This window comes from Oncorhynchus kisutch, linkage group LG15 (assembly GCF_002021735.2).
Source record: "Oncorhynchus kisutch isolate 150728-3 linkage group LG15, Okis_V2, whole genome shotgun sequence".
NCBI classification, from domain to species: Eukaryota; Metazoa; Chordata; class Actinopteri; order Salmoniformes; family Salmonidae; genus Oncorhynchus; species Oncorhynchus kisutch.
In genome coordinates this window covers 50,631,884-50,692,831 of record NC_034188.2, presented here as the reverse complement: position 1 = coordinate 50,692,831, position 60,948 = coordinate 50,631,884, and the positions used below count along the sequence as shown (strand labels likewise).

General features: G+C 42.9%; 2 protein-coding genes and 1 long non-coding RNA gene across 6 annotated transcripts; 1 reads left to right on the top strand and 2 right to left on the bottom strand.

Annotated features, from left to right (window-relative positions):
- Positions 1 to 296: 296 nt before the first annotated feature.
- On the bottom strand, positions 297 to 8,449 carry LOC109905409 (transcription factor RelB-like). 2 transcript variants are annotated; one of them, XM_020502765.2, is made up of 11 exons: positions 8,297 to 8,449; positions 7,766 to 7,777; positions 7,353 to 7,540; positions 5,397 to 5,729; positions 4,516 to 4,682; positions 4,222 to 4,313; positions 3,949 to 4,080; positions 3,677 to 3,781; positions 3,197 to 3,412; positions 3,021 to 3,092; positions 297 to 2,831 (listed from the first exon to the last, which is right to left on the bottom strand). In XM_020502765.2, exons 1-11 carry the CDS (start codon positions 8,328 to 8,330, stop codon positions 2,344 to 2,346), a joined length of 1,839 nt encoding a protein of 612 aa, XP_020358354.1. In that variant the 5' UTR covers positions 8,331 to 8,449; the 3' UTR covers positions 297 to 2,343. The 2 variants fall into 2 exon arrangements, with proteins under 2 accessions (XP_020358354.1, XP_020358355.1); XM_020502766.2 differs by lacking the exons at positions 7,353 to 7,540; positions 7,766 to 7,777; positions 8,297 to 8,449 and adding an exon at positions 6,226 to 6,560.
- Positions 8,450 to 8,569: 120 nt separating this feature from the next.
- Positions 8,570 to 11,181, top strand: LOC109905410 (uncharacterized). 3 transcript variants are annotated; one of them, XR_004203090.1, is made up of 4 exons: positions 8,570 to 9,477; positions 9,673 to 10,492; positions 10,611 to 10,759; positions 10,852 to 11,181. It is a non-coding gene; the product is annotated as an uncharacterized LOC109905410 (long non-coding RNA). The 3 variants fall into 3 exon arrangements; XR_004203091.1 differs by having other exon boundaries at positions 8,572 to 8,887; positions 9,305 to 9,477; positions 10,611 to 11,181; XR_004203089.1 differs by having other exon boundaries at positions 8,571 to 9,477; positions 10,611 to 11,181.
- A 10,544-nt stretch (positions 11,182 to 21,725) lies between these two features.
- On the bottom strand, positions 21,726 to 45,444 carry LOC116353702 (uncharacterized). Its single transcript, XM_031791412.1, has 8 exons — positions 45,250 to 45,444; positions 44,585 to 45,093; positions 37,077 to 37,219; positions 28,878 to 28,972; positions 27,911 to 28,140; positions 22,937 to 23,265; positions 22,655 to 22,711; positions 21,726 to 22,491 (listed from the first exon to the last, which is right to left on the bottom strand). The coding sequence occupies exons 1-8, from the start codon at positions 45,442 to 45,444 to the stop codon at positions 22,187 to 22,189; spliced, it is 1,863 nt and encodes a 620-aa protein (XP_031647272.1). The 3' UTR covers positions 21,726 to 22,186.
- Positions 45,445 to 60,948: the final 15,504 nt, after the last annotated feature.

Genomic DNA, 60,948 nt, shown 5'->3' with positions numbered 1-60,948 from the left:
TGTTCACCGTGGACCTGTAAAGAGAGATCCATTGAGGCTTGTTGTGCCGTTCAGCAGATAAGGGCGGTGTGAATTGTGCCTCTCTTTCACTGGGTTGCGTTCAGTAGGCATAAAAAAAGGAGCAAACCGCCTAAACTCCTCTCCTGTAAAAACATTTGAAGACGTTGTTACTGTTTGTGCCTAATAAACAGGACCTGGGTGAAAGCTTGAACTGCTGCCGAGATTGGGATTTTACAGCGGCCTTAGAACTTCCCATAATGGTCCTCTGACTCAGCAAAAAAACTGAACACGGGGGATTAAACTATGACAGTTTAATAAATACATCCAAATAGAAATGCTTCAAGATAAACGAGAACAAGTTTCAGCGGTACAACACACAAGCTGTATGGGAGAATGAGTCATTGTTGACTCAGTGAAGCGCCTCATCAAAGCGCTTCCCAAGAAACTGATGAGCTAACATAAGAGCATTTCTGCTTTTTCATTGGGTAAAACACCCAGTTACATACAATTCAAATAATATATTTCTGTGTATTACAATAATTGTCAAGTCACAACAGTCAAGTCAGGTCCCATGTACACGACTGGGCAGGTTGTGTGGGTGAGGTTAGGGGAAGTCACGTTGTTTTTGGAGTAAATGTGAGTGAGGCATTAGGAATGTGAGGGGGATGGACTCTGACCGGGCAAGAAAAGCTGGCTGCTAAAAATAGGATTGCATTAAAAGCAGCCGAGCCTGAACACAACAATGGACCCAGGAGGGGACACACTCGTTCTTCCACAGCCGTTCTGTCTTTCATTCAGTCCCCTCTCTTTTTCACTCTCCTTTCTGTTATTGGACAGTTTGCTTTTTACATTTAGTAAAAACCTACCATGTCAATTATATTAAATATGAAATAGCCTATACAACCAACGATAAAACGCATTTGAAGTGACCAGAGTTTAAGATGACGACTTGCAATCATTTTATTTTTGAAATACTAATGACAACAATCAAAACGCTAGTGTGAAGGGAGGAGTCTGGCATACAGTATACAAAGAAGCTGTGGATCTGTTAAGAATCTGAACATACACTGAACATGTTTAACTGAATAGGACTTACAGCAACACGACAGAGGTAGACACTAGGAAGGACAGCGCATTGGACTATGGTCGTTTCTACTGTACATGAATATTGGTTATTACAATAAACAGAGTCAACAGGTGAGCTAGAGGTTAAAACTGATGTCAACGTTAAAAAAACGACAGATAACAGACAATGACTGACTACACAATAAAGAATATATCACATATGGAAAGGGAAAAATAAACAGCCAAATAAACAGCAATTTGATAGATGGTCCCTTTTACTTAACAATTTCTCCACAGAGGGGTCGTTTTCAGGTTGTCTTGCACCGACAGTTAAATGCTTAGGGCTCGATTCAATCTGTCGTGCTGAAGATCCTCGCTACAGCACAATATACATTTAAAGGCAATGATGGCACATTCGCAGAGACTGCATTCATGGTAAACGGTGCATATGTCGGCTCAATTGGAAATGACCTTTCATGTTCAATCACGCTATAGCGCTGAACATCCGCGATATGGATTGAAACGAGCCCTAAGTTATGCTTTCCTTTAGTTGAATCCTCAATTCAGGGATTTCCTGCAGGTCCTTGTCGAAGTCTGCCTCAACCACAATATATACACAGACGGAGCCTGACAAGGAAAACTGACAAGGCAGACGAGTTGAGTTTAAGTGTCCATTTTGTATTTGGTCAGAGTACTGGATGGTCCCCTAATCACCACAGGTAGTATTGACAATGGGTAGGTAGGAACCATTTTTAACATCCATGGCTAGCCTATTGGAAGGGCAACTCGTCTCCACCAGTATCACTCTGGTCCCCCCGGAGGCGCTAAAGCTACATGCTAAAGCTACATGTCATCTGTGAGTGCTGTGCTGATCACGGCTATTAGCCTTAGGCTAACGTTAGCAGCATGGTGAAGGCAACACATTACACTCAAAGGCTTGGGTCTGGACAGACTTTTTGAAATGTATTCTTTTAGGGTCTGGTAGTGGTCGTGTGTGGGAAGGAGAGACAGGGGTCTGGATTATAGCCTCGTCCAGCAAGGCCTTTGGGGGAAAGGGGTAACCACACCATTAGGATACAAGGTGCCTCAGCTACTGCTATTACCAGTGTGTGTCCAAACTCTCATACTGTATGTACTATGTTTGGGTGAGAGGACTGTCACAGGGTAGAGTTAGGTCCCTACACACCCTAAACTTCTAGTTTGAGGAGCAACACAACAAAAAAAAAACTTAAAGTTCAGGGGTTACCACATTCAGTCTTAAGGGGATATGTTTTGCTCTCATAGGTCCCCCTCTGTCTTCACCTGGACCAAATCACACCCCTCGTTATCACACTGACCCTGAGGGGCGGAGCCGGAGAGTGACAGTGGGAAGGGCTGCATCAGAGAGGCCTGATTCTCGTTGACTAGCTGGTTGAACTGCTGGTCGTTATAGTAGCCCAAGTCCTGCCCAGACTCACACTGGTTGGGGTTAAAGTTAATGTCCATGCCACCTGGGACAAAGAGGGAGTTGACCCCCTGGCCAAAGCCAAGGAGGGCAGGGTCATGGAACAGAGGCTCCAGAAGTAGAGAGAGAACACTGATGTCCTCTGGGCTTATGCACTCGTTCAAGAAGCTGTCCTCCTGGGTGTCACTGTAGTGGATCTCCCCCATGGTGGAGGCCCCAGACTGGGTAGGAGGATGCAACTCCTCTGGGACCAGCCAGTTATCTGCTGGGGTGAAGGTGAATGGCTCGAGTGGCTGCGATTCTGCTGCAGCCACATTCTGAGCTGTGGGCGGTAGAAAGGACTTGTGTTAGAACACCTTACTGACACTCAGCTGTGCAGTCATTTGTTTTTGTGAGGCTGCTGTGTAAGCATTGTTCTCTCTTTCACTTTCCTTTTTACTTTCTGTCCTGAAATAGGTCGCAGAAATTGAAGCTGGAAAGAGAGAGAGAGAGAGCCGAGGCCAATCCTCACCTGCCACACAGGATCTCTCTGTGAAGCTGATGTCCGTCTTTATCTTTCTCTTCCGCTTCACCTCATAGGGATCTGAACACGGCATCAAAACAGAGAAGAATAAGAAAAATAAATCACCTAACATGTTATAACACAGCATTTATGATATCATATATAACATCATAAGTTGTATCAACCTGTGTTGTTGGGCTGGTAGGTAAACGTGACGGGGTCACTGTCCATGTGGTCAGAGAGACGGCGCAGGAAGACTTTTACTTCCACTTCCTCCCCCACGTCCTGTTCCCGGTAGGACGGGGTCTTGAACACGATAGCGATCTGCCGGTGGACGTCCGTCTGGGCAAACTCCGCCTTGGCCTCCCAAGACCCCCTCTTGAAGATGATCTCTATGTCGTCTGAGCGGGCAACACGCACGCACGCACGCACGCACGCACGCACGCACACACACACACACACACACACACACACACACACACACACACACACACACACACACACACCAACCAATCAGCTTGTATCGTTCTCCAAGCTGTTTGACTTCAACAGTGTATTTCCTGAGCGGTGTCATCACACGTCATGTGTCACTTCCATTTAGTTGTTTTAACAGGAGTTTACTTCCCCATTGTATATTACAACTTGGGAGTCTGGCTGCATCTCACCTTTCTGGACTTTGTCGCAGAGCATGTAGATCTCAGTCTTGCCGGTGCATGGCCCTTTAACAATGTTCAGACGGTTGATCTTCAACTCAGATGTGGTGGTCGCCTCTGTGAACACGCACACATACGCACACTGAACACCTGCTGGATCGTTCAGGAAGTACATTTACATAGCTGTGGTCTTACAGTGCTGTGTCGCATCACGTTAGAGGACTATGTAAAGGCAGTCATGTGTAGGTGGTTGTGTCAGGAGGATGTTTGGGAGGGGATCTTACTCTTGTCATAGACGGGGTTGGACACTATGGGGTTCAGAAAGTCCCTCTTTCCATCCACCCACTCCAGCTCACACTGGAAACACAGCCGCACCACGTTCATGTCCATGTCCTCGATGCTTTTAGAGTGGCCCGCTGGGAGGACAGAGGAGAGGATATTAGCCTACTGCTAATGACAATACAACTTTATTGTACAATAATATTGGATGTGTGTAATTGGATACATTCTGCGTGTGCTTGCGATGTGCTTAATGTGCGTGTCAGGGCTCTACTCACTTTTAAAGGGGTCGATCTTCTGATTCCGTCTCTTCTCTAGAGAGGCATCCAGCTCCTTCCGCCTTACACACTGGATGCCCAGGTTAGCGAAACTGCAAGATGCACACAAAACATGGTTGGTTACCAACCATTAAAAACAGACATGTTTACACTAACCCAGTGCACTTTCCTAGCAAAGCACCCCAAAAACGGTGAAGGAGGAATGAGAAAGGAGGAGGATATGGGCCTCTGGTGGACAAAGGGAGAAACTTAAGAAAAGAGAGTGGTGAATAGAGGAGAGAAAGAGAGGGGTACCTGTGACGTCGGTTGCTGTGGGGGTTAAAGCAGACGACACAGATGCCGGTACCATCCGCACAGTCTTTACCCACAAGGCAGTGGGGGTGTGGGCGGTACGGGTAGTCTTTGGTCACCAGGGAAACAGTGACCATCACTTTTTTTATGTTCTGAATGGGACCCTGGAGCTGAAAGAGGGAGGAGAAAGGGGGAAGAGTGTGAAGAAGAGAAAGAAATGGGGAGAGGGACAAAGAAAGAGGAGGAGGAGAGAGATACTGTATGCATCAATCAAAGCGAGATATGCATCAATCAAACCGTCTTTCTTCCTCCGACACAAGTGAGAGCATGATTAAAACTGAGTAAATGTAAGGTGAACAACCAAAACGGATTCAGTGCCTCTCCATTTCAAATGTCAAGTGTCAAACTTCGCACTTGTCTGATAGTGTTAATCTTAGAGAGATGCGGTCTGAATTGTAGTATGTGGGTGGGGATCAACAGTGTTTAAATCAGACAAAGATGTGGATTTGTGGGGTACTTTCTATTTCAGTTACAATCAATTCCTCTCCCTCTCCCTCTGCCCCTGATCCTTACACTTGAAAAGCTCTACGTGTTGAGGGCAGCCAAACCAACAAGGGGGGAATTCTGGGATAGATGGTACATTCCGTTAACCCTTCCACTTCCCACACAGACATACACATCCAGTGCAGGTTAGGGATGACATTGGGAACACAATTTGCAGTAAACAAATACAAGGACTAGGTTCTATTCTAATGTGACGTTATAGCAAGGTTCTGACTGAGGGGTCACGAAGATGTAACTTATCACAAGAGTAAGGGTGTTAACTGCTAAATTGTTGTTGTAAATTAAAATACAGCCAAATACAATATGGATCTATTGGGTACCTCTATAGCAGGCAAGGTCTTGTTGGAGTCCCCACTGGAGGCCCCTAGGATGCTCCCAGCTGAGCGGCCCTCACACTCATAGCGGAACCTCATGCCTCTCTCCTTGGGCTGCTCCACCACAGCCAGGGTGGGCCTCTCCAGGATCTGCTCCAGCAGATCAGTGTCTGTCTGGGCCTGTCGAGAGGGACCCGCTGGCCCCCTGGAAGTTCCTGAACCAGAGGATCCCCGTCCTCGTCGGTTTGAGCCCGAATGAGAAACCCCACGAGTGGGGTGAGGTGCTGCCATATCTCTGGTGCTAGAGGGGTGCTGGGGCTGAGGGAAGAAGCAGGGTGCCTGCGGAGAGACATAATTTAAAGACAATGGTCATGTTTAAAAATTCATGTAAAGAACACAGCCCGACAACAAACAGTTAACTTTGTATCCAAAACATCATCATGACGGTACTGAGAATAAAACGGTTGAGGGCGTTTTCAAAGATAACCTGCATTGTTATCGTTTATCTACATACTCCCTCTCAGTACACCACTTTCTATGTCCTCATTTGACACATTCTGTTGCCATGCCCCCCTCTCAACCGTTAAACTAGAGAGCATCTCTTCCGTTTTTGGTAAACCCCTCTATACTTCCGTCCTCTCAGGCGACGGAAGTTTTTCATCCCTCATGCCTCCCTCTCTCTTGCTCTCTCTCGGTCTGCCCATTTCTCCTGGTTTCTCTTATACGTCAAAGTGGTATACTTATATCAGTAAAAAAATGGCCTGTGTTCATTATAGACAGAAGCAATCTCTCTCACACACACTTTGACCTTAACTCTCCAAGTTCAACCACATACCTTCTAATTAACAGTCCGTTTGAAGAATCCCTAGAGACCAGCAACAGGAAAAGCGATTTGCCAAAAACAAACCGGAACAAAGAAAAACAAGCTGACCGACTTAAGGGATCGCCTTAAACTCTTTGTTATCACAAGCCGTCCTATAACTCAAGTCTGTCTAAACAAACCACCAGAAGTGGATAAGGCTGTATGAACAAAAAGAGGTGTGTGTGAGATCAATGTGCTCCACTTCAAAGTAGCGTCTACAGGCGGTTTGTGTGTAAGAGTGATATTATGGGCATGCCTTAAAGCCTCTACACAAAAGCAGCTTGGATCGAGCCAATCGAGCCAGGAGCAGCATGCTCAGGAAACAGGAAGTTGACATAATCTACAGCAGATCGACCAATTAGAAAAGCAGAAAAGCCTCAGAATGTGAACTTCCACCCTGAAAGGGTTGGCCCCCGGAAGGAAGGGAACTCAAAAACGAAAGTTGGAATCAGATGACACTCTTTCTCTCCTTTTCTGCCACCTCCCCCACGAGAGGAAACAACATGCAGACGGGGGTGTGTCAACTCAGCTAACAGTCTATTCCAAGGCACCACTTTGACACACAGACACACACAGACCACAATTGTCTCACTGTGAGTTCCAGACTATTTGAGAACAGCAACCCAAGGCATAACAACAAGGTGCTCAAGGACGCCTTAGACTTCAAGCACCAGTGAATCGAGGCACCACACTATGTGCCGTTGTTCACATTCCTTATCCATGGAAACTGTCAGTAGTTGAGTTTCACTTAGCCCCGAGGTATGTCTGTCTGCCTTGGAAAAAGCGATAGCACACATCCCTGATAAGACTATACTTCAGATCAACCCATTAGCTGTTTTCTTGACTTTATCTCCCAGCTATTACAACAAACTGAGATACCAAACATTAACAGTGTGAACTGATGCGACCATAAAGAGTACCTGAGAGGCTGCAGAAACAAATCAAATCACTAACTAACCACTACAAGTCGACCTCTCGGTTTTACCTATTGAACTCTATGAATCAATGGCCTAACAAAAACAACAATTTATTGTACATATTTTCCTTCAAGAGTGGCTGAATATATTTTTGCATTAGATCCCGAAAGGCTTGGTACTCACCCTGGAGGTCGTGCCCCTTGGCACCAGTACTGGGGGCGTTGAGGAGGGTGTCTGCCTGGGCATGACCCTGTGGTTCTGGGCCTGGAGGTCAGAGTCTACGGGGGGATGAGGAGGTCCAGGGAGGCAGAAACCAGACTGGACATGACAGGGAAACTCCCGGTCTGCAGAGATCACCTCCTGAATGATGTCTAAAAAGTAGAGGGAGTGGGATGAGAAGCCTGCAAAGGGAGCTGGTGTGTAGGCCATCTGAGTGTGATCTATGTCTGTATGTGTGCAGTACCAGCTACATTAAATCACGAGCATGATGCATAGGCCAAAGAGGCCCTATGTATGTAGACTATAGGCCTACTAGATATAAAAAATCAAATAAAAAGTATTTCAAACTGTACATTAATAATAAATAGCCTACTCACCCAAGTCGATTGCTGGTGTACAAAGCAGGAGAAGAAAAGTGAGTTAACTCATGAATAATTACTTTGTGACAATGTTATACTATAGGTGTAACAGGCCAGACTAACTACATGTATGACAATGACTGTAATAGTATAACAGGTAAGTATATGTATTACAATGTAATAGTATATGTTTAACAGGTAGCCTAAGACTAGTGCCCAAGACTAGTGTGATATCTCAGAAGTGGGTGTTGGCCCCTCTACTCAACTGTCAGTCACGCTTGGGAAGACAGAATGACAACACAAACTGCCAATTGAATAGCATGGCAGTGTACCGTTTAAACTGTAGGTTTACTTGTCTGGGCCCCTGCAGTCAGTCCCCTTTTTGACACAGACCCATGACAATGCGTTTCCTTTACACTATTCTGTATATCTGTATAAAATATGTATGAAAATTATACTACTGTCAATGTGAATGTCGTGGGACAACACACATCAGACACCGTAGATGCATAACTCCGATTTAGTTTACGTAAAAGAAAAGTCACTTACTTGAAGTGCCATTTTGAACACTCATGTTTCTCATGGCACGTTACGATGTTTGTCCTGGAGGTGGAAAGCTTGTTCGAGTAGTTAAAAAAAAACAGACACAAACACAATTCTGTCCTATTTCCCCAGACCGATCATTGCGTGGCAACGGTAGGCTACAGCGATCAAAAAATCGCTCTCCGATATGCTTCAATTGGCCTTTCGTTTTTAAGAAGCATACGACGTCTGGGTGGAAATCCCCTTACATCACCAGTTGGGGAAACCCCCCAGCGGCAGTGTTGTGCTGGCTGTAGCCATGTACAAACGTCAAATACCATGTACAAACGTCAAATAACGGCTCATTCCATCACCTATATTTAGCAAACTACTGTAGCACAATAGCCGCCAGTGCAATGTCCCGAGTGGGATTATTGTTTTTATCTAATACATTTGCAAACATTTCTAAAAACCTGTTTTAAGCTTTGACATATGGCTGCTACTAAAGGGGTAGATAGTTCAATAGTAATATCCTCTAAAACGCTCCGGTGACAAACAAACTCTGCTGCCCTGTTTCCAATCGTCCACATGGCTGGGAGAACCTATTCAAGTAAGTAAGTAAGTAAATACATTTCGAAAATAACTATGCATTATTAGCTAATTTGCTACAGTGCAGGCTAACTCAAATGAGCTAGCTAGTCGGTTAGCTACCTAGCCATCTTCACATACTGTATAGATAGCTAGCTAAGTGAATGAAATATCACCATCTACCTAACGTCATATTAGCTAGCTATCTTGATGTATTTATCGCTGTAAAAAAAAATATCAAAATGCATTCGTAGGTAGCTAGCTAACAGCCATGGAGGACGGTGAAAGGATAGCAGCCCCAACTATCAGTGAAAGTAACGTTAGGCTATTCTGAATAGGACATGTACTTTTGTGTAGTTCCTGTCCCTAGAAGTGAGGATTGATATAATAGCAACATAATATTCAGTGTGGTGTAATTTGACTACAATGAAGTTTGTTTCTTGTGAGGTTTTCTGTCCTCAGATAAAGAGAGCTATGAAAGCCTGTCTACATATGACGAGGTCCCAAATGAAGAGCAGTGATTCTCAGTCCTGGGGGACTCAAAGCGGTGCACATTTTTGTTTTTGCCTTAGAACTGCACTGCTGATTCAAATGCTCAACTCATCATCAAGCTTCAAATGGTATTCATGTATTCGTTTGTGATGCTATCCTTGATATGATCCTGTTATTGTTATATGCTACACATGCATATATGTGTGCCCATGCATCTTTCAATCCAATGTTATCATGATTTGTTATCAGGGATATTATACTTTATTTATTATACTTTAGTAATCCACAATGACCTGGTGATGTAAAAGTCCATATTCCTACAGATACCTTGTAACTGGAGATTCCTTCAAAACGATTGCCTACAGTTAATGTGTAGGGCACAGCAAGGTTGGGTGACTAGGGCCACCTGGGACTGCCTGCTGGAGGAATTCAGGTGTGTGAAGGAGCAATTCAGGTGTGTGAAGGCTACCTGTGTCCTGCATAATTTCATGAGAATAGACACAAGGACCAGGAGGGGATCTGCAGCTCCCCGCCATGTGCCAGAGGAAAAGTCTGCTGCTCTGCAGGATGTTTTAAGGATGGGGTCCAACAATGCAGCAAGAGAGGCAATCTGTGTGCGGGAGATCTTCACCTCCTACTTCTTTCGAAGAGGGTGCTGTTCCCTGGCAACACCATAGACTACACTATGCACAACCAAAGGCTCTTTTAAGAGCCATTCACATTGCAATAAGAGTATTCTTCCATTTACTTAGCTATGTCAACTGCAGTTATTCAATTCCCAGTTTCTACTTCTCAGGTGAGGGTGCTGTTTAGGTAAGGGTGTGATGTTTGTACAAAAACCAAACAGGCTATTTTAAATCACCCATATTGAAAAAATGTAGAACAATTAGACACCCTATAACCCACACCTACACACTCATGTATCAATCTGATTGATGGATTGTGTTGTGCAGTAAGCAGGCTCAGGTGTATAACTGTGGTTCCTTCCACCTTCAAAGAATAGGCAAGAGTGCCAACTATGGAGAATAATATAAGACACTTAATGATTTATATAACTACGCTAATATTGTTTGTTCTTGTGTTTCCGTTCATGCGTTTCAGCATAAAGTACTCTGCAGCCACTTAGTGTGGTGTAGACACCAGGTGAGGCCACACACACAGATTCCTGTTGAAGACTATCACTTTAACTACCTTATTTTCTCAATAAATAGTCTCTCTCCTTCACTTCATCCCTCTCTCCTCTTCTCCCTAAATCCTCTAGGTTATATCAGCTGTGTCGGTGAACCCCTCCCGCATCTGAACTGGCTACATAGAAGGCACTTGGTCAGGTCAACAAGAAGTATTATTAAAGAGATGTTTTACATTGAAATACAGATAGAGATGTAGTTGTCCCAGAGTTAATGATCCAAGGTCAGTTTAGCATTTAACCTGATGATTATGATGACTAACAATGTTAGTATAAAAAATAAAAACAAGGCTTAAACATGCTATCTCATCTGCAGATATGTTTTGATGTGAGAGAGGATGCCAACTCCCAGTCCCATCATCGCCACCTCATCCATTCTTAATATAACTTTCGGGCCGACTAGAGACACTTATGCAATTGTGATGAACTGAGAGAATATTTGGGTAGCAATGATTCATTAATCTTACCTCTTTCCCTTTGTCTTTTACACCTCGCACCACCTCTTTCTTCCTCTGTTTTATAATGTACAACAGATGTACATTGAAGTACAGATTGAACTTGCATTTATAATATTACAAATATATTTATGCATGTATTTATAACACTTGGATAATGAACTTCTTTCAATAAAGTGTCACATTCTCTACTGGTTGAAATTAAATATCTCATTTGATGAAATACTACACCTATCCTGTGTTCATCAGATCAATGCATATGAAGGGCATTAGATATCGAGATGAACCGGTTTTAGAGTATTTACATGATGCATAGGAAATGTAGTGTACTGTTTCTTAAATTATATTTCTGTATGAATTATATATGAATTACAAATCAGCATTTAACTAGTTAAATCCTGTTTCTAGTCTATTAGTTACAATGTGTAACCATTGATGCCCCAGGACCAAGATTGGTAAACACTGTTGAAGTGTATAATTGTAATACATACATGCAGACACAGTGTCATTCAAAGACTGGAATTTGATACTCCTGGTATTGGATATGACTGAAAAATGATCTAAAAGACATTCATACCTGAACTGCACCTTTATTTGCCAAGGCAGAGTACGTGATCAGTGAATATATTAAATGTACAGGCTACAATGTGGGGATCTCATGCTTGGTAATAACTACATGTATATACGACTTGCATCCTTGGTACAAAAATACATTATATTCTACTCAATCCATAGGCTTCATTAATGTCATTTAGAGTGTTTTGAAGTTGATGCAACTGGCTATGATAGCTGAGGATCATAGCTAGGTTCTGAACTAATATGTATACCAAATGGGTCCATACACAGATCGGCTAGTTGGCTAGCTACACATCCATAGGCATACAGTTATTTTTATAATCCACTGCACAATAAGGAAGAACATACAGTTGAAGTTGGAAGTTTACATACACTTAGGTTGGAGTCATTAAAACTCATTTTTCAAACACTACACAAAGTTCTTGTTAACAAACTATAGTTTTGGCAATTCTGTCAGGACATCTTTGTGCATGACAAGTAATTTTTCCAACAATTGTTTATAGACAGATTATTTCACTCATAATTCACTGTATCACAATTCCAGTGGGTCAGAAGTTTACATACACTAAATTGACTGTGCCTTTAAACAGCTTGGAAAATTCAAGAAAATGATGTCATGGCTTTTGAAGCTTCTGATAGGCTAATTGACATAATGTGAGTCAATTGGGGGTGTAACTGTGGATATTTCAAGGCCTACCTTCAAACTCAGTGCCTCATTGCTTGATATCATGGGAAAATCAAAAGAAATCAGCCAAGACCTCAGAAAAAAATTGTAGACCTCCACAAGTCTGGTTCACCCTTGGGAGCAATTTCCAAACGCCTGAAGGTACCACATTCATCTGTACAAACAATTGTATGCAAGTATAAACACCATGGGACCACACAGCCGTCATACCGCTCAGGAAGGAGACGCGTTCTGTCTCCTAGAGATGAATGTACTTTGGTGCGAAAAGTGCAAATCAATCCCAGAACAACAGCAAAGGACCTTGTGAAGATGCTGGAGGAAACAGGTACAAAAGTATCTATATCCACAGTAAAACAAGTCATATATCGATATAACCCGAAATGCCGCTCAGCAAGGAAGAAAGAAGCCACTGCTCCAAAACCGCCATAAAAAAGACAGACTACAGTTTGCAACTGCACATGGGGACAAAGATCATACTTTTTGGAGAAATGTCCTCCGGTGTGATGAAACAAAAATTCAACTGTTTGGTCATAATGACCATCGTTATGTTTGGAGGAAAAAGGAGGAGGCTTGCAAGCCGAAGAACACCATACCAGCTGTGAAGCACAGGGGTGTCAGAATCATGTAGTGGGGGTACTTTGCTGCAGGAGGGTCTGGTGCACTTCACAAAATAGATGGCATCATGAGGAGGAAGAATTATGTGGATATATTGAAGCAACATCTCAAGACATCAGTCAGGAAGTTAAAGCTTGGTCGCAAATGGGTCTTCCAAATGGACAATGACCCCAAGCATACTTCCAAAGTTGTGGCAAATGGCTTAAGGACAACAAAGTCAAGTCAACAAAGTGATTTGTCGTTTGCCTGCCCCCCTGTTTTTGTAATACACTTCTGTTACTTTGAAACTGCCTGCATGTGGGTCTACTCCTGAGCCTTGACAGTATCATTATTATAGGGCTGTGAAACCCATAGCCGAATTGCTTCAGTCTGGCAACCCTCAGAAAATTTGACATAGCCTTGTATAAAATGCATTAAGAAAGAAATGGTGCAATGTACACAAACAATTGTAGCCTTGTGTTAAATGCATTATGAAGAAAATGGTGTAATGTAGGCTCCACAAAATGCGTTATGAATAAAATTGTGTAGGCCTACTGTTGCCTACACGAAAAAAAGGGCCATTCTGACTCATTCATATTTGCACGAATTGAGTGTGAGATTGTGTTGCCTCACACAGTAATTTTCAGTTCTGAGGAGAACTCTAAAACTGCATTTGGGTCTCAGGTCTCGTGTGCAGTCCGGCAGTGTCAATTATGCGTGTGCTTAGAAATGATGTAGACTTTGTGTGAAGTAAATACGCTAGGCTAAAGGCTTCCATGCAACAACCTGTTTGGATAACTTGGCATTTTATTTTTGATAATCTGCTGCCCCGTATGTTTTGTCTTTTGTATAATTGCATTAATGCGACATTGCCACCATTCGCAGTTTGCATCAGGGGCGTAGACATGGATGGGCCTGGGTGGACAGAGGCCCAACCACTGGGGAACTAGGCCCTCAGGCCCACTCAATCAGATTAAAATGGTTTAAGCATTGTTGTGGACTTAGACCATCAAAAAAAAAAATTAAGTGTGATTTTGAGTGTGAAAATCTGAAAAATCTATAGGAAAACTCATTAAAACCCCCATAGGAAAACAGGATTTTTCACACAGGGTTTAGCTGGGTGGGTCATTTGAGTATTGAGTATAAATTAGAGTGTACACTTAATGTAAACTTTCACTGCTATGCGGATGACACACAGCTGTACATTTCAATGAAACATGGTGAAGCCCCAAAATTGCCCTCGCTAGAAGCATGTGTTTCAGACATAAGGAAGTGGATGGCTGCAAACTTTCTACTATTAAACTCGGACAAAACAGAGATGCTTGTTCTAGGTCCCAAGAAACAAAGAGATCTTCTGTTGAATCTGACAATTAATCTTAATGGTTGTACAGTCGTCTCAAATAAAACTGTGAAGGACCTCGGCGTTACTCTGGACCCTGATCTCTCTTTTGAAGAACATATCAAGACCATTTCGAGGACAGCTTTTTTCCATCTACGTAACATTGCAAAAATCAGAAACTTTCTGTCCAAAAATGATGCAGAAAAATTAATCCATGCTTTTGTCACTTCTAGGTTAGACTACTGCAATGCTCTATTTTCCGGCTACCCGGATAAAGCACTAAATAAACTTCAGTTAGTGCTAAATACGGCTGCTAGAATCCTGACTAGAACCAAAAAATTTGATCATATTACTCCAGTGCTAGCCTCTCTACACTGGCTTCCTGTCAAAGCAAGGGCTGATTTCAAGGTTTTACTGCTAACCTACAAAGCATTACATGGGCTTGCTCCTACCTATCTCTCTGATTTGGTCCTGCCGTACATACCTATACGTACGCTACGGTCACAAGACGCAGGCCTCCTAATTGTCCCTAGAATTTCTAAGCAAACAGCTGGAGGCAGGGCTTTCTCCTATAGAGCTCCATTTTTATGGAACGGTCTGCCTACCCATGTCAGAGACGCAAACTCGGTCTCAACCTTTAAGTCTTTACTGAAGACTCATCTCTTCAGTGGGTCATATGATTGAGTGTAGTCTGGCCCAGGAGTGGGAAGGTGAACGGAAAGGCTCTGGAGCAACGAACCGCCCTTGCTGTCTCTGCCTGGCCGGTTCCCCTCTTTCCACTGGGATTCTCTGCCTCTAACCCTATTACAGGGGCTGAGTCACTGGCTTGCTGGGGCTCTCTCATGCCGTCCCTGGAGGGGGTGCGTCACCTGAGTGGGTTGATTCACTGTTGTGGTCATCCTGTCTGGGTTGGCGCCCCCCCCCCCTTGGGTTGTGCCGTGGCGGAGATCTTTGTGGGCTATACTCAGCCTTGTCTCAGGATGGTAAGTTGGTGGTTGAAGATATCCCTCTAGTGGTGTGGGGGCTGTGCTTTGGCAAAGTGGGTGGGGTTATAATCCTTCCTGTTTGGCCCTGTCCGGGGGTGTCCTCGGATGGGGCCACAGTGTCTCCTGACCCCTCCTGTCTCAGCCTCCAGTATTTATGCTGCAGTAGTTTATGTGTCGGGGGGCTGGGGTCAGTTTGTTATATCTGGAGTACTTCTCCTGTCCTATTCGGTGTCCTGTGTGAATCTAAGTGTGCATTCTCTAATTCTCTCCTTCTCTCTTTCTTTCTCTCTCTCGGAGGACCTGAGCCCTAGGACCATGCCCCAGGACTACCTGACATGATGACTCCTTGCTGTCCCCAGTCTACCTGGCCATGCTGCTGCTCCAGTTTCAACTTCCACCTGACTGTGCTGCTGCTCTAGTTTCAACTGTTCTGCCTTATTATTATTCGACCATGCTGGTCATTTATGAACATTGAACATCTTGGCCATGTTCTGTTATAATCTCCACCCGGCACAGCCAGAAGAGGACTGGCCACCCCACATAGCCTGGTTCCTCTCTAGGTTTCTTCCTAGGTATTGGCCTTTCTAGGGAGTTTTTCCTAGCCACCGTGCTTCTACACCTGCATTGCTTGCTGTTTGGGGTTTTAGGCTGGGTTTCTGTACAGCACTTTGAGATATCAGCTGATGTACGAAGGGCTATATAAATACATTTGATTTGATTTGATTTGATTTACACTTCTCCAGACACGACTACACCACTGCATAGGGCTGATGGAAAGACAGTAGTCACACACAGCATGATGTTAAAGGATAAGCAGTCCATAAACTCTGCCATAACATGCCAGTAGGGCCCAATCATAAGAATACAAAAACACTACCATTAAGCATTTCCCATATCGAAATGTACAACTATTACTTACAATTGCAAAAAATATTTCACGTTTAGCACACAAAGTGGTGACCTGCAGTTTAAAGAGGAACTGACAGCATTTTAAATACTTTGCAGGTATAAAACAAACAGACAATCATAATATCAGCAAAAATATCAAATTCCAAGTTTATGCTACAAAACCAACTTTAAAAAAGGTTTTAAAAATAGGTTATATATTTGACTCAACGTTCCATGATGTACACTAAGGCATTGTTGTGTTAGGTTCTTATTTTTCAGAATAAATAACTCACAGACTCTAGAGAAGCTTTAACCAAGTTTAATTCTGTCCAAAGGGTCTGTACAGCTATAATTCAGACATCCAAACATTTCTCTCCATCACTGATATATATATATCTCACTTAAGACACTCCTCCTTCTCTCCAATCCTTACATCTTATGGTGCCACAGGAAGAGGGTAGTAAAACCTTTATTACTCCCTTCAGGGGATCTGACCTCACCTCCTGACCTCAACCCCTCCTTTGCCTAGTCCACAGATGTCCATCTGCCTCCCCTATAGCAATCCTTTGACCTCCTCCCGTCCACCCAGCACATTCCACAGCCACTCTGTCTTTTTACAGATCTCACTCCTTAATATACTATGCGTCTGATCTATCATGTCTTTAATATCTCAATGTTCAACATTTCGAATCCAAAAGTTGGCTGAATAGATGGATGCAGTTCAATGCATTATTAATATAATTCACCAATACATTTCTTGGTAGTCCAAAAAATATTGCTATCGCGTTATAAATCACAGCTGGCCTGGTACATTATTTTCTGCCTCCATTCGGGATGAACTGTTTCAGTTTCAATGACTCAATAATCTGGACAAATGTAACTAAGGCTGGGAATGTCAATACAAACTAGCAAGGGCAATAATCACAAGTCAATCATAACGTGGCTAATAGACTAGCGTATCTATTTATGTAGAAAGCTAAAAACACGGAGCTTAACGTTAGCTAGCTAGATAGCCAGCTAGCTAGCTGCTAGGAGGATGTCATGCCATTGGAGGAGTGGGTGAGTGACTGACTTTTTCCCCTCATATCATTTTCGGTGGCTACACACAGCTAGAGATGCACGTGTCATTTGTTTAGCTAACAAGAACTTGAATGACTGTTATACAGTTAGCATATCTCTTGCATTTGCAAATTCACTCTAGCTATCTAAGTTACTTTGATTTCAGAGCAGTCTCTTTTGAGTGTGCCAGAGCGCAGAACTGATGCATTTACGAACGCAACACCTACTGAATATGGCCGGTGTCAGTAAACGTAGGCAAAACAAGTAATCGTTTTTTTATTTAACCTTTACTTAAACAGGTCAAACCCATTGAGTCTAAAAACCTATTTGTGAGGGCGACCTTACAAGAAGGCAAAACAGGGAAATAGCAGCGTGTCCATAAAACACAGAAAAATACAGAATACACACAAAAGACAAAGTGTCACAAGTTAAAGATACAATTGAAGATTAGAAACAACTGCAGTCTTCACAAACAGTGTTGTCGATCAGAGTCTTAAAAACAGACAAGGGCACTAACTCCCTTAACTTTAAAATCTTCTGAAGCATGTTCCAAGATGACGGGGCATTATGGGAAAAATATGTTTTCCCCATTTCAGTTCTAGCCTTAGGAACAGACAAGGACAGCAGCGACTGTGAATGAATAATATATTGAGTGACTGATCTGGTCAGTAAAGAACAGCGATATAAATGCTTTGCACACAAAAGTGTACCAGTGCTTTAGCCTCCTGGTGGAGAGAGAGTTCCATTGCACCATAGCATACAAATCACAGTGATGGGTAAGTGATCTAGCGTTTGAAATACATCTTAAAGCACCATGATACACTGTGTCCAGAGTTTAAGGTACTTGCTGAGGCATATAGACAATATCACCATAATCCAGCACTGATATAAAAAAAAGTGCTTTGAACAATAACTTTTCTGACTAACTTTGAAAAGCAAGATTTGTTCCTGAAATAGAAACAAATTTCAACTTCAGTTTCTTGGTCAGGTTATTACAATTGTACACTTCACGTTGTTTACCAATCCTGGTCCTGCGACATCAATTGTTACACATTGTAACTCTGCAGTAGACTAAAACACAATTTAACTAGTTAAAGGCTGATTTGTAATTCAAATATATAGAACCAGATTTTTTTTAAACAGTACATTACACTAGGGTCCCTGGTGCTCTGCTCCAGGAATCAGGCGGTCTTCAGGAAGATCCAGGGTGCCATGTCTGAGGGCCTGACCAAAGCCAGAGTTGGCCAGAGTGCCTCCGTCGCTCGTCCTCCCGTAGCTGCCGACATCCACTAACCGAAAGAGGTAATTGGCATCCACAACCGCCAAGAACAATGGAGAACATCCCCTTGTAGATGTAGAACAGGGAGCCGGAGTTTGGTGTGGCTTGCAGGTCCACATGCTTGCCATCCACTGATTCCAGACAATGAGGAAAGTTCCACCGTTCTTCAAAGCCAGCAGCGATGGCCCTCCAGTCGTCCATGGTTGGGACAGGCATGAATTCTCCCACGAGACAGTCCCAGATGTCCCTGGTCACACTCCTGATGTGCCCTACATGGTAACAGTAGGCAGTCGTTTTGAAGGAATCTCCAGTTGCAAGGTATCTGAAGGAATATGAAGGAAGGACTAATAATAATAATGATGTAATTATAATAATGTAACTATTATACTTTTATATCACTTATTATACTTTTATATCACCAGGTCATTGTGGATAACTAAAGTATAATATCTGGAAAAAAATGATGATAACATTGGATCAATACTTTAGATGCATGTGCACACACGTGCTGCATGTGACAACGGGATCATGTGAAGGATAGCATCACAAATGAATATATAAATACCACAATACAACAGTAGCATCAGTAACCTCCAAGATGTAGTCAATACACATTTCTTGTACATTAATCCCATAAAGAATGTTTTTTAGTGTAGCCTATGAAAATGTTGTGCTATTTGTTATTGTTCTGATATATTCATATAGGCTATTGTCTCACTCATTATATATTTATTGATCGATAATAACGTGAGGATTGTAGAATTGCTTGATAATATTTACCTTAAACAAATGGCGAGATGTTCAGCTTGCCGAAATGTTGTGTCTTCCCTTGCAATGTGAGGTCCCATCCTGGACAGCAGGTCATCAAACTGGGCTTTATCAAGCCTGAAATAGCCCTGGAACATCACATCGTCGAACCGCAGCTCCTGCACCAGATGATGGTACTCTCCATACCGGCTGCTAGTCATCAGAATGGGGTGAATCCACATGGAGCGTCGTCGCTGCAGGTTCAATGGTCGATAGGTCGCCACAATAGCCAAGAGTTTCCTCAGTTTGCGATTCATGATGGTAATAGAGATATGAGGATGAAATCACTATTTATAGGCAAATACTCTCCTTCCAAAAATCTAAATATTAGCAGGAAGACATTTAATTTCGGTGTCAAGATGTATTTAAAAAAAAATGTGCCTATTGTATGCAAATAAACAATGAAATACATTTTCTGATTTTAAAACAGTTTTTTATTAATCATTTAAAAAAGCTTCAATTACTCTTTACCCATGGATAAATTCATGAAACGAAGAATGGATTAAAGTATTTACCCATTTCATATACCCAGTGGCAATTTTAGCAAAAGAAAAGTGGGATGCATGCCAGCAAATACACTACACAACACTAAACAATACACTAATTGCACTGTAACGGTGTCAAACTGTGCACACAAACTGTTAGGGCCTACATAAAGCTGTCCCAACAACGGATGTACCTGTGACTAGAACCATTCAACGCTAGCCTGACCAATTGGAATCCACGTTTCAAAATTGTTTTGATCACGTGGACTGGGAAATGTTCCGGAAAGCCTCAGAGAATAACATTGATTTATATGCGGACTCGGTGAGTGAGTTTATAAGGAAGTGCATTGGAGATGTCGTACCCACTGTGACTATTTAAACCTACCCTAACCAAAAATCGTGGATAGATGGCGGCATTCACGCAAAACTGAAAGCGCGAAGCACAGCACTCAACCATGGAAAGATGTCAGGGAATATGGCAGAGTATAAAAAGTGTAGTTATTCCCTCCGGAAGGCAATCAAACAAGCAAAATGTCGGTATAGGGACAAAGTGGAGTTTCAATTCAACGGCTCAGACACGAGACATGTCTCTTCCCCTTAATCTACGCCTGAAGATGATTTAAAAAATGACATCACCTGGGTTTACCTAGTCAATCTATCATAGAAAGAGCAGGTTTTCATAATGTTTTGTACACAATGTATGTGGGATAACATAAAGCAGTGTTTCCCAAACTTGGCCCTGGGGACCCCAAGGGGTGCACATTTTGATTTTTGCCCTAGCACTTCACAGCTGATTCAAATATTCAACTAATCATTAAGCTTTGATTATTTGATAACTGTGTAAATCTCTGTGGTACTCTAATTAAGACAAAACATTTTCATTAACCTAGCACCATTAAAACACAACCTGTAAAGTGTTGGTCCCATGTTCCGGGAGCTGAAATAAAAGATCCCAGAAATGTTCTATACGCACAAAAAACATATTTTGTTCAATTGTTTTAAACAAATGTGTTTACATTCACATTTCAGTAATTTACAGTAGAGAGTGCGTTAATATTTTTTTATGTACCTGCTCAGCCCACAACCCTTGCACTGAGCGACATGGGACTACATCCCTAAATCCCCATTAGTGAGCATATCTCTTTTGCCAAGATAGTCCATCCACCTGACAGGTGTGGCATATCAAGAAGCTGATTAAACAGCATTATCATTACACAGGTGCACTTTGTGCTGGGGACAATAAAAGGCCACTCTAAAATGTGCAGTTGTCACACAACACAATGCCAGAGATGTTTCAAGTTTTGATGGAGCGTGGAATTGGCAGGGATGCAGGGATGTCCACCAGAGCTGTTGCCAGATAATTGAATGTTAATTTCTCTACCATAAGCCGCCTACAAACGTCGTTTTAGAGAGTTTGGCAGTAAGTCCAACCAGCCTCACAACGACAGACCACGTGTATGGTGCCATATGGGCGAGCAGTTTGCTAATGTCAACGTTGTGAACAGAGTGCCCCATGGTGGCAGTGTTGTTATGGTATGGTCAGGCATAAGCTAAGGACAACAAACGCAATTGCATTTTATCGATGGTAATTTGAATGCACAGAGATACCGTGAAGAGATCCTGAGGCCCATTGTCATGCTATTCATCCGGCCCCATCACCTCATGTTTCAGCATAATAAGGCAGCACGGCCCCATGTTGTAAGGATCTGTACACAATTCCCCGGGAAGCTGAAAATGTCCCAGTAGTTCCATGGCCTGCATTCTCACCAGACATGTCACCCATTGAGCACATGTAGGATGCTCTGGATTGAGATGTACGACAGCGTGCTCCAGTTCCGGACAATATCCAGCAACTTTGCACAGCCATTCAAGAGGAGTGGGACAACTTTCCACAGGCCACAATCAACAGCCTGATCAACTCTATGCAAAGGAGATGTGTCACACTGCATGAGGTAAATGGTGGTCACACCAGATACTGACTGCTTTTCTGATCCATGCCCCCACCTTTTTTATGACGGTATCTGTGACCAACAGATGCATATCTGTATTCCCTGTATTGTAAAACCCTAACGAAAGATCTAAATAATTTAATGTAATTAACTGATGCAATGTAACATATTTGAAATGGTTGTTTATATTTTTGTTCAGTATACATTGTTTACATAGTAAAACAAGCCTATTTTGGGTTCTGCGATGTACGACATTTGAACTAAGCCTAGGACAAATTATATTTTTTAATAAACAATATGTAGATATAATTAATTTACAAGTCCAAAAATGGATGCACCAATTACAGATTGCAACAAAACATGTAGTCAGTCTTTTGTGGTAATATTACAGAAAACCACTAACCAGACAGACAAAATATGACTTATCCTGAGATATGGCTCACTAGAGATCATAAAGATGCTAGTTTTAAGCTTATCGTCAGATAACATAAAAGATTTCTGTACAATAGCCTATGTCAAAACCCAGAATTCATTTTCTGTTGAGATGGTTCACCTTCTCTTTCTTCTAGGCTGGATAAAGGTTGAGCACCTGGAAAGGATGGAATGAAGAGGGGAGGAATGATCGCTGAGATCAGAGATGAAACTTATGGTGTCGGAGAAAGGATTTTTCACCCAGATGTAAGTGTTGCCTGGCACTAGTTCAGGGGAGCTGCAGTGGTCGGGTAATGTGAGGTAGTGAGGGGAAGCCATGGCTTTGAAATGGCCATGCGAGGCAAGCAAAGACAAGGCGTTTACTATCCCGATGGACCGCTCGTTCATCTTCACGGACACACTCGCCACTGTCCCCAGCAGACCTGGACAAACACACACACACACACTTTCAGATCAGCGTTGTGAAGCCAATGTACATCAGTGTCAAAATGAGAGTAGATTCAAGGGCTTCCCACTGTTCTTACTAAAGATCAAAGTAGTGAGTAATGTTTCCTGTCATCTTGTGCTTCAAACTGGAGGTCTTACCTCTGCTGTGACACAGGACTTCAGTCTTCAGATCCCCCAGTGGTAGAAGTCTGGGTCCTGAGGATAATGAACAACAGTCTAATCAAATGGACAGAGACAGACTCCAGGCAGGGACACATCAGAAGACTCCTCCTTTATCTTATATGAACTAGATATAGAATTCAATATTCATATCACTTGTCTGACTTGTAGGTTGGTCTTTCAGAGACCTTTCAGAGATAAACAGACGCAACTCAAGCTGTGGCATAAATCACAGATCGATTGTTTCCTGTTCCCACTGACCTGGAATCACGTTCTTGGTGGTGTTGTGTGGTTCAGGCCTTGGGTGCAGGACCCCGGCGCAGCAAGACCACAGGGATGTGTTGGGGTAGCGGTGCCCACAGCAGGTGAAGCCTGGCTGGGTAGGATAGAGCAGGTCTAGCCCTGGGGCAGAGCAGCAGGTCTGGGTGGAGCCGGCCTCCATCAGAACACTCCCACAGCACTGGGTATCTTCTGTGAGCCTGCCCTGAACCTGCAGGTTGTACAGACTCCCTGCACAGCACTTCATCTGGCTGCTGCTGGGGTTGTACACCTTCCCTCCACAGCAGGACATGTTTCCCAACCTGTTGTGTCTGTGCAGAGAAAAAATATTTGACCTCCCAATAGAAAGAGAGCTGTCATGTTGGGTGAACTCAGAGCCATGTTGTACAGATTATTTATCATTTAATGGATTTTACCCATTACACTTTGATGAATATAGCACTCAAGGAAATGCAATCTGGAGAGTCTAGCAGCAATAAGAATGATTCGTTTTCATTGATTGCTTGTTTCATGGCCAAAGTATTGAGTAATGGCATCGGTATAAATTCAGACTGCCATGCAACTTCCTGAGGACCTAACTAGGAGGTTGTGACCCACAGTTTGAATGACAGGGTTAGAGCCTTTAACATTGGAGCATTGTTTGTTAATTATGTGTTCGACCACGTTTCCACAGACTTTAGATCAGCTTGTGAAGCCGCTGAAGAGTGTAAAAACATGCAGTATCAGCCAAAAGTTTGGACACACCTACTCATTCCAGGGTTTTTCTTAATTTTTTCATGTTTCTACATTGTAGAACAATAGTGAAGACATGAAAACTATGAAATAACACATATGGAATCATGTAGTAACCAAAAAAAGTGTTAAACAAATCAAAATATATCTCTCATGAGGACCGCCACAGGAATGGAAAGTAGCCACCCTTTGCCTTAATGCCAGCTTTGCACACACTTGGCATTCTCTCAACCAGCTTTACCTGGAATGCTTTTCCAACAGCCTTGGAGTTCCCACATATGTTGAGCACTTGTTGGCTGCTTTCCCTTTACTCTGCGGTCCAACTCATCCCAAACTCTCAATTGGGTTGAGTTCAGGTGATTGTGGAGGCCAGGTCATCTGATGCAGCACTCCATCACTCTCCTTCTTGGTCAGATAGCCCTTACACAGCCTGGAGGTGTGTTGGGTTATTGTCCTGTTGAAATACAAATGATAGTCCCACTAAGCACAAACCAGATGGGATGGCTTATTGCTACAGAATGCTGTGGTTGCCATGCTGGTTAAGTGTGCCTTGAATTTTAAATAAATCACTGACAGTGTCACCAGCACAGCCTCCCCGCCTACACACACCATCACACCTCCTCCTCCATGCTTCACAGTAGGAACCACACATGCGGAGATCATCCGTTCACCTACTCTGCGTCTCACAAAGACAAGGTGGTTGGAAACAAATATATAAAATATTGACTCATCAGACCAAAGGACAGATTTCCACAAGTCTAATGTCCATTGCTCGTGTTTCTTGGCCCAAGCAAGTCTCTTTTTCTTATTGGTGTCCTTTAGTAGTGGTTTCCTTGCAGCAATTCAACCATTTATTGAAACATTTATTTTACCAGGTAAGTTGACTGAGATCACATTCTCATTTACAGCAATGACCTGGGGAATAGTTACAGGGAGGGGAAAGGAGGGGGGATGAATGCCAATTATAAACTGGGGATGATTAGGTGGCCATGATGTTATGAAGGCCAGATTGGGAATTTAGCCAGGACACCGGGGTTAACACCCCTATTCTTACGATAAGTGACATGGGATCTTAAGAGACCACAGGCCCGATCAGACCATGAAGGTTGAGAGAATGCCAAGAGTATGCAAAGCTGTCATCAAGGCAACTTTGAAGAATCTCAAATATAACATATTTTGATTTGTTTAACACTTTTTTTGTTACTACATGATTATTTCATAGTTTTGATGTCTTATTCTACAATGTAGAAAATAGTCAAAATAAAGAAAAACCTTGGAATGAGTAGGTGTGTCCAAACTTTTGACTGGTACTGTAAGTAGATTCATGTGTTTTTTTTGTTTTGTTGTTTTTTTGCAGAATTTTACCCCTTTTTCTCACCAATTTCATGGTATCCAATTGTTTAGTAGCTACTATCTTGTCTCATCGCTACAACTCCCGTACGGGCTCGGGAGAGACGAAGGTTGAAAGTCATTTGTCCTCTGATACACAACCCAACCAAGCCGCACTGCTTCTTAACACAGCGCGCATCCAACCCGGAAGCCAGCCGCACCAATGTGTCGGAGGAAACACTGTGCATCCAACCTTGGTTAGCGCGCACTGCGCCCGGCGCGCCACAGGGGTCGCTGGTGCGCGATGAGACAAGGATTTCCCTACCGGCCAAACACTCCCTAACCCGGATGACGCTAGGCCAATTGTGCGTCGCCCCATGGACCTCCCGGTCGCGGCCGGTTACGACAGAGCCTGGGCGCGAACCCAGAGTCTCTGGTGTACCCCATACATGGTACACTTTTCTGTATTCCAAATAAACACACTTCAGTCAATAATTAACAATATTTACTTGGAACATACATTAGTAACATTCCTCAAATGCCAAACAAGAGTCAACCAGTTTCCTCTTAGAGTCAGACACCAAGGTCAAGCACAAGTCACACAACAGGGCGAAGTACAAAAAACAACTACCCATTGTCGGACCCCTTTCTTAGAGACCAAAAAGCAGACACAACATGTCTTAAGAGATGTCTGGCTGTCTAACTGTCTGAACGCCTCTGACTGGAACAAGGGAAGTGAAGTGCAGAACAGTTGGGGACCTTTTGGCTGCAGCAGTAGACGCCCTGTTGAACCATGTCTGGGAGGCTAACATAAAGTAGTCTGTATGACATGGCGCATCCATTTGGCCGCCCACAGAATTGTTCCACATCCTGAGGGAGTGGAACAGTGGGAATGTTCTTTTGAATCACAATTAAATCCATCAATGTCTCTCGCACACAAAGATGCACACCCAGTCTCACACAGTGGGTGGGGAAATCGTTTCTGCAGTTAATTATAGTACAAACGCGGAACGTTAGTCCATCGTATCTGATGATGACTTCCACTTCAGAGTTTACAGTGAATTATTTGGTGACTGTAGAGTCCAATCTGAGATACACAAACTTTATTGCAGGTGGGGCCTATGCAGTCCGTGTTGGAGGGGGCAGGCGGCATGGTTGCACGTCTCCTGAGCAGTTTTTGCTGTCTTCTTTGTGCTCCTCTCTGGCAGAGCTGCCGCCAGGTGGAACGGTCGGCAGCGGCGTCCACCAGGTCTGTGGGTTCGATGTTGCACTTCTTCAGCGACGTTTTCAGCTGGTCCTTGTAGCGCTTCATCTGCCCCCCTGCAGAACGCCGGCCAATATGTAGCTGGCCATACAGGATCTTCCATGGCAAGCACTCCTGAGACATTCTAATGACATGCCCAAGCCAGCACAGTTGGTGTTGGGTGACCATGGCCTCCATACTCTTGCAGTTGGTCTTAGCAAGTATTTCTGTATGCGCCACACGGTTGCACCAGGTGATTCATAGGATTGCTGCAGGCATCTTATGTGGTATCGCTCGAGCTGCTTGTTGTGGCGACTGTAAGTGACCCAGGCGTTACAGCTGTAAATTTGAGTAGAGTAGTAGTTCCCTGCTTACAGTGTCAAAGGCCTTGGAGAGGTTGACAAAGGCCATGAAAAGGTCCTGTTGTTGTTCACGTCACTTCTCCTGGAGTTGCCGTGCCGTGAATATCATGTAGACGTACTCCTCTTCTTTCTGAAGCCGCATTGTGACTCTGGCAGCATCACCTTGGCCAGGACCTTGCAGGCAACAGCCAGATGGACTTGTCAGCCTTGTTCTTATATATGGTGACAATGTTTGCAGGCCGCCACTGTTGGGGGACGATCTACCGGTCCCAAACCTTCTGGTGCAGAAGTAACCTCCCTTCTTAAGTAGCTCTGCCGGGATGCTGTAGGCACCAGGAGTCTTATTGTTTTTGAGGGAACGGAGAGCTGATAACACCTTTTGGAAGGTTGGTGGATGGTTATGGTCTTGAATGGGTAGACGGACAGGCAGTTCTTCCAGGATGGAGTGGTCTAGGAGAGAGCTGATTGAGTAGTGCTTCAAAGTGGTCAGCCCACCTGATCAGGATCTGGTTTTGGTCCTTCAAGAGAGAGACCATCAGCTGTTTTCAGGGTGGTGATGGAGCGACTTCTAGAGCCAGGGGTAGCTTTAGCTGAATTGCATGTAGTTTTTGTCTGCATAAATGTGTATTTCCTGTGCCTTATTCGTCCACCATTCGTTCTGCAGAGCATGCAAGGTTGTTTGCACGGCCGTGTGTGATGCACACCATTGCTGGCAGAGGGTAGCAGATGTGGGGCTGTTGAGAGGAGCCCTGTGCGCTTTGTGGATATTGTCCAGTAATGTTGCGATGGCGTCCGAGTTCTCATCAAATCAGTCTTGATGTTTCCTACCTCTGTAGCCAGTGGAGTGGGCCTCTGCACTCAGAAGAGGCTCAGTCTCCCTCAGAATTTCAGAGAGAGAGCTACGGAACTTTCACAAGCTGGGTACAGTGCAGATGCCTCTTAAAGGTACTTCTGCAGGCGCATATTTTCACCTGGAGTTAAGCCAGTATCATACGGTTATCTGTCCAGCATTCTGCACCCCTCATGGCACGTGTCAGCAGGACGTCAATAGTGTCAGAACGTCTCACTATGCAGTAGTCGATCCGGTGCCCGTGTTTGGAGCGTGGGTGCATCCATAGCGTTTTATATTTGTTCTTCTGCTGAAACAAGGTGTTAGTGACAATGAGATCAAAGCTGTTCTTAGCGCCTTAGTTCTGCCTTTAGGCACTCTGAACTGCTCTTGCGGACAGTGATAACCCCAAGTGTTTGGGATAAACTTCCTATAATTTCCAGCCTTCCAGAGCTACTCACTTGTGTCCGTTGCAGCAGATTTCATACTGAGGGTAGTATGTCTCCTCCCCACAGCAGTGTTTGCCTGGATCGTTCAGATGAACTCGTGAGCCACACACCATGTCACGGGATGGCAGATACAAGTGGCCACCTGGGGAGCACTGGTACCCATCCTCCACCGCACGGTGCAAGGTCTGGTTACAGCACAGCACCCCTCGGTCCTCTATACCATACGGAGTTGTACCGCAGCACTGGGAGAGAGACACACCAGTCAGCAGGGTAACAACACACACACAAACACACAGCATGTACAACAGACACACATACAGACAATTTCATACACTCACAAACGGTAAGCATGCAAATTCCCACACAATCTCAAAAGAAAGTCTACACGCTAGAAAAGAGAGTCTAACTTTCTTACCAGTCAACACATCCTCTACCGACAGAGTGTGAAGCGATAAAGGAGACCCAATGAGAACTATTGTTATTCATTGTATGACTAACGCACACACAAACGATGAGACACTAACTGGTTGTGGGTTGGGACTTACAGAACTAACGATGCAGATGGAAATGACATAGTACAGCATATAGCCCAAGTAAAGCAATCACCAATAGAAATAGTAATTGTTACTAGCAAAACATGGGACAGATTTTCTCCCTAATAGACTTTTAGATCAAGCACCAGTCTAAAATATTGGCCTACAGGTATGAACATTCTGACAGGACTGAAAATGGGTCTGTGGACAATGTATAGATTCAGGCTCGTCTTCAGATATTTAGACTTAAAAAAAAATAATACATCCCTGTACTGTATAGCTTTTGTCTTTATTGCTTGACCAACAACTCCTCAGCAAGCGGATGGAGGATTTAGCTGTTTTACTTCAATTTGACTGAGATGAGGACACATTTTTTACATAGCGTAGGAGGTTCAGTGAACTAAGCTTTAGCTATAGGCCTAAGATCTATGGGCTAATGGACTTACCAGGTTTTTCCCAAACACCCTTCTGGACAGCTTCCCGGCACAGCAGATGTTGATGTCTGGATTGTAACAGACACAGCTAGCACCTTTGTAGACACCTGGTTAGAGAGATGGGAAGGATGGAGGACAGTGATGGTGATGGAGGTGACCCACATGGAAAAAATACTAGTTTACTATAGAACACTACAGAAATTCCTAGAAAATTATATAGTAAACTGCAGTATCCTACTATAGTATCCCTCAATCATGTGTAGTATTTACAATACAACGTTGTAGTATAGAATACTACAGTAAATAATAGTGTTATCTGAAAAAAACACTACTGTAAAAAATACAGTAATGTCCGCACAAACACTACAGTCCCCCCCACCACACCCCATTTTTATTAAACTATAGTAAATACTACAGTATTCTATGTTCATATATACTCTGCCCATTCCCCTCCCCCATATCCCAATTTGGGCCACCCATAAGTGACAAACCACCATGCCAAGTATCGACCATATTGTGTTCCTTACAGGTCATAGAAAAGAGCAGTATCACTGAACTATCCAGAGCACAGTCCTGCCTTATGGAAAATGTGCTCTTTTAGTATTTCTTCAGTAGGTTTCCTCAAGGAGAAACCCTCCACTTCTATGTCAAATACAATAAAATAAAAACACTATAGTAAATACTAAAGTAATGCAAAAGCAGTACAGGAATACTACAGTATAGTACAGTCCGCAGAAACACTACATTAAATACTACAGTAGAGTACAGTCTGCAAAAACACTACATTAATTACTATAGTATATACACTACAGTTATTTTACTACATTATATATACTATAGTTATCTGTAAATACTACAGTAAAGTCAGCAAAAACATAACAGTGAACACTATAGTATTTATACCATTATACCATTTATACCAGTATACGATAGTATTTTTTTCAAATCAAATTAAGAATGGTAAATAATCCATGTCAACCAGGCTAATATATAGTCCATTCGGAAGGTATTCAGACTCATTGGCTTTTTTCTACGTTACAGCCTTATTAAAAATAAAAAAACAAATACCTTATTTACTTAAATATTCAGACCCTTTGCTATGATACCTGAAATTGAGCTCAGGTGCATCTTGTTCCCATTGATCATCCTTGAGATGTTTCTACAACTTGATTGGAGTCGTACCTGTGGTATATTCAATTGACCCAATGGTCACTCTGATAAAGCTCCAGAATTCCTCTGTGAAGATGTGAGCACCTTCCAGAAGAACAACCATCTCTGAAGTACTCCACCAATCAGGCCTTTATGGTACAGTGGCCAGATAGAAGCCACTCCTCAGTAAATGGCACCTAAAGGACTCTCCACGAGAAACAAGATTCTCTGGTCTGATGAAACCAAGATTTGAACTCTTTGGCGTGAATGCCAAGTGTCACGTCTGGATGAAACCAGGCACCTCTCATCACCTGGCCTATACCATCCCTACGATGAAGCATGTTGGTGGCAGCATCATGCTGTGGGGATGTTTTTCACCGGCAGGGACTGGGAGACTCGTCAGGATCGAGGGAAAGATGAACAGAGCAATGTACAGAAAGATCCTTGATGAAAAGGAGGTCCAGAGCACTCAGGACCACAGACTGGGGTGAAGGTTCACCTTCCAACAGGACAACGAACCTAAGTATACAGCCAAGACAACGCAGTAGTGGCTTCGAGACAAAATCTCTTGACAGACTTGAAAAGCGCTGTGCAGCAACGCTCCCCAGCCAACCTGACAGAGCTTGAGAGGATCTGCAGAAAAGAATGGGAGAAACTTCCCAAATACAGGTGTGCCAAGCTTGTAGTGTCATACCCAAGAAGACCCTAGGCTGTAATTGCTGCCAAAGGTTCTTCAAGAAAGTACTGAGTAAAGGGTCTGAATAATTATGTAAATGTGATATTTCAGTTTTTGCTTCGTCATTATGGGGTATTGTGTTTAGATTGCTGAGGAATAAGGCTGTAACGTAACTAAATGTGGAAAAAGTGAAGGGGTCTGAATACTTTCTGAATGCACTGTACGTGTGCAATAGATTTAAAAAACAGGTGAGACAAATGCGTCAATCATTTTGAAAAAAAGTTGATATAATATAGGGAGAATTTTTTGAAAGGGCAGCCCCCTGTGAGCATGACACATTTTATAGAAAAGCTTATGTCTACTTTCTTGTTTGGGCCTCTTGGAGACAGAGTGTTGAGGGAATGTATCCAAAAGGACTCCAAAATGAAATTGTCAATGTTACAGATTCTACAGACATGTTTTAACTGACTGATCAGGAGGCTTTTCTTTAGGAGGATTAGGGTGGAAACTACCACATCTTAGAAGCGTGTTTCGATCTGTGGGTTTGCTGTATAGATCGGTGAGGAGTGTCATTTTCTTTGGTGATCTGAATGTCAAGGAAGCTGACACTAGAGTAATCAAAGTACGTGGTGAAACGAAGATGATCATTTTACTTATTAAGAAACTCATGTAACATCTCAAGACTCCCATTAAATAATACCAATACATCATTTATATAACGTCGATATAGTTTGATCTTCAATAGAAAGGGATTTTGCTCAGGGCTGAGAATGCAATCGTGTTCTAAAAGTTCCATAAAGATTGGCATAATTGGGGGCCATCGTACTCCCCATAGCAGTTCCTATTGTTGGTAGAAAAAAGTTACTTCTATACATAAAACTGCTATTTGTGAGTACCAACTTTGCTAGGTCTTTGATACATGAGGAGCTAGGCCCGAAAGTCTATAGGGCATTGTTCTAAAAAGAAGCTTAGAGCCTCTAGGCCACCTTGGTGGGGTATTGACAATCTTCACTCTCGCACTAACTCTCTTTTATCCTGTCATCTCTCCCTTCTGCTAAATCCTTCTCCCTCCTGTCTCCTGATTCTTCCTCTTCGACCCTACTCTCCTCCCTTTCCGCATCCTATGACTCACACTGTTCCATTTCCTCCCTGCCAGCTTGGTCCTCCCCTCTTGCTCTGTGGCTAAGTGACTCAATAGAAGCTTACAGAACAGGGCAGCTGAGCGAAACTGGAGGAACCCTAAACCTCCGGAGGACCCATCATCCTTTTACTTCCTCTTATCTACCTTCTCTTCCTCTGTATCCACTGCTAAAGCTACTTTCTATCACTCTAAATTTCAAGCTTCTAACTCTAACCCTAGGGAACTCTTTACACCTTCTCCTCCCTCCCTTCCACTTTGAAAAGAAGGTTGACGACATCCACTCCTCATTCACACAGCCTATTGAGTCCACTGGTCCCACTCGCACAGAACTACCCTACGCCTTGACCTCTTTCTCTCCTCTCTTTCCAGATGAAATTCTGCGACTAGAGAGGTCTGTCCACCTGACAACCTCCCCGCTCGACCCCATCCCCTCCTTCAGACCATCTCTAGAGACCTCCCATTCCTCACTCCCCCCATCAATGACCACTGGCTGCATCTTCCCTGACTTCAAAATGGCCCAAGTCGCTCTCCTCCTCAGGAAAATAAACACTTGACTATCTGACCTCTAAAACTATAGACCTGTATCCCGTTCTTTTCAAAACACTTGAGTGTGCTGATCAACTTTCTCGTTATCTCTTTCAGAACGATCTTCTTACCCTAACCACCTTCAAGACAGGTCACTCAACCGAGACTGCTCTTCTCTGTGTCACGGAGGCTCTCCGCACTGCCAAAGCTGACTCTCTCCTCTGTTCTCCTCCTCCCAGGTCTATTCACTGCCTTCGACACCGTGAAAAATCACATTCTCCTCTCCACCCTCTCAGGGCTCTGCGTCTCAGGCTCTGCACACTCTTGGATTGCATCCTACCTGGCAGGCTGCTCCTACCAAGTGACGTGGAGAGAATCTGTGTCTGCACCACGTACTCTCACTACTGGTGTCCCCCAGGGCTCGGTTCTAGGTCCTCTGCTCTTCTCTCCATACACCAAATCACTCAGCTCTGTCATATCCTCACTGGTCTCTCTTATCATTGCTTGGCGGGTGACAACTACTTTTCTCCTTCACCCCTTTTGACACCATCATTCTTTGGGGATGCTTTTCTGCAAAGGGGACAGGACGACTGCACCGTATTGAGGGGAGGATGGATGGGGCCATGTATCGTGAGATCTTGACCAACAACCTCCTTCCCTCATTAAGAGCATTGAAGATGGGTCGTGGCTGGGTCATCCAGCATGACAACGACCCAAAACACACAGCCAGGGCAACTAAGGAGTGGCTCCGAAAGAAGCATCTCAAGGTCCTGGAGTGGCCTATCCAGTCTCCATACCTGAACCCAATAGAAAATCTTTGGAGGGAGCTGAAAGTCCGTATTGCCCAGCAACAGCCCCGAAACCTGAAGGATCTGGAGAAGGTCTGTATGGAGGAGTGGGCCAAAATCCCTGCTTGCAGTGTGTGCAAACCTGGTCAAGAACTACAGGAAACATATGATCTCTGTAATTGCAAACAAACATTTCTGTACCAAATATTAAGTTCTGCTTTTCTGATGTATCAAATACTTATATCATGCAATAAAATGCAAATGAATTACTTAAAAATCATACAAAATCGGCATTGTAATAAAATACTTGTTCTCACCACTGTATATATTGGTTAAAAGCTTAAATTCTTGTTCATCTAACTGCATTGTCTGATTTACAATAGGCTTTACAGCTAAAGCATGCTATGCGATTGTTTGAGGACGGTGCCCCACATCAACATATTTTTCTACCGGCAAAGGCTTCATAAAATCACAAATAGCAATTAAATATTCACTTACTATTTGAAAATCTTCCTCTGATTTGTAATCCAAAGGGTCCCAGCTACAACATGTATGGTTGTTTTGTTAGATAAAATCCTTCTTTATATCCCAAAATGCCCATTTAGTTGGCGCCATCGATTAGAGTAATCCACTCGTTCAACATGCAGAGAAAGGAATCCAAAAAGCTACCACTAAACTTTTTTAGAACAAGTCAAAATATCTAATCCTCAGGTAACCTAAAATGTAATTAAACTATAATATTTCATACGGAAAGAAGTATGTTCAATAGGAAAGCAAAATTAGCAGGTACGAGTCCTCTTCGTCGTGCGCGCACAGACTGATTTCCAACTCTGACTCCCAGTACTAAAACTCAAAATTCTTCATCGTTTGGGAAGAAAGAAGCCTGAAACCTTGAACAAAGACTGTTGACATCTAGTGGAAGCCATAGGAATTGAAATCTGGTTGCTGGATTTGGATATGACCCTATAACTTCCATTGTAAGAGCATGGGCTTTCACAATAAAATAATTTCCGGGTAGGTTTTTCTTTGGATTTTCTCCTACCATATCTATTGTGTTATAGTCTCATACATTATTTTAACATTTCTACACTCTTCAAAGTGTTTTCTATTATATGCATATCCTGGCTTCTGGGCCTGAGTAAAAGGCAGTTTACTTTGGGCACGTCAGTCAGGCGGAAATTCAGAAAAAAGGATCCTAGCCTGAAGAAGTTTTTAAGATGAATGCACTAACTGTAAGTCGCTCTGGATAAGCTAAATGACTAAAATGTAAATGTAAAATGGACAATGTTTATGCCTGTAGAGCAGTAGAGTCTCCTCAGAGTAGGAAGGGGAGGACCATCCTCAATTAATTTAATAATCATCTAAATAGTGAAACATTTACAAAAGTTAGCATTTTTAGGTAAACTTATACTAAATATAATAACATCAACAAATAATTGATTAAAATACACTGAAGGTCTACAGTAGTCTCAACAGCACTCTGTAGGTTGGCACCATGGTTTAGCCGGAGGACAATTAGCTTCTGTTCTCCTCTGGGTACATTGACTACAATACAAAACCTAAGAGACTCATGGTTCTCACCCCCTCCCATAAACTTACACAGTAATTATGACAACCTCCGGAGGACGTCCTCCAACATATCAGAACTCTTCCAGCATGAACTGACGTTGTCCACCCAATCAAAGGTTCATAGAATTTATCTAGTACTGAAAGCATAAGCTACAGCTAGCTAGCACTGCAGTGCATAACATGTGGTGATTAGTTGACTCAAAGAGTGAGAAAGACAATTTTCTTCCAAAATTAAGGAGAAGCAAGAGAGAGAGAGATTTGGTTGTATTTAAAGAAAAATGCAGCTAGCTAGTTTAGCCTACTCAAATACCCAGCTAGAACAGAGAGGGGTCCTATGCTAGCTAGCTGGCTATGACTATCTAACACTGGAACTCCAAGTCAAGGTACGCTGGTGTAACTGCTAAACTGCTAAACTGCTTTCTGACTGTACTGTATGATTATAGTCAGTTTAGTAACGCATTAGTTCTAGGTGACTATGACGTGACAACGATGTAGGCTGTGTATAGCGGTTAGTGGTCATGACATGAAGGTTTGTCTTAAAAAAATGTTTTGCCTGGTCATAGACAGTTGATGTGTTGTGTAGTGAAGTCTACAAGCGAAGAAAAGGTGGGAGGAGGAGAGCGCATACAGTAGATAGTTGCACAAAGTGTTTTTATCTGGCTGTTATGAAAGTGAACTGTTTGCGTGTGATCAGGGGTGTATTCATTCCGCCGATTCTGTTGAAAAACATTTCTTAAACAGAAACAAGCATAATCAAGTCACCTTGATTACTCAAAATTCTCTTGACCTGTCCACCGATGTACATATTATTTCATAGGCCAGGTTGTAGCAACCTCAAGATGGGTACAAGGAAAGTTTGAGTATCATGCAGTAGCCTAAACCTATCGATGGTACATTGAGCTGGGTGAATGGAATATGAATGACAGTAATCTAATATGCTCCAATAGAAATAAGACGAAGCTCTTAAAAAGTATCATCCTCCCTCAACTTAAATGGCACCGACCGCCACTGCTCTAGATTATTTAAGTAGGTGCGTTTCACAGTGGTGTATGACCCGATGAAGATCCAACTTGGATCAAAACGTTATCTTTATTGTGCTCTGATTAAATCACCCTGGGACCATACCAGAGTTGCGGAGATTCCTTTTTTCTTCTATGGAAATAAAGGGCCACACAAATCCAACACTACAGCAAAGTTTCATATATAGGGATGTTTCAGAGACAATATGGTGCTGATTCATGCATGGGTAATGGTCTGGTAATAAAATAATCATACATGGGAAAAATTCCACTAATTGTTTCATTTTCCATTTTTGTTCAGCCAACCATTCTGGAGATTTTAGCCCGTAACCTTAAGTTGCACAGTATAATTATTACATGACTAGAGATTTTACAAGAAACACTTTAGAGAGCGGCCAAGTGAAACTAAAGTCATATCTTTTGAAATACTGGGAATGGGAACCTCCCCAGAGAGGAGAGAGGTCAGAGATAGGCTTGGCAATTATAGGGGCAGCAACATTAAAGAAGAAAGGGTCTAAACAATCTGACCCAGATGTTTTTGGGGGGTCAAGTTTAAGGAGCTCCTTTAGCACTTCTTATTTTTTATTTTATTGAACTTTTAAAAAAACTTGGCAAGATAGTTAAGAACAAATTATTATTTACAATGACAGCCTACCAAAATGGCAAAAGGCCTCCTGCGGGGATGGGGTCTGGGATTCAAAATAAATTTAATAAAACAAGAGAAACAAGATCACGACAAGAGTGACAACACAACACTACATAAAGAGAGACATAAGATGACAACATAGCATGGCAGCAACACATGACAACAAAGCATGGTAGCAACACAACATGGCAGCAGCACAACATGGTAGCAGCACAAAAGAGAGTACAAACATGGTTGGGCACAGACAACAGCACAAGGGGCAAGAAGGTAGAGACAGGAATACATCATGCAAAGCAGCCACAACTGTCAGTAAGAGTGTCCATGATTGAGTCTTCGCTGCAGCGAACTGAAAAGAAGAGCGACCCAGGGATGTGTGGACTGGCAGAATGGGTGTTGTTTGTGGAGGATGATGGCTGCAGAAGATATCGCAGAAGGGGGGAGTGAGGCCTAAGAAGGTTTTATAAATAAGCAACAACCAGTGGGTCTTGCGACAGGTATATAGAGATGACCATCATTGTATCGGCTGGAATTGAATAGATGGAGCGGAGTCAAACGTGGATTTTGTATATGTTTGATACCGTTCCATTTATTCCATTCCAGCCATTACAATGAGCCTGTCCTCCTATAGCTCTTCCCACCAGCCTCCTCTGAAACACACAAACATACAGACACTAGCAGGGCACCTTGTGCTGTCTTACATGGGGTGTGGCTGAGTGTTCCATCAAAGCGGGCCTGGTCATGAGAGTAGCTTTGACCCTGGTGAGAGCTAGGGTTCACACAGCAACGCTCTGTTGTTGGGTTGAAACAGGCACCTAGACCATAAGGCTTCTCCCCAGGCATACTGGAGGCATGTGGAGAGCGAGAGAGAGAGAGAGAGAGAGACACTTAGATGCAATACAAACACATGCACATAAAGACACATAAACAAACATAATGTACACAAATACACATACAAGTTTTACCAAACTACATAATAGTTTTTAAAAATCATGTTAATAAACATAATCCACCGTCGTGTTTCTAACTATTCCACCACTCTTGTTCTACAGAGAAAGGTTTACAATTAAAGTGCCCACTTTAATAATCCCAGTGTCAATGTGGGTGCTGGCCAGGTACGGCGCCTCACCGGGGCTAAAGGGTGCTATAGCAACGTCACAAATCTGCATAGCCCAGTTAAGCGTTTTAGTATTATTATTTTTTAAATAATTAAGAGTTATAATAATTAAGAGTAAGAGTTAATAACCAGCCATTCTGTTCCCAATCCGATCCCTGGCATCGTGCACGTGTGTGTGTAAGGCTACGTTATGTGAGTGTTATGATCCCCAGTTTCTGTCTTGTGGTTTGTGTATTTGTATGTGTGTATTTTTGGAAATGGCTTCCTGGATTCCTCTAAGCAGCTGATTGGTCAGCCTCATTGCAAATTGGAGCTGACCCCGCCCCCTCGTCAGGATACACCTGTATCCCATTAGACTCCTTCTCCAGCTATATCAGCCAGTCTTCTGTCTACACTGTAGAGAGTTGAATCCTGGGTTGGTTGTTTCTCAGAAAGATGATGAGTATGTCCTATGTTGGTTTTTGCTGAGAGACAGGGTTTTGTGACGTATTTTGTAGCGGTCCTGCGGAGGTATGTTTATGTCCAACGGACTGTTTTGATTATTGCACTTGTTTGTACTGTTGTTTAATTTGTTCCCAGGGTGGAAGGGGAAGGCACATAGGCAGTGCTTAGGCAAGAGGCCTGCGGGCATACAAAAGCCGTGGTATTTACTGTCTATACACACTAGGTAAGACCTGGGGCCTGTTGCACAAAAGTAGAATTAAGACATCCGGGATAAATGACTCAGCTGAGCTCAATGAAGCCAAAACATGTGCGTCCAGGCTTAATTGGTTGCACAAAGACCAAGCCAGGATGAGCAGACACGGATTCATTAAGCCAGGTGAAACCAATCCTGGATAGGTGCGCGCTCACTCAAATAGACCCCGCCACAGATCACAGATTAACTGATTTACCATGGCAACTAGAGCCGCGTACTTTTCCCCGTCGGAAGCACAAATCCTCATGGAGGCATACGAGGAGGTAAAAGATATAATTAAGAAGAAAGGCAACACCGCCACAGTGATAAAGCAAAGAGAAAAAGCGTGGCAAAGTATTGCAGACCGCCTGAATGCGTAAGTAGTGCACAATTACACACTCACCGCTCCGCTGAAACATCACAATTACAATTCAAATATTTAATTCACATCTCCAAAAATGCAGTTGTACTGTAATTATGAAACGGTTAAATTTTTTATTGAAATGCACTGCAGATATGAGTGAAATTGTGTAAAGTAACTCCATCACACTGTATAAAGCTATGATACATTTTTTGATATTTTTACTGAAAACAAGACAAAAATACCAAGTAATTTTTTGCAGTGTGACTCCATTAAGTGTGTGTGTGTGTGTGTGTAGATTAAACATGAACGGGCCAAAACGGACATGGCAGCAGGTCAAAATCAAATACAAGAACATTCTGCAGAATGGTATGGTCCCTGACTAATATTTAACAAAGCACAAGCATATATTGTACCCAGAAGGTGCCTGCTCACACATTGTCTGTACTGTTTTAGCAGTGAAAAAGAATACCCACAGACAAGGCACGGGTGGTGGGTCACCAAAGGCTGACCTTACCCCAGCAGAGGACATGGCCTTGGAGCTAAATAAAGGCAGGCCCGTCTTAGAGGGGATCCCTGGGGGGAAAGAGAAGAGCATAGGTTCCTCCCAAGATGCCACCCGCTTCATTCAAGGTATGTCCTTCCACCTCTACATGGGATACAACCACATTCATATTGAATCAATTTGGACTGTCTGACTTTGGTTTACCTATTGCCTTGCAGTGTCTGGCAGCACTGTGTTCCTGTTAGAGCCACCAGCACAAGCACCAGACGATGCTGATCCAGTGAGTACTCCATCAAAGGCATACTGTAGGCCTGGCATGTCTTGTCTACTAGCTTCAATATGAATCCGATTAAATGTGATAGGGTGAAGGCCCCAGTGCAGCAGCAACAGCACATGATGGAGACGATGATGAGGAGGAGACCATCTCTCTGGATTCCAGAAGGCATGAGGTATCATGTTAAGACTGAAAGTACTATTTACTCTACAATGGTGAGGAGTCCTCATCAAAATCAAAAAATCTAATTTCTTTTACAGGACCCAGATGCTATACAGTGGGAAAACCAGCCTGGCAACAGTGCGTATTAATAAAAGGACACCACATCCTGCCAAATTCCAGCTGCGCTAATTGTATTGTGTTCACAGAGCTCACAAGCTATCAGAAAGTTGTATGGCAACCACCTCCGGCGCCAAATAGAACTGGCAGACATGGACATTCAGTACAAGAAGAAAAAGATGGAAAATCTTGCACTGGAGTTCGAAATAAAAAAAGAGGACAATTAGGAAACTGGACCTTGAAATAAAAAAAACTTGAGAGGGAGGTGAGATATGCCTTCAATGTACACTGTATGCTAACTGTAACACAAATGTATTAATCATTATTTTTCTTTCCTCCCCCAGCTCCAAGAAGATGACACAGCTCAAAATAAAAATTTGGTATATTCTCGTAAAGTCAAGTGAGCCATGACATATGAGCTCTTATTGTGAGCACACAGGACGGTGGCATCTTTCTAAGTTTTTTTTTATTTTCCCAGCAATCAGTACAACCAAGTCATCGTTATAAGGCATCGCCCTCTTTTGCCCACCCCCCCAGCACCAGGTGTGGCCACTAGCCTATATGAAGGCCCAAAATTGTGTGTTCCTTTCTGCTCTGACAATGGCATGCCCATTCGTGCGAGATGTGGTGGATGAAGAAGCACTTGTGCTGAGGAGAGCCTTCAGGCGAGAAAGGGTCTTCAGGGACCGGTTGGACCCACTGGCCTTCCCTGATGACCATCTATATGAAAGATACAGGTTTTCTGCAGATGGCATCAGGTATCTATGCAGACTACTGGGTCCCAGGATTAAGCACCGCACTGCACGGAGCCATGCACTGAGTGTGGAGCAAATGGTTTGTGTGGCCTTGCGCTTTTTTGCTAGTGGAGCCTTCCTGTACTCAGTGGGGGATGCAGAACAGCTGAACAAGGCCACAATTTGCCGCACAATAAGGAGTGTGTGTCTGGCTATCAAAGCATTAACAGATGTCTTCATCTCCTTCCCTGGCCACAGAAGACTCTGTGACATCAAAGAGGAGTTCTATAGGATTGCAGGTAAGAGGATCTACAAATTACAGGACAATTGTTAACACATAGTAGGATACTCATTACTTTGTGTGACAGGTTTCCCCAATGTCATTGGTGCAGTGGACTGCACACACATGGATAAAAGCCCCCTCAGGTGCCCATGAGGCCGATTTTGTGAATAGGAAATCCTTTCACAGCATTAATGTTCAGGTGAACATAACTTTTTGATATTGTCCATTGACGAACACTCTGCATTGCCAGTGATGTGCATTGATTGGTGTAATATTCCTCATCTTATGATTTCAGATGGTCTGCAATGCTGACTGTGTGATCAGCAATGTTGTGGCAAAATGGCCTGGCTCAGTCCATGACTCCAGAATCTTTCGGGCCTCTGAAATCTATCACAAGGTAAGCCACACAACCCCTATTTATAACCATCATGGCTGTGTCAAGAATATCACTGTTTATGAGGTAGTAATGATGAGATTTTGTGTTGACAGGTGAATTCTCTGTGTTGCTGGGAGACAGGGGGTATGGCTGCCAGCCTTTTCTCCTGACACCTTTCAGACCCCCAGGAAGCACAGCAGGCCTACAACCATGCCCATGCCAGGACCAGGGCCAGAGTTGAAATGACCTTTGGCCTCCTGAAGGCACGCTTTCACTGCCTTCACAAATTAAGGGTCAGCCCTGTTAGGGCATGTGATATTACTGTGGCTTGTGCTGTCCTCCACAATGTGGCCTGCCTGAGGAAGGAGAGGGCCCCCAGAGTGCCACCAGCCATGGACTGGGACAATCCGGCAATCTTCCCTGATGACGACAGTGGTCGGCTGCTGAGGGACCAATATGTGTTGAATTATTTTAGTATGTGTGCTTTCAATTTTGGTTAAATATGTCCTGCGGTGGCAGAGGAATTTGGTTTTTTGACGAATTTGGCCTCTTATGATGTTTGTGCGGTATACTGTGTGTAATACAAGGCTGCAGGGAGGCTACTGCATCCATTCATTTGTCTGTTCAGTTGATGTGTATGGATTTGTCCTGCATTTATTTTAGTGTGCAGACATGCAGGGTGTGTTATATACAGACCTTTGAATGTGTATGTATCATTTTGTATAATATGCTTGGATTCTGTGCTTTCCATCTTGTAGAGTCACTGTGACTTCAGTTTCGAAAGGAGCTGATGGTTTACCTGCTTTGTTTTGTCCTTATTCAATAAAGGAACATAATGTTACACATTGTGTTTTTATATTCATATGGAATTTGTTTATATGACAGAGTACTAGGGCCACACTGAAGAAAAAGGATAAAGTCATAAATTTATGAGGCTGATTCTTTCTGCAGAAAAGCTACATATTGTTTTTACAGTTTTTTTTACTTATGACAATGTGATACTTAATATTCTGGCACATCAGCATGTCTTTGTTTATGAAACCATACTGAAGTACAATTTCACGAAATGCCCCACATCTGTCATTTTAACAACTGTCCTCCTTTAAAACAACTGGTTACAATATTATGACTTGTGTTTTTTTCCCCTCTGTGGCCCTAATATTGTATATATAGCCTTATAGTCTATGGGAAACTGTAAATTATCTAATGATAGCAACATCATCTAAAAATCATTTTTTTATCCAAAATCATTGAAATTAATGATCACAAACGTTTAAATAATAAGTGGGTCTAGTTATATGTGATAACAATGTATAGTGAGCAGTGAAATAACTATTGGTTTCCATTTGTGGTGACTGCTGACTGACATTAGGGATGAGATTAAATAGATCCTGGAATTTAGCCTGGTCTGGAGCAGGCTAGCTCCACAGAATAAATCTCCATGGTAATTTATACCATAACATATCCTCCTGCCCCCTATCCATCTTTAGTGCAACCAGATTACGGATCAATTGAGCCAGGATCACCAAGATATCCTGGCTTAATCCCTTATCCTAGTTTTGTGCAACAGGCCCCTGGGCGGACCACCCCCTGTGTTTTGGTTAGCGCACCAGGTGGTGCTAAAATGGTAAGGTAAGAGAGGGGGCTTTGACATTTTGTTCCGTTCAGCCCCTTTTCCCCAAAATTACCGTGTGACGGAATAAATTCCCAGTAAAAGGTCAATTATCTGCCTTTGTCATCCTTACTCGCACCTACAGTCCCATACCTCTTCCACTCCACGGGGAGTGTATTTGTAGCAGGGTGTTGTGATCACTCTTCCTAGAGGGGTACGTAAATCGACTAGCTGGAAGTTTGATCACTATCTCGCTCCGTTGCGATGGACCTTTTTTCTGATCAAGAGAAGAGTACGAGTAGTAAATGACAATCCAGACCCTGTCACCGATGAGTGTTAGCACAGCCACTCTGATTTAAGCCAGTCACCTGTTGAAGAACCAAGGCGCCCTCTTCAGCGTTATTCAGCCACAAAAGTTGGACAGCAGGATCGCTACATCAATCATAGGTGGTATCTGTCACACTGCCAGTAAACTCTACATGTGTGCGCAGTTTTTCCTGAATGCGGCGTGTAAAAACCTACCTAAGAAACATAATGGAAAACCCTTGATTTAGCAACCTTGCCAGCTTGTTCATACACGCAGAAAGAATGGATATTATTCCATTCATGTCTGATGTGATAGACATTTAATGTTAATCCGTAACATTATAACCAATGCACACCAGGATGCGTGTATATCGTCGGCCTACAAGTTGTTTGCATAGAAATATAATCACTGAGATTGATAGCCAGTTCGTTTTACAAGTGTGCACAGTTAACAGGCATATCGAATCCCCGAGCTGACAAGGTAAACTGTTCCTAGGCCGTCAAAAATAAGAATGCCTTCTTAACCGACTTGCCTAGTTAAATTAAGGTTAAAAAAAACATGCATATAGGTTAAATGCATTGCACTTCTCTTTGTGGCTGCACTTTGAAAAGTATTCATTTAATTTCTGACGTTGTGATAACCCTTTCATCCGAAACATTATTACCAATGCACAGTTTGATTATGCACTTGTTGTCGAATTTTGGATGTATTGTTATTGCTGAAAGACCTTGCCTTTGCACATGAAATAGGTGTTTGTCATTGCCTTGTGGTCACTTGTATTAGGCTTATAGCTATTTGGTCAATTCTTTGGCCAAATTCAATTGGAAACGATATATTTATGTAGGGGAGTTAAAAAGTTTATTCCATCAAACTTCAAATTATTCGAATAATACGCAGAACAGAACAACCAGGTTGTGGGTCAGTGGCTAAAGCCCGCGAACAGGAATATTCCATGTTCAGACAGAAGTCAGATCGCTATGATCGCCAGGAACTTTACTTTTGGTGTCAATTTATTGTTGCACTACTGGTGCTACCCGTTGACGTTAGGTAGGCAGCTACAGTAGCTGAATGATAACATCTTCGGGTTTTGTTTCATAAATTACATTTCATCTGGGTGCTTGCGTCACCTACTAACACCATGGTACTACTCGTAGTGTTACTACTCGTAGTGTTCTCCAACGTCTGAGAAAACAAAGGTATGTTGCAGTTACTGTTTGAATGTTAAATGACGAGACAGAGGCATTGATGCGAGTAACCAGTCTTGTTCAGTACATGACAACGCATCCGGGTGTCTCAAGCACCCCGGTAAAACACAAGACTTGCCGTAATGAACATTTACCAACAGATGGCATCACTGTGCCATCTTACACCCATAACATCTTCCATTTAATAAAATAGGACAGGAGGTGTCAATTCACTAACAAAACAAACCTAGTAACAATTTCCAACATGAACAGTTTAGTCTTTTTTTCTTTCAGGTAACAACACATTTTGATATTCTCTTCACTTTTATCTCTGTCAACAATCCCTGGTGGGAAACCTACAGATTAAGTATTTTTGGTGGCTGGGACAGACGCCCGCAGCGTGAAAAGACAGGGGGCTTGTCTGCGAGGACTGCGGGTTCCCGCACAGGCGTGTCACCTGAATGTCTAAGGGGAAAATTGATGGGCAAGGGAGCGACCGACCTCTGATGCCCTGGCTCTTCGCCCAGTGCCTCAGGCCCCATGTGACTTGCTGGGGTTCCGTCTTTTGTCATGCGACCCCTTTGGCCATCAGGGTTCTGAGGACGTGCTGGCTCAGCAATCCGAAGGTCAACCCTGTTACGACGGTACAGTGATCCATTCACTTCGACCAAGTAGGAGCGTGGTGCCACTTTCTGTACACAGGATCCGAGTCTCCAGAGGCCTGTCCGGTCCCCTGGTAGTGGCTTCATTCGCACCGTTTCACCCACCCTGAGCTCAGGTAAGTCTTTTGCCGGTTTGTCGTAGATGAACTTGGAGACCTGTCTTCTGTGACGTAGCTTCACCATCACGTCTGTCACCACACATGGCTCCAGGAGAGTGCTGGCTACTGGCAGAGCTGCTTTTAAGCGGCGTGCCATGAGGCGCTGTGCCGGGCTGCTGTCCATGCCTTCTGTCGGGGTATTGCGCCACTGCAGGATTGCTTTCCAGGCATCTTTGCCCTCTCGCAGAGCCTTTTTGCAGAGGTTCTTTGCGATTTTTACTGCGGACTCCGCCTTCCCATTAGCTTTTGGGTGTCATGGTGATGAAGTGATGTGCTCGAATTCCCATCCTGCAGCAAATTTTCGGAACTCAACTCCGGAGAATTGGGGTCCATTGTCTGAAATTACCCTATCTGGCTGGCCATAGCGGGCAAACTGAGCCTTGCAGCGTTTGATCGTTGTCTCTGCTGAGAGGTCGGGGAGGAGGTCAATCTCCCAAAAGTCTGAGTAATGATCGACTACCAGCAGAAAGTCTTTGCCACTGTGCTGGAAGAGATCTAGACTTACTATCTGCCAGGGGCGCATCGGTAGCTCGTGGGACATCATCGTCTCTCTCTGTTGCTCAATGGCATATTCATTGCAGATTGTGCATTTACTGACATAGTCTTTGATTTCACTCTGCATTCCTGGCCAATACAGTGTGTCACGTGCTTGTCTGTAACAGGCCTCACCTCCTATGTGACTTGAGTGCACGCGTGCCAACATCTCAGGGCGCAGAGACCGGGGAATAACGACTCTTGAATATTACTCTGTTTTGAACACTGAGCTCCTTTTGACTGGCCAATATTCTCTGACGGCTAAAGCAGTTTCTTCCCTGCAGTCGGGCCAGCCCATCAGAATCACAGACCTCAATGTCTGGAGTTGCCCGTACCTGTCTGTATGCTGTCTGATTTGTATAAGGCGCTGGTCCGTAACATTAAGGTAGTCAGCCTGGTTGATGTGTTCAACATCCACTTGCTCTGTTTGTAAGCTGCACACTGCGTGTTGTTCATGCATGGAGCGTGTGTGAGTGCCTGATGCAGTAGCCCTGCTGAGCGTGTCACTCACATCTCTGGCACTGGCTTGTACACCACCTTGAGGTTGTAGTTTTGTAGGGCCAGTAGCATGCTCTGCAGTAGTTTTGGGGCATTCAGGAGAGGCTTGCTGAATATAGCAATAAGGGGCTTGTGATCCGTCTCTGCGGTAATATTGTCGCGCCCGTACAGGTAGTGGTGGAAGCGTTGGCATGCAAACACAATGCTGAGGCACTTCTTCTCTATCTGGGCATAGTTCTGCTCTGTTGGGGTGAGTGCCCTAGAGGCGAATGCCACAGGCTGGCCCTCCTGCATGAGGCAACAGCCAAGTCCATACTGGCTTGAGTCACTCTGAATCATGACAGGTTTTGACACATTGTAGTATCGCAGTACAGGTGTCTGGGTGACCAGTTGTTTTATTTCCCTCACCGCTGCGTCATGTTTTGGGAGCCAATGCCAGATGGTGTCCTTGTCCATGAGCCTCCTCAGTGGCTCACACACTTCAGAGAGCCGCGGTAGGAATTTGGCCAGGTAGGTGACGAATCTGACGAAGCGCTGCACTCCCTTCACGTCAGATGGGTGGGGCATTTCCAAGACAGCCTTCACTTTTTCAGGATCCGCCTTCAATCCGGTGGAGGACAAGATGTGCCCATGAAAGCGGACCTCTGGCACTTTAAACTGAAGCTTTTTTATGCTTAGCCTTAGCTTGACCTGTCTGCATCTGACCATCAGGGCCAGCAGCTTGGCGTCATGGTCACATTCTGCCTCATCACTGTCCCCACAGCCCACTACGAGGATGTCATCTGCTATGGGTTCCACGCCACTGAGTCCCATCAACAGCTCATGCTGTTTCCGCTGATACACCTCTGGAGCAACGGAGACACCAAACGCAAGCTTCAACCACTTCCTGCCCCAGGGTGTCCAAAAGGTGGTCATGTAGCTGCTGGGCTCGTCGAGCGTGCACTGCAGGAAGGCATCCACGAGCATGAAGACTCTGGCCTTTGGGAGCTTGTAAAGAACATCCTCCAACGTGGGCATAATGTAATGTGAACGTCGCAGAGCCCGGTTGAGGTGTTTAGGATCAATGCATATCCGTAGCTTGTCTGGTTTCTTGACGATAACCATATTACTTATCCAGTCCGTAGGCTCGGTGACGGATATGATGTGGCCATCTGCTTCGTATTTGTCAAGCTGAGCCTTCGTAGCTGCTTTCATGGCCACTGGTACATTGCGGGGTGCACACTGGACAGGCTGGATTGCTGCGTCCAACTCAAAGTGGACTTCCCCACGAACTTACTCGACCGGTGCGTTGAAGACATCATGGTACTTGCTTAGGAGTGTCTCCTTGCTCAGGGGCCCAGCCTGGCTTTGTCTAATGTTAAGATCAGCTGGGATGGTGAAGTTAATAAGTCCAAGGCGCTCGCATGTAGAACCTGACAGTAATGGCTGTTGACTAGCCTCAACTATTTCAAACTCAAGGGTGTATTTCTGGCCACGTAAAACACACTCTGTCACAAACAGGCCTAAAGAGGTCATGAACTGGCCTGAATACAGTTTCAGCTTGGTGCTACTCTGTGTGAGTTTGTCTCTGGGCGTGAGCCTCCTTTTGTCTTTAAGGCTCATAACGTTGCATGTGGCCCCTGAATCTAGCTGGCATTGCTGTGGTTTATTATTAAGTAGCAGAGTGACAAACTACTTTTGTCCTTTTGCCCTCACTGCCCCTATGCACTCGCTAGAATGTACATCCTCTGTGCTGCCGTTCCCTTCATCTGTGTTTGTTTCAATGGAGTGCACTTTACCCTCCTTTCTCTTGCTTTTCATGCAGACCCTTGCGAAGTGATTAGCTGTACCACAGGATTTGCATATTTTTCCATAGGCTGGGCAGTGTTCTTTTCCTCGTCCATGAGAAATGCCACAATATCGGCATGTATTGGGGTTGTCTACTGCAGAGTTGGCTGTAGTATTGGCATTAGCTGTGGCAAAGGGGAATTTCTTTACTGGCTGCCTGAATGTAGCATTGACATTGTCCGTATGTTGCCTTTCTAGCTCCATGGACCTCATCCGTATATCAGTAAGCTCTGCTGCACGGCATGTCTCCACTGCCAAGGCCAGCGTCAGGTCACATTCTCTTAGCAAACGTCTGCGGGTGCCCTCATCAGTTATTCCAAGCACAATCGTATCTCTGATCAGTTCATCTCTTAAAGCACCATAGTCACATGTAGCTGCCTTTTCCCTTAACCTAGTGACCTTAAGGCCAATTCTGGGCGAAATGTTAAACAAATAAGCATTTGTTTGTAAACCAGAGCAGTTGACTCTAATTTGCGGAAAGCATGGTTAGTTATCCGACTCTGACACCATGTTTGAATGTTAAATGACGAGACAGAGGCATTGATGCGAGTAACCAGTCTTGTTCAGTACATGACAACGCATCCGGGCATCTCAAGCACCCTGGTAAAACACAAGAGTTGCCGTAATGAACATTTACCAACAGATGGCATCACTGTGCCATCTTACACCCATAACAGTTACCTCCTTTCTAGGCGTCCATAACGTGAAATAAAACATCCCAAGGTTAATGCTGTGGATATTGTTATAAGGGAGTGTGAGACTATTGAAACATGTGACTTTCAGTGTTTTATTGTTAATATATTTTAGTGCTAAAAAGTGTTGCTCTTGCTAGCTAGCATGCTTTTCTGTGACGCAGACGGTTAGCTGAGCTGGTGCTGCATTCTGGGAGGTGTAGTTTTGGGCCTATTAAGGTCTGAATGGGACAGAGACGATATCACTTTGTAGCTTGTTTTTGCAGTGTTGTATTTTGGTACTGTCAACACTGAAAGCACCGAGCAATGTATAGAAGATGTGAGACAGGATATGTGTTTTACCTTTCTCTGTGCTCCTGTATGTAACAGTTGTTAAAGTACTGTGAATTTCATATATTGTCATGTTGATTTGTTATTATGCATGCCTGGGAGTAGGAGAATGTGTAGGTACGTTTTGCCCTTAGTTCATCAAAGTGATTTGAGCACTGAGGTAGGCACACTTTCTGTCTTCAGAAAAGTTTGATTCTTTTAAGCATAAAGTTGGTGTGTTCATGAATATTGTTGTGTATTTAGAGGTTACTCATAAGTGGATGGTATTGTTAAGATCCACTTGTAATTGTACTTTTTAGGATATCAACATTCTGAATTACACATGTGGTTAATAGCTAGCTAAGGTGTGTGTGTGTGTGTGTGTGTGTAAACGATGGCTAGCTCCTTGAATGATCCCAGTCCCTTGTATTGTGCATCTGTTGTAGAAAGAGGCGACCATTCGCAGAACATGTGCTCTACAAATGTGTTACGCTCTTTTGGATGCAGAGTGAATTCTGCTTATTAAAACTACCTGATCTGAAGTTCACGTCTATAGTCTCAATCAACCCCACAACGCGGTGCAGTACACCACCGGTTACATATGGAACAACTTGTCAGATGTTGCATTGGAGATTGATGTGTTCCTGTCCTGTCTTTTCACAATACTATTGCAGATCGACATAAGTCAAAAAGACAGCCGTGGTGTCACTTAATTTATTGGTTCTCCTGTGGTACGTAATAAAGACCGCTACATTTATATCAAATGTGCTGTGTCATATCTGCTTTTATTGAAAAAACGAGAACTTAACTCTGAAGTCATGAAAATCAACTCTTCTTAGCACCCCGTGTATTGGTGAAGCTCCCCCTTAACACCGAGCGAGCAAGAATCCTGGCGCCATGTCTGTTGGCAGACCATTCAATGCCTAGGCCAAAAGCATAAAGCACCGGATGCCACACCCATTGTTGCTTTTAGCTATAGGACATCAAAATTATTATTTTAAAACCTGACTGTTAATGAAATGGTTAACTTGAATAAAGAAAGTGAGACATGAGGTTCAGTATATGGTTGAAGGCCAAAGGCAACCTTACCAGTTTGGAGGATTTGAAGCTAAAACATTCGACCCTGATGATGCACAGCAGCTTGCATTGAGAGGCTCTAGGGTTAGTAGTCCAGAATCGAAGCAGCAGCAGTGGCTTCGCTGGTCAAACTGGTGGTCTCCACAGCACCGGTGGTGACTGGACATTTTGGCCAGGACCTTCCTTCCTTGGCCATTTCCACAGCAAAGCTGGTGGTCTTCATCATAAAGGTCTGTGGGACAGGTAATAACAATTGAGTGCTTTAAACAGAATCTGATCAAGTGCTCAAGTTTGTCATTGTGAAGGGGAGTAAGTGAGCATAGATGTACAGACGGTGGCAAGTGAAATTCAAGGACTTTCGAGCACTAGTATGTATTTTCAATGATCTGTTTAATAGTTCCTATCATGCAATGGTTTCTAGTTGCCACCAGATGGCATATCACCACTAACTTACTATTCATCACTACCTTTCAAGTTCTAATCAATGTGTTTCACTACTTAATTACTACACACAGGAGTGCTAAGTCAGTGATGAGGATGTTGACTGATTTCCTTGTATGAACTGTAACTAAGAAATATTTAAAGTTGCATGATACATTTTATATTTTTGTTCAGTGTATGTGATGATGATATAAAATGGTCTATTTAAGTTCTTTATTTTTAGCCAAATGCTTGGTCCCACAGGCTGTCCCAACACATGACAAAGTGAAGTCTGACAGTGTAACACACCCTTAGTTGACTCTAAAATGTTTTCTATACCCATTTGAAGAAACAAATGAATGTGTTTAAGATTAAAGATTCTCTCAGGGGACCCTACTTAAATTTTAGGAGACCCTACATGGGTCCCGGACCCCAAGTTTGGGATCACTGTACTACTAACCTCTCTCCCTGCTTGCATCAATGCTTCCTCTCTTTTTGGATTTCCTTTCCACTTAAAAAAAAAAAAACCTTTATTTAGCTAGGCAAGTCAGTTAAGAACAAATTCTTATTTACAATGGCGGCCAAACCTGGATGACGTTGGGCCAATTGTGCGCTGCCAGAACACGGAACACGTGAGGAAATAAAACTGCGTTGTCTGTCTGGAAATTAATTCGTAAGACCACATTTGTCATATCAACCTATTTGATCATTCTGTTTTCTAATTTTAATGAACTTACCTTTTCAAGTACTAACCTAAGAATGTCAGATTTTTTTTCATGCTTTTCCTACTTCAATTTCAGTGTGTCGAATTTAAGTACCTAGTGCGAGCTATGGGTGCAGGTGGGAAATTAGGTTGTCACAATGACTCGGCATAAGAGAATTGGGAAATATCTCCCAAAAAGCTTTCTGACTAGACAGACCTCAATGGGGTGAGCCAAGTCTAAGATGCACACTATGACACCACCTATTTGTATGCCTTTTGATGTAGTTGTGTTATTCTTCCCAATGATGAAAGAAAAGGCCTCGACCTGACACCACTAACCTTTTCCACAACACTTGGAATGGGGTTGGGTCCTGGTTAGGATCTGAAAGTCACAGCACAGTTGGTTGAGTGGGTCATAGGCCTGACACCCACAGCAATCTGACACCAGCTGGCTCACATTAAGAGTCAGCTGACCTGCATCGGTTGAATCACAGATAAACACACAAAATACCAATTCAAACTTGGGAGATGCTGAGAATGTTTTCAACCCAGTTACCAGATTTGAGTGAATAGATACAGTGGGATACTGCTAGAAAGTCATGTCTCCTCTCTCACCTTTACAACAGGAAGCCTGGATGAGGTTGAAGGCCCTGTTTCCACAGCAGGACAACCCCACCCCTTCATGTAGTACTTTCTCACAGCAAGTGTAATCTAGAATGTCATATTTCCTCTTGCTGCAGAGGTGATCTCTGGGAGATCAGAAAGGCAGGGTTTAATCTTCATGTCTAGAGTGCATTTTCTATATCTGTGTGCAGCATGCATACTAGACAAAGAATGGAGTCACAATGCTCACACATAGTCACATCATGCTGCCACCTTAATTAAAGGTAGGATGAATTTCCCCCTAAACACTATCAGGTCAGTTTTTCATATCCCCGCTTAAGATTTGAGCCCTAGGGCAGCTTCTACCCAGAGCACAGATAATAAGGGTACTTGCTATACTCACGTGTCATAGAACTTCCCAGCATGGGCAGAGACTGGAACTCCAAAAGGATTGACTTGCCCTGTGGAACATCAAGAAAAAGCACTGGCTACGTATTCTGTGAAAAGCTCTATCTCAGGTCATGAGGAATGCTTAATAATCGAAGTGTGGTATTTGCAAAACGCTCACTAAGAAAATATTGGAACTGTAAATCGCTTTACAGTAAAAAAGTAAAGCAATGGAAAATGTATTGTTTAAAATCGCATTTTACAACTGCCGATACAGTGACTGAAGTTGAATAACGTATTGTCAGGAAGCAACGGTATCTATAACTCCAGTTAGCACTTCCTAAAGGTCTCTGCAGCTCCATATAAGTAATTTGAATTCAAAAATGTTAAAATCAGTCTTAATATCCCCATCACTCTATAAACTACACAGCCAGTAGTAGAGGTCTACCGATTAAAAAAAATTCAATACCGATTTATTGGAGGACCAAAAAAAGCTGATACCGATTTAATCGGGCAATTATAAAATATATATGTGTTTTAAATAATGCAAAAGCAAAGTGTTGGAGAAGAAGGTAAAAGTGCAATATGTGCCATGTAAAAAAGCTAACGTTTAAGTTCCTTGCTCAGAACATGTGAAAGCTGGTGGTTCCTTTTAACAAGAGTCTTCGATATTCCCAGGTAAGAAGTTTTAGGTTGTAGTTATTGTAAGACTATTTCTCTCTATACCATTTGCATTTCATATACCTTTGACTATTGGATGTTCTAATAGGTTTCTTTAGTATTGCCAGCCTAATCTCGGGAGTTGATAGGCTTGAAGTCATAAACAGTGCAATGCTTGAAGCACAGTGAAGAGCTGCTGGCAAATGCAGGAAAGTGCTGTTTGAATTAATGCTTACAAGCCTGCTGTTGCATACCAACGCTCAGTCAGACTGCTCTATCATATCATAGACTTAATTATAATATAACACACAAATTACAAGCCTTAGGTCATTAATATGGTCAAAAATGGGAACTATAATTTCAAAACTTTAATTCTTTCAGTGAAATACGGAACCGTTCTGTATTTTATCTAACGGGTGGCATCCCTAAGTGTAAATATTGCTGTTACATTGCACAACCTTCAATGTTATGTCATAATTATGTACAATTCTGGCAAATTGATTACGGTCTTTGTTAGGAAGAAATGGTCTTCACACAGTTCGCAACAAGCCAGGCGGCCCAAACTGCTGCATATACCCTGACTCTGCTTGCACAGAACGCAAGAGCAGTGACACAATTTTCCTAGTTAAAATAAATTAATGTTAGCCGGCAATATTAACTAAATATGCAGGTTTAAAAATATATACTTATGTATTGATTTTAAGAAAGGCATGGATGTTTATGGTTAGGTACACATTGGTGCAACGACAGTGCTTTTTTCGCGAATGCGCTTGTTAAATCACCCGTTTGGCACCGCATCGATTATATGCAACGCAGGACAAGCTAGGTAAATTAGTAATATCATCAACCATGTGTAGTTATGTTAAGGTTGATTTGTTTTTTTACAAGATAAGTTTAATGCTAGCTAGCACCTTACCTTGGCTCCTTGCTGCACTCGCATAACACGCAGTCAGCCTGCCATGCAGTCTCCTCGTTGAGTGCAATGTAATCGGCCATAATCGGTGTCCAAAAATGATTACCGATTTTGTTATGGAAACTTGAAATCGGCCCTAATTAATCGGCCATTCCGATTTAATCGGTTGACCTCTAGCCAGTAGTGTGCCCTAGAAGGCTATGCTGATCCAGTAATGATGACAACTAATTTCACTGGCTTATCTACACTGAACAAAAATATAAAACGCAACATGCAACAGTTTCAAAGATTTTACTGAGTTACAGTTAGTATAAGGAAATTTTTCAATTCAAATAAATCAATTAGGCCCTAATCTGTGGATTTCACATATACATCTGTTGGTATTACCTTTTAAAAAAGGGTATTGGCGTGGATCAGAACCTGTCCGTATCTGGTGTGACCACCATTTGCCTCATGCAGCTCAACATATCTCCTTCGCATAGAGTTGATTACGCTGTTTGTGGCCTGTGGAATGTTTTCCCACTCCTCTTCAATGGCTGTGCGAAGTTGCTCGATATTGGCGGGAACTTGAACACGCTGTCGCACGCGTCGATCCAGACGAACTGGGATTTTTTTTGCTTCCAGGAATTGTGTACAGATTCTTGCAACATGGGGCTGTGCATTATCATGCTGAAACATGAGGTGATGGTGGTGGATGAATGGGCCTCAGGATCTCGTCACAGAATGTCTGTGCATTCAAATTGCCATCCATAAAATGCAACTGTGTTTGTTGTTCGTAGCTTATGCCTGCCCATACCATATCCCCACCACCATGGGCACTCTGTTCCACAATGCTGATATTAGCAAACCGTTCACCCACATGATGCCATACACGCTGTCTGCCATTTGCCCTGTGAGGTTCCCAAGTGGCGCAGCGGTCTAAGTCACTGCATCTCAGTGCAAGAGGCGTCAGTACAGTCCCTGGTTCAATTCCAGGCTGTATCACATCCGGCCTTGATTGGGAGTCCCATAGGGAGGTGCACAATGCCGTCCGAATTTGGTTGGGGTAGGCCATCATTGTAAATAAGAATTTGTTCTTGCCTAGATAAAGGATAAATGTAAAAAAAATATATATATATCTGAGGACGAAGAGCACGCAGATGAGTTTCCCTGAGACTGTTTCTGACAGCTTGTACAGAAATTCTTCACTTGTGCAAACCCAGTTTCATCAGCTGTCTGGCTGGCTTCTCAAATTATCCCGCAGGTGAAGAAGTGGGATGTGGAGGTCCTGGGCTGGCATGGTTACACATGGTCTGTGATTGTGAGGCCGGTTGGATGTACTGCCAAATTCTTTACAAATGACATTGGAGGTGGTTTATGGTAGTGAAATTAACATTAAATTATCTGGCAACAGCTCTGGTGGACATTCCTGCAATCAGCATGCCAATAGCACGCTCCCGCATCTGTGGCATTGTGTTGTGTGACAAAACTGCACATGGCCTTTTATTGTTCCCAGCATGAGGTGCACCTGTGTAATGAGCATGCTGTTTAATCAGTTTATTTATATGCCACACCTGTCAGGTGGATGGATTATCTTGGCAATGGAGAAATGCTCACGAACGGGGATGTAAACAAATTTGTAGACAATTTTAGAGAAATAAGCCTTGTGTGTATGGAACATTTCTGAAGTCTTTCATTTCAGCTTATGAAACATGGGACCAAAATGTCATGTTGCGTTTTATATTTTTGTTCAGTATAGATCGCACATATCCCTAATAGGCTTCTAGACCAGAAAGCATGATTTGGCCGTGTCAGCAGATTAGGCTACTCTAATTTTTGACCTATTAACAAAATATATTCTGTCTCCAATCATATAAAGTGCAGTAGAATTGAATGAAATGGGTTTATAAAAGGGCATTCTTCCTGTGCAAAGAAATAATATATATATATATATATATATATATATATATATATATATATATATATATATATATATATATATATACACACACACAGTTGAAGTCTAGACGTTTACATAAACTTAGGTTGGAGTCATTAAAACTAGTTTTTCAACCACTCCACAAAGTTCTTGTTAATAAACAATAGTTTTGGCAAGTCAGTTAGGACATCTACTTTGTGAATGACAAGTAATTTTTCCAACAATTGTTTACAGACAGATTATTTCACTTATAATTCACTGTATCACAATTCCAGTGAGTCAGAAGTTTACATACACTAAGTTGACTGTGCCTTTTAAACAGCTTGGAAAATGATGTCATGGCTTTAGAAGCTTCTGACATCATTTGAGTCAATTGGATGTGGACCTGTGGATGTATTTCAAGGCCTACCTTCAAACTCAGTGGCTCTTTGCTTGACATCATGGGAAAATCAAAAGAAATCAGCCAAGACCTCCTCAAGTCTGGTTCATCCTTGGGAGCAATTTCCAAATGCCTGAAGGTACCACGTGCAGCTGTACAAACAATAGTACGCAAGTATAAACACCATGGGACCACGCAGCCGTCATACAGCTCAGGAAGGAGACTCGTTCTGTCTCCTAGTGATGAACATACTTTGGTGCGAAAAGTGCAAATCAATCCCAGAACAACACCAAAGGACCTTGTGAAGATGCTAGAGGAAACAGGTACAAAAGTATCTATATCCACAGTAAAACAAGTCCTTTATCAACATAACCTGAAAGGCTGCTCAGCAAGGAAGAAGCCACGGCTAAAAAAACAACATAAAAAAGCCAGACTACAGTTTGCAACTGCACATGGGGACAAAGATCCTAATTTTTGGAGAGATGTCCTCTGTTCCGCTGAAACAAAAATAGAACTGTTTAGAACCATAATGATGGTTTTGGAGGAAAAAAGTCGAAGAACATCATCCCATCTATGAAGCACAGGGGTGCTTGCTGCAGGAGGGTCTGGTGCCCTTCCCAAAATAGATGGCATCATGAGAAAGTAAAATTATGTGGATATATTGAAGCAACATCTCGACATCAGTCAGGAAGTTAAAGCTTGGTCGCAAATGGGTCTTCCAAATGGACAATGACCCCAAGCATACTTCCATGTTGTGGCAAAATGGCTTAAGGACAACAAAGTCAAGGTATTGGAGTGGCCATCACAAAGCCCTGACCTCAATCCTATAGAAAATTTGTGGGCAGAACTGAAAGAGCGTGTGTGAGCAAGGAGGCCTACAAACCTGACTCAGTTACACGAGGTCTGTCAGGAGGAATGGGTCAAAATTCACTCAACTTATTGTGGGAAGCTTCTGGAAGGCTACCCAAAATGCTTGACCCAAGTTAAACAATTTAATGGCAATGCTAACAAATACTAATTGAGTGTATGTAAACCTCTGACCCACTGGGAATGTGATGAAAGAAATAAAAGCTGAAATAAATCATTCTGTCTCTAGTACTATTCTGACATTTCACATTCTTAAAATAAAGTGGTGATCCTAAATTACCTAAGACAGGGAATTTTTACTATGATTAAATGTCAGGAATTGTGAAGAACTGAGTTTAAATGTATTTGGTTAAGGTTTATGTAAACTTCTGAATTCAACTGTACATTAGTAACATTCCTCAAATCCCAAACAAAAATCAACCAGCCTCTTCCTAGAGTCAAGACACCGAGGCCAAGCACAAGTCACACAGCATAACAAAAACCCACTGTCTGACCCCATTCCTGGAGACCCAAAAGCAGACATCCCTGGCCAGGGAAATTAAGTACAGAACAGTAGGAGACTGTATACATACAGGTGAAGTCGTAAGTTTACATACACCTTAGCCAAATACATTTAAACTTAATTATAAGTGAAATAATATGTCTGTAAACAATTGTTGGACATATTACTTGTCATGCACAAAGTAGATGTCCTAAACCAAATTGCCAAAACTATAGTTTGTTAACACGAAATTTGTGGAGTGGTTGAAAAACGATTTTTAATGACTCCAACCTAAGTGTATGTAAACTTCCGACTCCAACGGTATATAAACTGATCAGATCGAGAGTAGTAGGCTCTTACATAAGTCTGCAAATGCGAAGGTGGTTGGAATGCTTTATATTACGTTGAACATTGAAAAACTTCAAACACGCCGCCCATGAGCGGACGCATAAATACTTGGGATTCTATATGTCATTCTATGATTAGGCCCATTAAAAAGGTCCCGTAACGGGAAGAAATGAATTCGTCCCTGATGATGCATAAATTCTCAGGCCCAAAGATAAATTATTCACAAGTTCCACTGTGGCTTAGCGTAACCGAAGAGGAGCCCACATTGCAATACTATCTCTGCTGTATACTGTACACACATCAATCTGAGAGGCAGAGTAGTAGCCCACATTACAATACTGTCTCTGCTGTATACTGTACACACATCAATCTGAGAGGCAGAATAGTAGCCCACATTACAATACTGTCTCTGCTGTATACTGTACACACATCAATCTGAGAGGCAGAATAGTAGCCCACATTACAATACTGTCTCTGCTGTATACTGTACACACATCAATCTGAGAGGCAGAGTAGTAGCCCACATTACAATACTGTCTCTGCTGTATACTGTACACACATCAATCTGAGAGGCAGAGTAGTAGCCCACATTACAATACTGTCTCTGCTGTATACTGTACACACATCAATCTGAGAGGCAGAGTAGTAGCCCACATTACAATACTGTCTCTGCTGTATACTGTACACACATCAATCTGAGAGGCAGAGTAGGAGCCCACATTACAATACTGTCTCTGCTGTATACTGTACACACATCAATCTGAGAGGCAGAGTAGTAGCCCACATTACAATACTATCTCTGCTGTATACTGTACACACATCAATCTGAGAGGCAGAGTAGTAGCCCACATTACAATACTATCTCTGCTGTATACTGTACACACATCAATCTGAGAGGCAGAGTAGTAGCCCACATTACAATACTGTCTCTGCTGTATACTGTACACACATCAATCTGAGAGGCAGAGTAGTAGCCCACATTACAATACTGTCTCTGCTGTATACTGTACACACATCAATCTGAGAGGCAGAGTAGTAGCCCACATTACAATACTGTCTCTGCTGTATACTGTACACACATCAATCTGAGAGGCAGAGTAGTAGCCCACACCTCTCAACCGCTGGCCCCATTTCCATCATATAAACAGACGCAAGAGAAGATAGTGCTTTCCACTTACCATGAGCATTGTAGCAGGGTAGAGTCAGCAAAACTGTACAAATTCAAAAAGCAAAAGTTAAAGAAAAGAAGTCTAGAGGTTCTACCCAAATTCTAGCGAATGTGCAGAGTTTGAAAGGGATGGTCACGTACCAAACATCAGAAGTGGAATTGTCATGGTGACTCTTTCAATAAAGCAGTCTCATTCATAGATTAAAAACTAAGATGCACAGAGATAAGTAGTCTATCACAGCCACACCTACAAGTACCACCCCTGCCAACAATATCCAGTTGGCTAGCTTTCCCCAACACACCATAGTATGACCCAATCTCAGTCAATAATATGTTGTATGAGTCATTTGTTTTGTCTGGGACCTGCTTTTACAGTTGCAGATGGTGAAAATGTAAAGTGAAAATTACTGCATTAACAATTTCAGCTAACTATTTTGTTAATTTTCGCCTAATTGTTACTCATGTCATAAAGGTGATTCTACAACTTCGGGCACTTTCAGAAGTTAAAATGTATTGATACAATTATAATACTGGTAAAATTGTGTATTTGATTTGTCTAGAAACAATATCTGATAATAGCTGTGATCGTACTATTCAGGATTGTATATATTCTTGTATTTTTTCCCGGACAGCCAAAGACAAATGTCATTTCCATCACGTCATTAAACATCCATTTTAGTTTAAAATCATTTTATTGAACACATTTCTTATACATTTGTACATTAACGTTTTGAAATATTATTTTAAGTGATTAAGGTTTTCCTAATATTAATAATTCAACACAACACCTGAATGTATAAACTTGCATTGGTGACAGCTGAAAACATATATTTATCATGATAAATATGTTATTTCCAACCAAACTTGTGAGATTATGATAACAACCATTTCCCTATCTAAAACAAATCAATCAATGTAATTTATACATCATATACTCATTTACCTATGGGTTGTGGTGGAAATGTTACACATTTAATTAATATAAGATAAAGATTTCAAACCACTGGAACCAGCATCTTTTCAACATGAGAACAATGTTTTGTCATTGACTGCACTTAGATGCAACAACTAGAACGTCTAGCACCTATTGTCATGCTTCCACTTGTCACCAGAGGGCGTCAGAGACAGCCCTAGAGACGATGACGCAAAGGTGTTTTCTAATACTAATTATGATTCCCTTGTAAGAGGTGTGTTTCTGTTACCCTTTGCAGAAGCTTGATTCATTTGCGCTTGTCTCCTGAGTACGTTTTCAAGTCCTGGTGTTTATCCCCCCCCCCCCCCCCCAGTGTTAATTTGTACCTTCTGTTTGACCGTTTCCTAGTAAAGTACTTCCCCTATACCACTGATTCCCCGTCTGGTTCTCTGCTGCTGGGTCTGACCTCATGTCACGCCTATATATTGAGGGAAGAGTTCATTGAGAGATGCACATGTTCTATTTAATGTTTGATTTTATGTCCTGCTTTGTATGTACTGTATAGTGAGTATCTAAGGCTTAGAAAGAGAGCTAAGTTCCTCCTAGAACAAGGCATCCAGCCCCATGTGCCTTTTGGCCACTGGATGGGCCTCGGGGAATAGTCCAACCACATGCTGTGGTCTGTATCATATGATGTTGTCTCACATCGCGCCCCCCCCCCCCCCCCCCCCCCCCCCTCCCCCCTCTCATTGCTTTCACGAGCACCACTGCACGCACGTCTTGATGATTCCAGGGCAAACATCCTGATTACACTACACCACTTTGAAATCAAATACTGTTATTCCAGTTGGGAGGTGCATGCCTTGTGCCACAGTTCCAGCCGCTCTTTGTTTCACAGCTGCTCCTAATCATCAGCTGGGCCTTTTCTGTGTCCGGCTACTAGGACATTCCATGTGACTTTCTGGAAGCCCATTTCAAAGGTAAGGGTGGAGAGAGAGAGAGAAATGATTTTTTTTAGACCTATACTGGGTTGAAGGCCCATCACTCACAAAGTGTACAGCAGTAGCCTTTGGAGAGAGCTCAAGGAAGTAGGCTGGTGTTTTTGAAAGATGGGCCAGATACCAGAGGGGTCATGCCGCAGAGAAGAGGTCAAAGAGCAAAGTGAAACCTTATCATTTGTGGTATCCAACACAGGTGTGGAGGGTCACCTGCTTGTGAGAATCAACAAAGTGAACTGCCTAGATTTCACTGGTGTATTTTACACAGGTAGTTCTCTGCTAAGTCAATATGCGCGATTACCTCCTTTTTCCCCAGATTCTCTTTTAATTCTCTGTTTGGAGTATTGGTG

Coding starts and splice junctions, on each gene's coding strand:
- LOC109905409 (XM_020502765.2), bottom strand. CDS start 8,330: ATGAGAAACATGAGTGTTCAAAATGGCACTTCAA. Junction 4,314..4,515: donor CACAGCAACCGACGTCACAG/GTACCCCTCTCT, acceptor TGCATCTTGCAG/TTTCGCTAACCTGGGCATCC. Junction 3,413..3,676: donor CTGCGACAAAGTCCAGAAAG/GTGAGATGCAGC, acceptor TTGCCCGCTCAG/ACGACATAGAGATCATCTTC.
- LOC116353702 (XM_031791412.1), bottom strand. CDS start 45,444: ATGTCCCACGAGCTACCGATGCGCCCCTGGCAGATAGTAAGTCTAGAT. Junction 28,973..37,076: donor AACACTCAGCCACACCCCAT/GTAAGACAGCAC, acceptor CTCTCTAACCAG/GTGTCTACAAAGGTGCTAGC. Junction 22,712..22,936: donor CACCAAGAACGTGATTCCAG/GTCAGTGGGAAC, acceptor CATTATCCTCAG/GACCCAGACTTCTACCACTG.